Genomic DNA, 72,089 nt, shown 5'->3' on the forward strand with positions numbered 1-72,089 from the left:
TTCCCTGACCAGGGAATGAACCCACGCCCTCTGCAGTGGAAGAGCAGAGTCCTAACCACTGGATCACCAGAAAGTTCCACCTCTAATCCTTGCAGCCACTGTACCTGGAAATATAGGCATTATTACACACACACCCCTTTTCGCTAGTAAGAAAACAGAGGCAAGGAGGCTAAATTTCCCAGAGTCATATACACAGAGTAAGCAACAGTGTCAGGATTCAGTCTCAGGCCAGCGCATCCAAATCCCTTATTTTCTCCCACGCTGTGGCTTGATAACCCTCTGTCCCTTTTGGTGCCAGCAAGCCTGGTCTCAGTGCTTGATAAGATGAGGCTGTTTCTTCCTCCTTGGAAGGGCATGTCTGGAGCCTGCACCATCAGGATGTGCTTTCCTTATGGCAGATGTAGGAGATAGAGCCAAAGCTTGTCTGGAAGTTGTAGGCGGGGCCGTGACTCAGCCTTCCCTGGAAGAGTGGTGGGCTGGGGTGAGACTGACCATAGTGAACTTGTACTAGTGGAGAGAGAGTATAAAGGTAAGGCCAGCGGCAAAACAAACCTGCATAACTGCACCTGAATGCACCTCCAGGGAAACTGGCTAATCCAATTTCCAGCGAGCTTTGTAGCATCTTCTAGCCACCACTATTTTCCACCAGGTCTCCAGCTTCTCCAGAAGCCCTGATTTCCACCACTACCTGGCCTGCATCTTTCCAATCCCATAAGCATTTAGCTCCAGCCCGTGGAAACAGTGATAGACTTTATTTTGGGGGGCTCCAAAATCACAGCAGATGGTGATTGCAGTCATGAAATTAAAAGATGTTTGCTCTTTGGAAGAAAAGTTATGACCAACCTAGACAACTAGTGGAGTTGGTGGAATTCCAGTTGAGCTATTTCAAATCCTAACAGATGATGCTGTGAAAGTGCTGCACTCAATATGCCAGCAAATTTGGAAAACTCAGCAGTGGCCACAGGACTGGAAAAGGTCGGTTTTCATTCCAACCCCAAAGAAAGGCAATGACAAAGAATGCTCAAACTATGGCATGTTGCCCTCACCTCACACACTAGCAAAGCAATGCTCAAAATTCTCCAAGCCAGGCTTCAACAGTAAGTGAACTATGAACTTCCAGATGTTCAAGCTGGTTTTAGAAAAGTCAGAGCAACCAGAGATCAAATTGCCAACATCTGTTGGATCATCGAAAAAGCAAGAGAGTTCCAGAAACACATCTACTTCTGCTTTATTGACTATTTCAAAACCTTGACTGTGTGAATCACCATAAATTGTGGAAAATTCTTAAAGAATCATGAATACCAAGCCACCTGACCTGTCTTTTGAGAAATCTGTATGCAGGTCAGAAGCAACAGTTAGAACAGGGCATGGGACAACAGATTGGTTCCAAACAGGAAAAGGAGTACGTCAAGGCTGTATATTGTCACCCTGCTTATTTAACTTATATGCAGAGTACATCATGAGAAACACTGGGCTGGATGAAGCACAAGCTGGAATCAAGATTTCCAGGAGAAATATCAATAACCTCAGATATGCAGACGATACCACCTTTTTGGCAGAAAGCGAAGAAGAACTAAAGAGCCTCTTGATGAAAGTGCAAGAGGAGAGTGAAAAAATTGGCTTAAAGCTCAATATTCAGAAAACTAAGATCATGGCATCTGCTCCCATCACTTCAAGGCAAATAGATGGGGAGACAGTGGAAAAAGTGGCAGACTTTATTTTGGGGGGCTCCAAAATCACTGCAGATGGTGACTGCAGCCATGAAATTAAAGGACACTTACTCCTTGGAAGAAAAGTTATGACCAAACTAGACAGCATATTAAAAAACAGATATTACTTTGCCAACAAATGTCTGTCTAGTCAAGGCTATGGTTTTTCCAGTAGTCATGTATGGATGTGAGAGTTGGACTATAAAGAAAGCTGACCACTGAAGAATTGATGTTTTTGAACTGTGGGGTTGGAGAAGACTCTTGAGAGTCCCTTGGATTGCAAGGAGATCCAACCAGCCCATCCTAAAGGAAATCAGTCCTGAATATTCATTGGAAGGACTGACACTGAAGCTGAAGCTCCAATACTTTGGCCACCAGATGGGAAGAACTGACTGATTAGAAAAGATCCTGATACTGACAAAGATTGAAGGTAGGAGGAGAAGGGGACGTCAGAGGATGAGACGGTTGAATGGCATCACTGACTCGATGGACAAGAGTTTAAGCTAGCTCTAGGAGCTGGTGATGGACAGGGAGGCTTGGCGTGCTGCAGTCCATGGGATCACAGAGTCAGACACGACTGAGTGACTGAACTGAACTGAACTCCCTCCCCCATCACTGCATCTGCTCAATTCCCCGCCCCCATGCCCCCCATCCTCACGTTCCCCTCTGGTCCATTAGCATAGCAGGGGTTCTGGATTTATAGGGTTATAAATCCCCATTCTGCCATCTGCAAGTTGTGTGACCTTGGATATGTGGCTTAAACTCTCTGTTTCCTTATCTGTAAATGAGGATAATAACAGAATACACTATCTACCTGTATGGGATTAATTACATGCCCCCCCCCCAACCAAAATTCATATGTGACTACAGTTTGAGATAGGTAGTTAGAGGAGTAAGTTAAAACCAGGCTGTTAGGGTGGGCCCTCATCCAATCTGACTTTTGTCCTTATAAGAAGGGACACCAAGGGCATAGACAGAGGAATGGCCACATGAGGACATGGTGCAAAGGTATCACTTGCAAGCCAAGGAAGGAGGCCTTGGAAGATGTTAACCATGACTGCACCTTGGTCTTGGGCTTCCAGACTCCAGGACCATGAGAAAATTGATTTCTGTTGTTTAGAGACCCTCCAGCCTGTAGTATTTTGTTATTGCAGCCCTAGTAAACCCATACACTACCTCATAGAACTGTTGTGGTGATTCAACTAGATGAAGCATCTAAACTGCTCTTCAATGTTCTTGGCTCCTAGGTGTTCTCTATCAGTACCGTCACTGTGACTATGCAGCCACTTACTTCCTCTACCATCCATTTTAAGTCCTTTGGTATCTGAGATCTATCGTCTAGGCCTTGGGAAGGGTTAAGTTCCTGTAAGAGTTAAATAAGCTCTTTGAGGGCCCAGGTTGTGGGTGTCTTGCCTCCATCTCCAAACAGTCTGGGTGCCTAACCTGTAAGTGTCCAACTTAAGTTGGGTTAGTTGAATATTATTGGGCAGGTTGGTAAGTTGAATATTCAGGAAATATTCTTCCCTGAATATTCAAGGGAAGAATTGATGCTGAAGCTCTAATACTTTGGCCATCTGATGTGAAGAACTGACTCATTGGAAAAGACCCTGGTGCAGGGAAAGATTGAGTGCAGGAGGAGAAAGATGCTACAGAGGATGAGATGAATAGATAGCATCACCAACTCAGTGAACATGAGTCTGAGCAAACTCTGGAAGATAATGAAGGACAGGGAAGCCTGGTGTGATGCAGTCCATGGGGTCACAAAGTGGACTTAGAGACCGAACAACAACAATAACCGCTAAGAGGTGCTCAGAAAACACTTACAGGTACAATATTCTTTCAATAAATGTTTAAGGACTAGAGCAGGGGACAAGGCTGATATAGTCTCTGCCCTCAGGGAGTTTATGGTTTAGCAGGGAGGGAAGAGACATTGACAGCTTCCCAGGTGGTGCAGTGGTAAAGACTCCACCTGTCAACGCAGAGACACGGGTTTGATTCCTGGGTTGGGAAGACCCCCAGGAGTAGGAAATGTCAACCCACTCCAATATTTTGCCTGGAAATCCCATGGACAGAGGAGCCAGTGGGCTACAGTTCATGGAGTTGCAAAGAGACAGACACTACTGAGCAACTGAGCACACTCACAAGAGCCACTGAATTTGTATCATTTGGTTTGAATGGCTTCATTTTTCAATCAAGAAGGGGGTGTTGGCTAGAGCCTTGGTGATCCCAGTGTGAGAGAAGATGACAGCACATACTGTGTGCCTCCTATGTGCCGGGCATCATAATAAACACTCTTCTATGTTAACTTACCTGATGTTCACAGCAACCCCAAGTGGTCGGCTCTGTTATATACATTTTACAGATGAGAAAACAGAGCCATAACTTTCCTAGGCTCACACAACTTCTAAGAGTTAAAGCTGGGATTCAAACTCAGAATCTGCATCAGAGCCCCAAATATGAGAAAGAGCGTATGACACCCTCATCAAAGAAAGCTCTCCCAGCCTTGTGACTTTGTTTCACCCCCTGCAGCCGTGGGGTCATGGTGGTCCCCATGACTCATTCCGTCTCTGTTGTAGAATGAGTCGTAGATGGGGAGACAGCACCAGTGATGGATCTCCACCCTTCCCCGCCAGCTTTCAGGGGGGTTTTGTCCCACAGCTCCGGGGCAGGGGACCAGGACAGACCCCAACCAAGAAATGTGTCTGTGGGAGGGTGTTATCTCAAGGATCTCTGCTCTGTCTCCCTCTGACTATGGCTGTCACCTTGTTGATGGAGACAATTGGACCAGAAGGGCTTTGTTCCCCCCCACACACACACATTTACTGTGTGTTAATCAGATGCCTGGCATAGAGTTAAGTGCTTCCCATCTATAAGAGACTTCTCTCAAGGCCTAGGAGATAGATCTGAGATACAAAGGGTTGCAGATCAAGCAAACACTACAGGGAGGGAGTGGCAAACCAGTGGTAGGCACTCAAAACCTGTCTCCAAGGGAAAACGGTCAGGGCTAGAGAGAATCTGTGAAGGTTTTTGGAGAGAGCTGTGGGTGTACTCTAAGTCCCACCCCACACAAATGGGGCTGACTGCCTTTCTCTCGCCTTGCCCCCCAAGAACGGTGGGTCCCTTAGAGAGCCTGATCATGGCTCCTGATGTTTGGGGACCTGACTCCAGCCTAGAAAATAGAAAATGTGAACAGGGGGCTGGCTGGAGACCTTGGCTGCTGAGCACAGGCAGAGCAGCTGTGCCTTGTAATTCCAGGGCCACATGAGGGCCCGGTGCTTCTGGTGGGCCAGGTGTGGGCCTCTGAGACAAAGAGACGGCCACGGGGTCATCCTGGGGCTGTCCAAGAGGATGTCCTGGAGGGACAAACAGACTGCATCAGAGAGACGCCGGGGTACCTCCCAGGAAGAAGCACGCCACTAGCCAGAGGAGGAAGCATTCACCCTAGTTGGGAGAGCTGCAGGGGGGAAGGAATCCCCCAGAGACAGGGTCCCCTGTGAGCCTAGGAAGGACCCACCTGAGTCTTCTAGGTTCTGAGAGACAGGGCCTGTCCCAGGAGGCATATGGACCACGTATGAGCCCCATGCTCCTTCACCTCTCCTCCTACCCTGCTCTTCTCCCACCTGGGGCTAGGAGGGTCAGAAACCCCAGCCGGCAACTGGGGTAGGAAAGCTGGCAAGGCAGGAGGAGGAAAGCTGCCAGCAGGGCAAGCTGGCGAGAGAGGAGTCGATTCCACCCCCTCCCGAGGGGCAGGGTTCCCATCTACAGCAGCCGGGCCGTCAGCTTTCGTGGCCGGTCCACAAAACTGGGATGGGGGCTGGGGGCAGATCGTTTCCAGGCAGAAGGCTTCTTCATTTAACCCAAAGCAATCACCTGTGAAGAAACATCAGCTTTCCTTTAAAGTCAGACCATCTCTGGTGCATTTTAATTATTCTGGATGATTAACATTTCCTGTATCTCTGTCTCATCACTGCACCTGAAAAATGAGCTTTTGCAAGCAGGTTCTCCAGCTCATTCTCCTGTGGGTCCCCTCGATGGGACCCATCACCAGAAACTCTGGAAGATTCGATGACTCACGTGGGCCTTTCAGGGGCACACCAATTGTATAAAGTGAAGTACAGGCATAAGCGAGATCAACCCACTCCATTCTCAGATAGCTCCAGCTGAACAAATATACAAGCCATCCTCAGTTTTTTCTCTCCCTGCATTCTCAAGCAGTAGGTGGCACTAATAAAAATACCACCTCGTGTTTGCATAGCACTTCACAGTTTCAAAGCCACTCTTGCAGCCAGAAGTCACTCTCCACCCATCCCCACTCATCCCAAATCCTTCCCCTCCCATTTTCACCCACACCACTGCTTTCCCTCATGGCCGGCCCCGTGCCAGCCTCTGCCGGGGAGAGGCCGCGTGCCCCCTCCCGGGGCGTCCATGTGTTACAGGAAGCGTTTCCTCACAAAAGAGTCAGCTGGCCAGAAATGTGGGCAGAGAGCAAAGGGCAGCGTGTTCAGGTTCGGTTTATTATGTTCTCACAGCCTTATTTATAGTAGAGGTGAATGACATTATTCCACTTTGCACGGTAATGAAACAATTCAATGAGGATGAGCTGCTACAGATGCGCGTGCGCCCCATGAGTCGGCAGCGGCTAACGCTGCCTCGCCTGGAGGGCACACAAGCCCAGTCACCAGTTCAGTCCTTGGAAGAGGGGAGGGAGCCAAGGGGCAGAAGGGAGGAAGAAGCAGGAAGAGGACCAGTGTATCGACAGGACCCGGCCTCCACACCTGGGACGGCCAGTGGCCCCATCCTGCCGACTTGGACCACAGCATCGCATGGTCCAGCGAGGTCGCAGGGACAGGAAGACATCTCCCTTGGCTTCTTCCTTCACAGTCTCATGCGAAGTGGCACAGGCTCCCTGTGCCAGGAGGTGACTTCGCCACCTCTTCTGCTTTTAAAACAGAGGATGCAGATTTAAAGAGGGCTGATGCTCGGCAGATTGCAGGAGAGCCTCATGGAAAATCGTGAACTCCTCTGCCTGGCTGGGAAGTGGCCACAGACAGGGGTCAGGAGAGGTCTGGGTGCTCTCGATGACGGGAGACATCCTGCCTCTGAACTCACCACTCACCACCTCTCCTTTCCAGTTTTTGGAGAAGCAGATGCCACAGGAGTGGTTTGTCTTCAACCCACCTGCAGCCCCGCTCCTTCCTCTTCGGTCTTCCCTGGCGGCTCTCAACCACAGTGAGTTCACACCTTGCCCTCACACCTAGACACCCAGCTGTGCCGGGACAAGCGCCCAGGGCCTGCCCCCAGCGGCTGGGCCTGCAGGCTGGGCAGAGGGCCCTTCACAGCTTTGGTTAATCCAGAGCAGCAAGTTCTGCAGAGAGCACCAGAGAGAAAATCAACTAGGAACTTCCCCGCTGCCCACCCGGCTTGAGACCAACAAGGGAATGGTGAGGGCACAGAGCAACCCAAACCCCACAGCGGCCTTGGCAGAGAAAGCCTCAAAGAGCTTACAGTTCTGAGGGTATGACACCCTCCACTGAGAAATCTGAAATTGTCGTGCTACCACTGTTACTACTGCCATGTGCTCCTCACCCACTACCTAAGACCAGCTCCCATGTTCCACGGCCTTGGGTACAGAGGCACAGCCTAACATGAAATGAGCAAGCACGTGAGTGCATGAACACAAACAGAAAACAGAGAAGCAGCCCACGAGGCAAGCTTGGAGGAAGCCCTGTGAACAAGACCCGGGAGGCATAGAAAACCCCGAGGACCCCTTCAGCCCCCACCATTGGCATACCCCATGCATGCAGCTGGGATAGAAACATTTTTATCTCAAAAGAGCAAGTCAGAGAGGGCACAGAGACAGCCACCCTAAGAGTCAGATTCAGGGTTGGCAGGTTCCTGGTTATTGTGCTTGTTTGTGGCTGGGTGTGCTCTAGCCCTCTGGGACCAGCTGGAGACCATCCCCCGCCCCCCCCGCCCCTATTCCTCAGGCCCAGCTTCCCAACCTCATCTGCACATTGGGTTCACCTGTGGAGCTTTAAAAACTACTGATGCTTGAGTTCCAACCCCAAGCTCTTCTGGGCTGGATTCTGGATGTTTGGGTTTTTTAAACTCCCTGGGTGATTCCACTGAACAGCCAAGGGGGAGAGCTTCTGTCTTAGACCATCTTTTTTCAAAGTATGGTTCACAGGCCACTACGTACCTGGGAACTTATTAAAAATGCAGATTTTTGAATCCCACTCATCTATCAGATCAGCATCTCTGGGTGTGGAAGCTGGGAATTAGCAATTGTAACAGGCTTTCTGGGTAACCCCTGCACATCCTCAGGTTTCATAATAGATGCTGTTCAGGGATCCTTCCTCACCCCAGAGGTGCCCAGAGCTCTGAAGGGTTGTCATTGATGATGTTCTATTTGGTTTAGCAAGGGCAACAGAAAATCTCACACCAGCCCCCAAATCGGTTAATACTCAGGTGGGGCTGAAAGGCCACTCAGGGATGAGAGCAGCCCTAAATGTCACAGCTCTGCCCGGCCCACTGCATGGCTTGCACCTGGAAGGCAGTCCACAGCACAAGCCCGGCACGAGGCGCCAAGGAAAACGGCAAATGGGAGAAGCGGCCCCTGGGAGTGCCCCCCTGACGAGGCAGAGGAGGGCTTGTGAAGAGGGCAGGGAGCGCGTGGGACAGGGTGATGGGGAAGGTCAGGGATGAGGTATGCTCGGATATTGCTCTAGATGTTGTAAACATTTCTCTTTGTTTCGTCACAGACCAGAATCTGGGTTGGCATGACCAAAGTGCCTGAAAGCAGCATCAGAGCGGAGAGCTCTGTGCTTCTTGTGGGAAGCAGGATATAAAGGGTATGAGGAAAGCTCCACCCATGGGAAGATCATCTCTGTGGTGTACAAATCTAGTGCTCTTAATTGTCTCTCTCTCTCACACACACACACGCACACACCACGGGAGTACCATACACACAGCTGTCACATTCCTCTACACACAAACACAAGCCTACCCACCCTCACTTAGCGTCAAATTTCGGGATACCCAAGCTGGGTCCTTCACACCTCCCCATCGTGGGAGGAAGTCACTGGGCGCCATGACACCACCATCTGCTGCCTTCCTTCCACCAATAGTTTAGCAAGAACTCTAGGCTCCAAATGAGGCCCCCGCACAACGCTCTTGATCAGACTTTTCTTCCGGGGACAGTGGAAGTGGTAAAAAGGCCCCTCTTAGAATGTTTCGCATTTCCATAACTCTGTGCTGTTCCAATTTACACGCCCTTCGTGTTCCACAGTAGATTTGGCAGCAGACACACATTTTGTATGTAAACAACGATGGAAATACCCTGTTCAAGAATTTGATCATTAAATTAATTCTGGCAGCGTAAGCTAAGGATGGTTTTTCACCAGTGGGGACAGGAGAATACTACCCACTCTAACTAGGAACACCCACAGGAGGCTGCAGAGTTCTAGAACGTGAAATTCCGCAGGTGTCTTCAGCAGTCCTATGTTCTCTCTCTCCTTGATGGTTTATACAGACAAATCAACCCTCACTCACAAATGCTCACAGATACACAGCTGGGCAGCGGACCCTGCCAGTGGGACTCAAGAGCCTTCTTGGCCTGTTGTAGCTGTAGCTGAGGAAGGAAGAGATTCATGAAGCTGCTGGACCAGAACGCAAATGTGGAACACCCTCACATTTAAAGAGGCCCATCCTTCCCCCAGGAGGAGACAGCTTCCACCAAGGCCTCAGTCACCTGCACTGCAGAACCCACACCTGTGTAGCTTCATTTAGTCCAGCTGAAAGCTTTGGAACTCTGCAGTGAAGCCAAATCCATCAGCTGTCAATCACCCCGATCGACCTCCAGCCTGTTCTCTCTGATTCGGTCTGCCAGGAGACCAGCATCTCCCAGGCTCCTCTTCCACTTTCTGGTCTCTCTGCTGAGGCGTCATCTCCCTGGCGCCACAGTCTTGGGCCAAAGTCAGCTTCTTCCTGGGCAGCTGGAAAAAGGTTTCCTTCATCTCACTCACCACCCAAGGAAGAGTGTCCTGAGCAGTGCCGGGGTACCATGAAGTCATCTTGAAGGAAGGTTCTCCATGAACCAGATGTTCACAGTGATCTTCTCAGTCTCACTTTCGCTTCCATGTTCAATCCCAAAACATCAAGAAGGAAGCTACTGATCAGCCAAGATGGCCCTCATGAGAGGGACCTTTCTAAGAAAGCATGCTCTCAGGAAGCAAGCTGGAAAGAGAGTGACAGCCTAAGTTCCCATTCTCCCCCATCAGAATTACATGACCTGCATGGAGAGGGGGAAAGAGGGAGAGACAGGGAAAGTATTAGGCACGTGAGAGCTGTCCATGCTAAGGGAATTCACCTCCATTTACCAAGCCGTCCATCATTCTATGGGGCCAATGATGTGTGATGCCATGGGTAAGTGAGGGCAAAGCGTACATTAAGCAACAGAGAGGTTATATGGTGCCCCGCTGCCCAAAAGTCTACTGGTGCTACATTCCCTGCTCATTCAACTTCTGGAAAACTTCTTGGCAGAACTGAGGAAGACTTGCAGGCTGTCTATTTCTCAATAGCAGCTCATCTACATCAGACGTGATGAAGGACGTCTCCCAAGATCCTTCCTGGATTTGCAAGTGTATAGGAGTCTTGTGAATTTCCTAGGTTGAGATGGGCAGTGGTCACAGCCTTTCATACTGGTCCTATGGAAATGGAAGAAATAGCCAACTTCATGGAGTTTGTCCCTTTCCTCAGAGACCACCTGTCAGTGACAGTGTTGAAAACCCCAGATACCACTGAGGTCTCAGCACCCAGGACTGGCCATTACATCATGACAGCAAATCACAAATGTGATCCAGAGTCTTCTAGCCCTTCCTCACAGGGGTCTAGGACAAGTTCGAGAGTTGGGAATCCTAAATGAGGAGCGTGTGGAAGTGGTAGAAATTGCATTTGTGTTATTTACAGATTAGCCCAGCGCAGCAAATCTCCCTTCTTGGTGGAGATGACCCAAGGCCTTATGAAAGGCAAGTTGCCAACCCAGAGAAGGGTGACAATGTACTACCACTAACCAAAACACAAACATGGGTAAATGGGGTAGGACAGAGTCCGAGCTCTGGTGGCTGGAGCAGACTTTGGAATGGCCCTTCATCCGTTCCCTACGCCTGGCCTCCCAACCTAATTGCCACTGCTTTTGAACACCTATGACACTTCACATTAGAATATGGTCTTGGCAGCAAGGGGAGGGGGAAGCCGGTGATCTCCAAGAGTCCCCATCTGAGCTCTAACTGAGCCGTCTCTGGTTTTGGGACAGCAAATCTAAGTACATTTTGGACCTCAGGAACCGGGGATAAGAGTCTTTCTCCATGAGACTGTGTACTTTGCCCTGGGCTTGGTCAAAACAAGTCAGGGATGGCTCTTGCATGTTCTTCCTCGTGGCTTCTCGGGTCTGGAAGTCTATGTTTACCTGGAGACAGAAGCAGAGAACATCATCATAGGCCCTCAAGGGCCAAGGCACCCGGCAGTTGGTCCTACTTAATAATTATTCATGACAGCATCTTAAATATGTTAAGGTTATTCATACTTTTCACACTGCTTTCATGAAAGTCTTCCCTTTTGATCCCAGGAAGAGTCCTGTAAGGTCTGAAGACCAGATATTCTTCATCCCAATTTATAAAGATACTGAAGAAATGAGATATCAAAAAGCTGGTCTATGAAGCAGGATATGGCAGCCCACTCCAGTATTCTGGCCTGGAAAATTCTATTGGCAGAGGAGCCTGGTGGGCTAACTATAGTCCATGGAGTCACAAAGAGTCGGACACAACTGAGTGACTGAGCACTCCCCTTTCCCACTCACCTCCCCACTTTTATTCCCTGGTGCTATTAAAATTTAGTGTGTAATCATAAAAATAGAAAAAGAAAAAGAAAAAAAGCTGGTCTAATGTACTATGGAAAATTAGTAACAGTCAAGGTAAAAAAACCCAAATTACTCAACACTCAATCCAGAGGTCTTCCCAATGTCAGGTCAAGAGTTAAACCGGAGACTAGCATTAATGTGGGTTCCCTAAAGTAAATTTGCCTCTTTGTCCTTTCTCAGCTACTAAGGAAACAAATGCCCTGGGGAGAAAGAGTATGTTAAGAATGTACATCTCTCATCCAACCAACAATTATAATAAGCCTGCTGTATTCTGGCCATTGGCCAAAGATGTCCTGAGTTGCAAGTCAAAGCATAATTGAAGAGTCCTACATACATAATGCATCTAAATTCAGAGACAGCAAATATTTTTCTTCTATAAAACCCTCCCAGGTAAAACCCTGTTTTATAACTCAGAATAGCAGTACATAGAAATTCATATTACTATTATAAGTAATTATAATAAACAACCATAAAATAATATAAGTGACTGTAATTACTCATTACTAAGCAATGGCAAATATTGGCTAGGTGTTTGACCCCTAATACTCATAGTGGTTTTGAAAGGGAGATGATATTGTACCCTTTTACACTGGGGAAAATGTGATTCAGAGAAACAGGGTAAGTTGATCAAGATCACATAGCAAGTAAGTGGTGGAGCTAGTGTTGCAACACGATTCCAAAGTACATGCTCATTCCATCAAGCCGTGTTGCCTTCCTCTAGGAAAACTAACACGGATTTATTGGCATCTATCTTCCAGAATCCCTATAGAAACAGTTCCTGCTGGCACATATTTAACTGACAGGCAGCTAGAATACTCCTAATAGAGCTCCTTTTTATAGAATCCCTGGGCTCTGCACCTTAAAAGTGATCCCTTTTTTCATCAAGAGCCATCAGAGCAGTAAGGTTCAGTTCAGAAGAAAGTCCCCGTCAAACCTGGCTCAAACCCCTTCAAAGACAGAGGGCTATGGATGGAGGTCTGACAAGACCCCACCGCCAACACACCTCCCGTGGAGCCTGCACATCCACAAACTCCTCAAAGATTCTATGGGCCTTGGAGACTAGTTTGGCGGTTGACCTGGTCTTCTTGAACTCCTCACAGGCCAACCAGAACTCCAGGTTCTCTTCACTGAACTCCGTCTTCAGGAAGGCGCGGAAGGCAGCCACTCCATCTGTGGATGTGGAGGGGTGTGGAAAGGAAGAGAAATAGGAAGAGGCTTAGTTCAAGAACTGTAGAAGAAAGAAAGAAAGGTGGTCAGAAAGCAAGAGTGGCCCTAATTAGGCCACTGTCCAGCCCCCACTGAGCCTCCCCCACGTCCTCTTGAGGAGTCTCTTCTCTTAAACACACAGGTACCCTCAGAGGCGAGCCGTGCTCCTCATTAGAGGATCACAGGGATGTTCCGGAGAAATGATTAGGATGCCACAGGAATAATGACTCTGGGAAGGCCTGGTCACTTCTAATCAGCCCTCAGTGGTCACTGCCTGTCCCCTAACGCAGAGTTGGCTGTCCCCTGGGCCTACTGCTGAGCCTGTGTTTCTAATGAGGCCAAAGTAATATATGGAATTCGTTCTCGCCCAATCCAAGTCAACCAACCTGAAAAAAACAATCTGTCACAAGACAAATTGGGTGGGTCAGGGTGTGTGAATGCCTCAGGGCAAATCCTTTACTAATATCAGAAAAATGTCTGAAAGTAAACACCCCACTGCCATGTAGTCAGTAAAAACATCCTATTACATGGAAGGGGTTCTCAGTCTCTTTTTAAAAACTTCTGAGGTCCCATATTTTAATGATTAATTCCATGGATCCTTTATTTTAAAAGAGCTTGTCTTTCAAATTATATGTTTTAATTGAGATCAATTATAACTTTTCTACCTAATGATTAAATATCCTTTCATTTTCTTAATTAATGTCATACATATTGCCAAATGGAGCTTCTGATCAGAATAAGATGAGCAGGATTATCACACGGATTTGGAGAAAGAAACAACATTGACTGATAGCCTATGCATTCTGCTGATGTTTTCATCTTAAAAGAGTTTTTATAAAGTATCCTAACCTTTAACGCACACTCCTCAAATCAAATAAGACCTATCACTTTCTACCAACTGTCCCCAGAGAAGGGCAGATACAACCGAAAATAAAAGAGTGACTGCATTTGGTAAAAAATTACTCTGGCTATAATGTTTCATTTCTTTTCTAAAATTTACTAGAAGGACAATATGTTCAGTTCAGTTCAGTTCAGTTCAGTCGCTCAGTCGTGTCCGACTCTTTGTAACCCCATGAATCGCAGCACGCCAGGCCTCCCTGTCCATCACCAACTCCCGGAGTCTACCCAAACCCATGTCCATTGAGTCAGTGATGCCATCCAGTCATCTCATTCTCTGTCGTCCCCTTCTCTTCCTGCCCCCAATCCCTCCCAGCAGCAGGGTCTTTTCCAATGTGTCAACTCTTCGCATGAGGTGGCCAGAGTACTGGAGTTTCAGCCTCAGCATCAGTCCTTCCTATGAACACCCAGGACTGATCTCCTTTAGGATCAGTCCAAGGGATCAGTCCAAGGGATCTAGATCCAAGGCTGGATCTACTTGCAGTCCAAGGGACTCTCAAGAATCTTATCCAACACCACAGTTCAAAAGCATCAGTGCTTTGGCGCTCAGCTTTCTTCACAGTCCAACTCCCACAGCCATACATGACTACTGGAAAAACCATAACCTTGACTAGACAGACCTTTGTTGGCAAAGTAATGTCTCTGCATATGTTAACAGGTTTTTATCCACTCTTTTTTTCAGTTTTTAGATTTTTTTGTTTGTTTTTATTGGAGTGTAGTTGCTTTACAATGTCGTGTTAGTTTCTGCTGTACAGAGAAATGAATCAGCTGCATAAACACCTATATCCATAAATATATTTATGGATTTTCTTCCCATTTAGGTCTCCACAGAGCACTGAGTAGACGTTTCAGTGCTATACAATCTGTCTCTTGTTATCCACTTTATACATGTTGTTGTTTACTCACTAAATTGTGTCAAACTCTGCGACCCCACAGACTGTTAGCTACTAGGATCCTCTGTCCATGTGATTTCCCAGACTCAAGAATACTGAAGTGGGTTGCCACTGCCTTCTCCAGGAGATCTTTCCAACTCAGGGATCAAACCCCCATCTTCTACCTCTCCTGCACTGGCAGGCAGATTCTTTATCCCTGAGCCACCAGAGAAGTCCAATCTTATACACAGTAGTACATATACACCACTTGAAATCTCCCAGTTCATTTCATACCCCATTCCCACACTGGTACCCATGGACTCCCCTGAGCAGCCTAGGTCCATGCATATGTACCAGGATTGGGCAATGCCCAGCTTCATTCCATGGACCATTGGCACTAGCCACGTGGGTGACATATTTAAATGTTTGTTTTACTTTCCTGAAACATATTTATTTCTAATTAAAACATCTGCTTCAAAATAGACGTTTTATTGCCCACATTAAAACCATAGTTATAAAAACCAAGACTTTTAAGAGCCAGAAACTTGGGAGAGAAAAGGGTTTCAATGAAACTCCCAAACCTAAACCTTAACACAAAGAAATCTAAGTTTGGGGGCCTGAGCTTAAAGTGTTTAACAAAGGTAGGGTTAGCCATGACATCACCCTAGTCAGGACATTTTGGAGAGTGAAGGGGACCATTTCTGTTAATTACACAGGAAGAATGGGCATAAACCATGACCACCATAGGAAAAACGAGGACACACGGTCACCTTAACAGTAAGACCAAGAGACTGGAGAAAGCAGAGTATGATATAAGGTTGTTTTGCACCAGGCAGGATGGAAATAAAATTGCTGCTGTGCCAGGCAGGAGGAGAGTAACACAGTTTAGATTCATATGCAAGGCCTGCTCAGGTCTCCACTCACCCTTATCCCTGCCTTGGGTTCAAAACCCTGAGAGGAGGGAATAGAAATGCGAGATAAACTGAGGATCAAAGTGCACGTGAAACAGTGGCCTGGCAATGATTAGGCAGAGAGAGAGAGAGTCTGAAAATCATTCATTCAACTCAAAAACTTTTTTAAAAAGCTACTTATGTACAAAGTACTATTCAAAGTCTTAGGATACGTTAGAGGACAAATCATAAAATTCCTGTTCATAATATCTCTTGTGGGTGCTCTTTTGGCCACATCCTGTCTCCTCCAAGGTCTCAAAGAGGTCAAGAGGTTTCCACACCCACCTGCTGCCGTCGGAGCCTTTGAGGGGACTCAGTGCCCATGACAGGCGAGGGGTGGGGGGTGGGGGTCTGCTCCAGCAAAGTGACCTCGGAGCAGAGATCAGCCCACATGTGACCAGAGCCGGGGACACCATCCACGATGTGGGGGGGACACAGGCCATGGGCCCTGACCTTGTGCCTTCCCACTGTGGTCAGGGTATGGAAGGAAAAATGTGGGGGGACCCTAAAACACTGCCATTGATCTAAAGGAGCAAATGTGAAGAGACTCAGAAGAGTGACTAGGAAGGGCCTGGGGTTTTTTTCTTTTCTTTTTAATTGGTGTCTAATTGTTTTACAATGTTGTGTTAGTTGCTAGTATACACTGAAGTGAATCAGCTACATGTATACCTAAGTCCCCTGCCTCCTGAGCCTCCTTCCCATCCCACCCCCATCCCACCCCTCTAGGTCATCACAGAGCACCAAGTTCCCTGTGCTATACAGTCTGTTCCTTCTAGCTATTTTACATATGGTAGCGTATATATGTCAACGCTACTCTCTCAAGAGCATGTTGTTTTTAAACCAGAAGAGGCTAAATTCTTCGAATTAAAAAGTTTGTGACTCGTGTTAGATTTTGTTTTGCTTTTCATCAAGCAAAGAACAGGTGCTTGTGAGCAAGCAGAGATAAGGAAAATTACCTCTCCGCCTTCCTCAATGGTATCAGTGAGAATCGCCCTCCCAAGGAAACTGTCTGGCCTCACGCTACCCAAGGTACAGACCTTATCTCCTTGCATCAGAGCTCAGCTTTGCTGGGTCTTTGTGTGGCTGAAGGGAGATAACACTAGCAAAGTACTCTCAGGATCATTGCTTTACTTCTCCCCACTTTATCGATGAGGAAATGGAGGCTTGGAGAAGGGGCTAGACTGAGTTCACACAAGTAATAACATGCAGCGTTAAAAAATATAAGACAGGTTAACTTCCAATCTAATACAGCAGTAACACCATCTCTTCTCATTCATTCATTTATTCTTGCACCCATTATGCAACCCAAGCATTCTGCTAGGAGCCTGGGCAGAAAACATAGACTCAGTTAAGTGTTCACAGAACTTACAGTAAAAGAGCAATTTGAGCCAAGATAGCATAATTATGGTAATTATGGTATAGATGATAAGTGATATGATAGGGAAAGTGTAGGTTGCTGTGAAAGTACCCAGGAAGGGGGCCTGTGCCAGAGCTGAGGAGAAGGGGGACGTCTTGCAGGAGGAAGAAGCTTCTAGGCTGAGCTGTGAAGCTGAGAAGGAAGTTAAGTGAAAGCAGGAGGGGAAGAAGAAGAGACGGGCAGGAAAGGTGAGTCACAAAGCAGAGGCCTACAGTTCAGAAACGTCGTTAGAGTGACCAGAAATAGTTCAGATTAATGTTTACTACTAATAAAAATGCTAAAATGATTGAGCCTATTTAGAAGATACACATACAGCAAGAGTCCTGTGAAAGAGTCAGAGAGAGAAGTGTTGCAGAGAAGAAGCCAGCTCTGATTCCACATTGGAACTGTTTCTTTGACTTGCTTTTTGTTGCTTTTATTATTATAAGCATACAGAATGGCCGGCCTCGGAGAATCCTGCCCTTCTGCCTGATTGTTTAAACTAAAGTGCCTTTGTTCGGAACCTTGTCCACCTGTGGATGGCAGGAAGGAAGAAATGAACACATCCCCTGCCTGAAGCTTGCATTTCTGGGAGATGTTTGCAAGATTAATGGACTTTTTGCTTAGCTTCCTTACCTTCCCCCATCTCTTATCTATAAAGGAACCTGGCTTCCAGACCCCACGATAAGATGGTCATTTTGAGGTGCTAGCCTGCCATCTTCTCTGTCAGCCAGCTCCCCAGTTAAAGTCTCTTCCTTGCCTCAACCCCTGTCTCTCAGGTTCATTGGCCTGTCATGTGATGTGCAGAGCAAACTTGCACTTGGTAACAGAAGGATGACACAGCCCTCCAAAAGACCTGGGGAGTCAACATTTCAGGGAGAAGGTAGCCACAGTGTCCAGTGCTACCCAGAGATCAAGCTAGATATGATATGAGAAGCAGTGGTTGTTAGACTCACCAGCAAGATTCAGCAACCATTGGCAGGAACGGGGACAGTGGTGTGATGAGAGCCCTAGTCATGCTGTGGTTAAGTATGGGGTGAGTGAGAGGGGAGGAAGTTGAAACAATGAATTTAGATGCCCCTTCCAAGAAAGGGAGTAGAGAGATCAGAGAGCATAGCTGGAGAGAAACAGGAAGTCAGGAAAGAACTCTGGGTGTGTGTGTGTGTGTGTGTGTTGGGGTTTTTGTAAGATAGCCTTGGTGGTGGTTTAGTCGCTAAGTCATGTTTGACTCTTGAGACCCCCATGGACTGTAGCCCTCCAGGTTCCTCTGTCCATGGGATTTCCCAGGCAAGAATACTGGAGTGGGTTGCCATTTCCTTCTCCCAGATAGCCTTGGGTATGATTAAATGTTGATCTGGCCGGAAAATACTTGTTGAGCAGAAGGAATTGAAGCTAACGAAAAGAAAGAGTTTAATTGAGGGGACTTCCCTGGTGGCCCAGTGTTTAAGAATCTACCTTCCAGTGCAGGAGACATGGGTTCAACCCCTGGTCAGGGAACTTAAGATTCCGCATGCCGCAACTAAGGAGACGCCCACATACCACAATGAAGATCCCATGTGCTGCAATTGATGCAATCTAAATAAATAATTTTTTTAAAGAAAGTGTTTAACTGATAACATGTTGTCTCCAGGAAGGCAGGAGAAAGGCCAGAGAACAATGTCATGATAGAGAGAAAGGAGAAAAGTTGTGTGTGGATGCAGGGAAGTCTGTAGTTTTGGCACAGTATACAGAAGGAGGTTCCATCTGATGTTAGCGGGAAAAGTGGTAGGAACTGAAGATATGTTTCTTACTTATTTATCGAGGATCTGCGGCAGGGAGTTTTATCTATTTCCTCCACACCACGCTTTGAGCTAGAGATTTCACACACAGGAGCTCAGTATACTTTCACAGCTGTGCTGACCCATAGATAGCACAAGTGACCCACTCTCAATTTTCCCCATTAAAACATACGGAAGTCAGATAAACTTCCCAGTCACACAGTTGGTAAGAACAGCCAAGTTTCCCTACCGTCCATATGGCTCCAAAGCAGGATCTTTCCAGATGTGTTTGCAGGCAGAAGGAAAAGAAGAGCAAGGGAAGAAAACAATTAAAGGGGAAAAGCATAGTATCTGGTAAAAGCAAATTCTAGAGAAGGAGAAGGATCAAGAAGTGGAAGAACTTGACTTCTTAAGAGTCAAAAGTGGAGAAAGTGGGGCGGGGGTCAAAGGAGATAAACAGTTCCGGGAGGGACATATTTAGGATGCATCAGTTTGAACAGCCTGGATCTTCTTCTTAATTTAGGGGAAAAGCCCTGCAGGTAGTCTGCCTCCATGTGCTAGATTTTGGAGATACAGTAGAATCAAATCAGATAAAGTCACAACCTTACAGAACTCCAGGTTAGTCTAGTGTAACAGACACTAAGCAATTATTTCAAATAATTAATTGAGGGCCTTCCCCGGTGGTCCAGCGATTGAGAGTCTCCCTGACAATGCAGGGGACACGAGTTCCATCCCTGGTTCTGGAAAATTCCACATGCCTTGGGGCAACTAAACCTGTGTGCTGCAACTACTGAAGCCCACACTCCGGACACCAAGCTCTCCACCAAGAGAAGCCACTACAGTGAGAAGTCTGGGCACTGTAATGAAGAGTAGCCACTGCTCAGAGCAACAAAGACACAGGGTAGTCAAAAATAAACAAGTAAATAAATAATTAAAAAAATCAATTGAATAATTAAAAGTGCAGTGTGTGCTGAAATGGGAATGCTAATGAGAGTAGAAAGAGTTTAGAACAGCTACTTTGGAAAAAAGAATAGGAACCAGGTAGAAAATAGGCAAACCACTATGAAGATATAGATCTCAGTTCCTGGAGAAGGTTATGATGCACCGGGAAAGGAGTAAGACCTTTTAGTTTTGGGGTGTGCCCATCATTCAAGGACAGGAGCATCAGCTTCAGGCTGGAACCTGGAGAGCAGGAAGGAACCAGCAGTTGGGACACTGAAAAAGGAAGAGGCTAAGCAGAAGTTTAAAAAGAAAAAAAAAAAAATTTTGGAAGTTAGAGGAGGAATTTTTTAAATAACCCCTCAGTTCAGTTCAGTTCAGTCCCTCAGTCAAGTCCAACTCTTTGCAACCCTATGAACTGCAGCATGCCAAGCCTCCTTGTCCATCACCAACTCCCAGAGTCTATGAGTTGAGTCAGTGATGCCATCCAACCGTATCATACTTGTCGTCCCCTTCTCTCGCCTTCAATCTTTCCCAGCATCAAGGTCTTTTCCAATGAGTCAGTTCTTCCCATCAGGTGGCCAAGGTATTGGAGTTCCAGCTTCAGCATCAGTCCTTCCAATGAATATTCAGGACTGATTTCCTTTAGGATGGACTGTTTAGATCTCCTTGCTGTCCAAGGGACTCTCAAAAGTCTTCTCTAACACCACAGTTCAAAAGCATCAGTTCTTCAGTGGTCAGCTTTCTTTATGGTCCAACTCTCACATCCATACATGACCACTGGAGAAACCAGAGCCTTGACTAGACGGACCTTTGTTGGCAAAGGAATGTCTCTCTCTTTTTAATGTGTTGTCTAGGTTGGTCATAACTTTCCTTCCAAGGAGCAAGCATCTTTTAATTTCATGGCTGCAGTCACCATCTGCAGTGATTTTGGAGCCCCCAAAAATAAAGTCTCTTACTGTTTCCATTGTTTCCCCATTTATTTGCCATGAAGTGATGGGACTGGATGTCATGATCTTAGTTTTCTGAATGTTGAGTTTTAAGCCAACTTTTTCACTCTCCTCTTTCACATTCATCAAGAGGCTCTTTAGTTCTCCTTTACTTTCTGCCATAAAGGTGGTGTTGTCTGCAAATCTGAGGTTATTGCTATTTCTCCCGAAAATCTTGATTCCAGCTTGTGCTTCATCCAGCCTGCACTTCGTATGATGTACTCTGCATATAAGTTAAATAAGCAGGGTGACAATATATAGCCTTGATGTATTCCTTTCCCTATTTGGAACCAGTCTGTTGTTCCATGTCCAGTTCTAACTGTTGCTTCCTGACCTGCATATAGGTTTCTCAAGAGGCAGGTCAGGTGGTCTGGTATTCCCATCTCTTTAAGAGTTTTCCATAGTTTGTTGTGATCCACACAGTCAAAGGCTTTGGCATAGTCAATAAAGCAGAAGTAGATGTGTTTCTGGAACTCTCTTGCTTTTTCAATGATCCAACAGATGTTGGCAATTTGATCTCTGGTTCCTCTGCCTTTTCTAAAACCAGCTTGAACATCTGGAAGTTCACAGTTCACTTACTGTTGAAGCCTGGCTTGGAGAATTTTGAGCATTACTTTACTAACGTGTGAGATGAGTACAATTGTGCAGTAATTTGAGCATTCTTTGGCATTGCCTTTCTATGGGATTGGAATGAAAGCAGACCTTTTCCAGTCCTGTGGTCACTGCTGTGTTTTCCAAATTTGCTGGCATATTGAGTGTAGCACTTTCACAGCATCATCTTTCAGGATTTGAAATAGCTCAACTGGAATTCCATCACCTCCACTAGCTTTGTTCATAGTGATGCATCCTAAGGTCCACTTGACTTTGCATTCCAGGATGTCTGGCTCTAGGAGAGTGATCACATGATCGGGATTATCTGCATCGTGAAGATCTTTTTTGTACAGTTCTTCTGTGTATTCTTGCCACCTCTTAATATCTTCTGCTTCTGTTAGGTCCATACCATTTCTGTCCTTTATTGTGTCCGTTTTTGCATGAAATGTTCCCTTGGTATCTCTAAATTTCTTGAAGAGATCTCTAGTATTTCCCATTCTATTGTTTTCCTCTATTTCTTGGCACTGAACACTGAGGAAGGCTTTCTTATCTCTCCTTGCTATTCTTTGGAACTCTGCATTCAAATGGGTATATCTTGCCTTTTCTCCTTTGCCTTTCACTTCTCTTCTTTTCACAGCTATTTGTAAGGCCCCTTCAGACAACCATTTTGCCTTTTTGCATTTCTTTTTCCTGCCAATTTGTATTGAGCTTGTGTTTTGGGCCAGACACAGCACCAAATGCTTTGTGTGCCTCATGGCATTTGCTGTTCCTAGCAAATCAACATCATAGGACCTGAGAGTTTCTTCATTTCACAGCAGAGAAAGATGAAGCTTAGAGAAGTTAAATAACTTGCTGCAGGTCTCATGGTTAGCAAGTGGCAAGGAGGCCAAACTGCAGAGCCAGCATTCTTCTGCGGCTGGTGGTCCAGTCCCCAGCTCTGCATGATGATGGTCCCAAGGGATGCCTGCCTGCGCCAGTGATGACTAGAGAGGAGAGTCACTGCAGTGCAAGCCAAGGAGGTCTGGAGAACATGGTGGTGACGAAATTTCCAGGAATGAAGACAACAGATGAGGTGGAGAGAAGATGAAAAAAGTCACCAAGGGAGGTGGAAGGGTATGGGAGATGAGAACAACACAGAGACAGGGATGTACTTGGGCAGGAGAATCCAATGGAGTTACAGCAGCTCAGACCCCATGGGGAGGGAGATTCGGAGTAAAATGCATGGTGGGCTCATTCATACTCAGATTGTCAGGCAGCCAGGTGAGTCCGCCCATCCCACGTAGGGTGGGAGCACTGCAGTCTCAGCTAGAGCACCAGTCACAGACAGGCCGCTGGTAATTAGCACATTCAACCTGACCGAGCCTTGGCACCCTGGTCTGTAAGTGAGGGTGGTGGATTTGATGAACTCTCCCAGGGAGGGTTAGAGCTCCGCCCTGGGCTCCCATCACAATCGCCAACCTGCCTCACACACAGCTCTCAGTCGATCGCTTTCCATCCTCCTCCTCTTCACCATCACACATCAAGAACTTACCCCAGGCCAAGTTCTACAGCGTCCAGTCCATTTATCTACTCACATAACCTCTACACCAAGCCTGTTATCAAGGCAGAGGCTCTGGGATCAGACAGTCTAGGTTCGAATACTGTGAGATCTTGGGAAAATACCTTAACATCTCTAAGTTTAAGTGAAATGACTGTGGTCATTTGGCCTGTGAGGGGTGGAAGGTGGATTTACACACACATCTACGTGACTTCAGAGCCCATTCTGCCTGTCGTCCTCTGGTGACCTTTGGTGGGTCCCACGTTATCACTTCCTCCAAACGTGGGATAACCCCAAATAACCCCAAATAACAATAACCCCAAATCGGACAGTATGATGAAAGTACGCCGCAACAGGGCAAAGGCACCATTTGGCCCACAGAGCCGGGGATTCTCCGGCAAGACAACAACCACCACCACGTCCTCTGTGTTGTCCACAGAGGCTACCAGGTACCAGGCATGACCTGGAATCAGTCCGAACTCGCTTCTTTCCCACAGCTCCAATATCCACCCTAGGTGTCTGTCCTAGGATGCGAGGGTACCTCACAGAGCAGACAGGCACACTCCCGCACCCCGGCGCCAGGATGCCGTCACACAGCACAGCTGAGTGACCTTGTAGAGTGCATTCTTTCAGGTGGCCTTGATCCAAAATGTGTTTGCCTGCATTTCAGAGGTTTCAGAGGGCATGGGAGGGGAACCAAAGCAAAATATGGTACTTAAAATTGCCTGGCATTCCGAGGGAAGAGCTCGAGGAGAGATGGGGAAGGAAGGGAGAAAGGCCTGGGAGGGTCTGGACCCGAACAGCAGCACTGTAGCAAAGATGACCCGAAAAGTGTCTTTGAAAGAGGCCTGCACCCACCCTGGGGATCCCAGCCCTCCTCCTTTCCTTCCCCTCCCCTCTCAGCACAACCTATCCCCACCCTTTTATATTCCCAGGGCCGGCTCTGAGCAAGGCAGGGCGGAGGTTCACTGTGCAAGAGAAATTTCATCCTGCAAAAAGGAACCTGAGATGCAGGTGGAACCTCCCACCCCCACAACTGCAGGAGCCCCTCCCCTTCCCTGCTGTGTACAGACCACTCGTCTCCCACCTGGCCCACCTTTCCTGATCTTCTGACCTAGCTAAGGAAGCATATGGGACTACAGCAGGGTTTTTTCTTCCCATCTACATCTTTTCCTCCCCCTTCTATCACCTCCCACCTCCTTCCAGCAAGTCTTTGGTCTTCTCCCTGACTCCTCAGCATCTTTCCCTGCCTTTCCCCCTTTTCTTCTGTCTTCCATCCTTTTTTGATCCTCCTTCCATCTTTCCCCTTCTCTCTGCCAGGACCCTCTCCTTCCCTTCTGCTTGTCAAACTGCAATTGGTTAAAATGCAAGATGCCGCTTCATCTCTGAAAGGCTCATAGCCTCCACTGGCTTCTGAGAGTGACCTGCTTTATTAGCTGTGCTTCCTCTGCCCTCCCCCCACCCCCGCCCCAGCCATGCACCATCCACCCCTCCTTACCCACCCCTCCCTGGGGCATCCCAGACCCAGTTCCCTCCCCAGTACCCAGAGAAATAGAGTCCCCCCTTCACCACCCTCACAGATTCCAGGCAGTCAGAAAGAGTGACTTCTGAGTCCTGAAGCTGTTCTGCCTGGGACTGTGCTCTGGCTCGACACACACTAGCTAAGTGTGACCTTGAGCAAGATACTGGACTTCTCTGAGCTTCAGTTCTCTCCTCTGTGAAATGCAGTACCTACCCCGTGAAACTGTTAATATGTGTAAACAGCATGCAGAGTCTGACACCAAGACAGTGATTGCTCCATACATGTTTGTGACCATTATTCCCATACTTTGCTGGCTTAAGGACTCAGGACAGAACATAACACGCCTGATGTATACTTATGGCCGATTTACCTTGTTGCAGGGCAAAAACCAATACAACATTATAAAGTGATTATCCTCCAATTAAAAAAAAAAAGATGCCTAACACGGAAAAACGACCCTGGTAACTTAGAGATGATGGGTGAGAGACAGTTCATGAAAATAAGAGAGAAACAGGAGGATCCGCCTTTTTCCTTTTTCATTTCATACTGGGTTTTCTCTGTACGACCCTCTAAGGAGTCAAGGCTCTAAAGACATCAGATATGTTTGAAATTAGTGTCTATCAAGTCGCAGGAAAGGAAAGGCTGGTGACCAGAATTCCTGGAACATGGGACAGAATTTTGACGTCCTCCGGAGCATGCACAGCATCTCCAAGAACACACCCGTGGCCGCACACGCTGCCTGCTGCCGGCACCCTCCCTCTAGTTCTTTGATGCAGGGTGCTTACATAAGAAAAGAAACTGGGTCACTATGAATGATCGGTGCAGCTGGTGCGGCTGGGAGGGGGGCTTAGGTAACAGGTCAAGGTCCAGGAGTCCTGATTTAGCTGGCATTGGAGGTGGGCTGCAGCCTAGCTCAGTCCCCAGGCTTGGAAAAATACAAGATCACAAGAATGATGTTTTTTTTTTTTTTTAGCTTTCTGTTTGCTTAAGTGTAGTAGTCTCAAAGACCAGAGTCCTCTTACATCCCTGACCAATTGGAAAAAATAAGCTGGCGCATGGGTCCAAGGTCAGACAGAGGAGAGGAGAGGAGTATACATTTATAAAATCTAGGATACATACACTAATGGCAAATCAAAACCTCTTTGATTCAGAACCAAGCTTACTAATTTGAAATTTATGATGAGAATAGCACCAGGATCAAAGCCTTCCTTTTATGTTATCTACGGAATGAAGGTTTTAAAGCAAATAACTTCGGCTAAGAAGATTTAGGTAGGAAGATTATTTAGAGAACAAACTATTTCCAGTTCTTGACATTTATTGGCAAGCAATTAGTATGCTAATTGTACTTCAGTCTTGTGATTAACGTAATTTTCTTCAATGATCTCTACTTTGTTAGTGTATATATAGCAAGATGATAGATTACGAAGTAGTAGGACTTAGTTGCTAGAGTTTTTGAGTCAGAAAGGACATGGGAGATACTACGATCCAGCCCTACACTGAACACTAGGAAATGATGAGGCCCTCGGTTGCACAGTTTCTTATTCCTAGGATGTGGTCACAGAAGAGAAAGGAGAGCCTGGGTCTTAAAACTTCTAGTCCAATGTTCCTTCTTATTTTGTCAGGCAGAAACTGAGTCAAGCAACAGATAGAACATAATAGAGTCTGTATCTGCAACTATTATAAGAAATTAGCAAGGAATTTTTTTTAATTAAAGATGTGAAAAAGGAAATGTGCCCCAAATAGAGTGAAAGTTTAACATCCACAAATAACTATAAAGACAAGAGAAATATTGTCAAATCCCATGTACACAGTCCACAGCTTAAAAGATTTCAAAAATTCAGTGTTTGGGAATGCTTGTCTAGCTGGTTTGATATAACAATACTGCAAGGACTCTCAAAGAGAAAACATAGCAGATTCACCTACTGGGCTTTTAAAAACTACCTTCTGCTAAAGAAGATGTGGTACATATATACAATAAATACTACTCAGCCATAAAAAAGAACAAAATAATGCCATTTGCAGGAACATGGATGGACCTGAAGACTGTCATACTGAGTGAAGTAAGTCAAAGACAAATCACATAATATCAATTATATATGAATCTTTAAAAAGGATACAACTGAACTTATTCACAAAACACAAATAGAGTCACAGAAGTAGGAAACAAACAAATGGTTACCAGGAGGTAAGGAGGGGAGGGATAAATTGTGAGATTGAGATTGCTATACACGCTACTATACATAAACGAGATAATTAATAAGGACCCACTGTGTGGCACAGGGAAATCTACTCAACACTCTGTAATGGTCTATACAGGAAAAGAATCTAAAAAAAGGATAGATACATGCATATGTATTACTGATTCACTTTACTGTATGCCAGAAATTAACACAAGGTTGCAAATCAATTATACTCCAATAAAATTAAAAATAAAATCAATACTTTTGTTAATAAATGTTATTTAAATTAAAAAAGAAAAAATACATCTCCAGGCAGATTCTCTTACATACATTGAGAGGAAATTGGGATGCTATGAGGAAAGGGTGTCAAAACCTCAAGTGGCAAGTGGAGGGAGATACGAAATCTAAATAAGCCCACTGGTGATACTACCGTGACCCACATCCTACCCCCCGAGTTCAACCTCAAGCTCCCTATGGGATCAAGGAGCTTACACAATCTCTAACATAGAGGAGTCATGAAATGTATGTGAATTCAATGTTGCGTTATAACAAAAATTATAATAGTTATCCTTCATGGAGCCCCACCATGCACCAGTCACCATGCATAGCATTTCATAATCACATTTAATACTTGCCACAACTCTACAAGGTAAGTCTAAGCATTCCCCTTTCATAGATGAGGAAAGTGAGGTTTATAAGAGGTTACATAATTTAGCAAAGGTCACAGCTGGTAAGCAACAGAATGAGTGTCCAATTGCTTTCATTCAAACCTTTTCCAGTGAGCTTTTAATAGCTGCCTTATATATTCTTGGCACTTCTTCTATGAAGGCTAAGTGCACCCATACTCCTGGGTGGGTGAAGGTAAAAATTATAGCAATGCAGAGAGGATGGCAGGCTACCCCGGTGGCTCAGCAGTAAGGAATCCACCTGCCAATGCAGGAGACATGGGTCCGATCCCTGGGTTAGGAAGATCCCCTGAAGAAGGAAAGGGCAACTCACTCCAGTATTCTTGCCTAGGAAACCCCACGCACAGAGGAGCATGGTGGGCTACAATCCATGGGGTCGCAAAAGAGTCAGACACAGCTTAATGACTAAACAACAACAGAGGGGGTAGTAAGGAGGAAGAGAAGTTTCTTTTCCATCCATCTTTAGCTCAAGTACCTCTTTCTAGCCTTTATCTCACTTTATCCAGAAAGCACACCTGCCATATTTGTTTATTTACTATGAATACCCTCTACCATGCCTGCTACATATGTGGACTCTGCAATACACGGATGATGCCCCCTTTAAACAGATGTGTTGTCTGAGAGCTTTGGAGAACTGAAGTCCAGCCTTTAGTGTTTATCTTGGAAAATACCGACCACCTGCCCTACCAAGATGTTCCAGGCTCATAGCTTTCCCTACTTGTATTTGAGAGCAGTGTTGCTCAGGCTTCAATGCACCTCAACATTACCGGGGGGCTAAATAAAAATGGGCTTCCCCAGTGGCACGGTGGTAAAGAATCTGCCTGCCAGTGCAGGAGATGCAAGAGATGTGGGTTCCATCTCTGGGTTAGGAAGATCCCCCGAAGGAGGAAATGGAAACCCACTCCAGCATTCTTGCCTGGAGAATTCCATGGACAGGGGATGCTGGTGGGCGATAGTCCCACCAGGTTGCAAAGAGTTGGACATGACTGAGCACACACTATTACAGAGAAAAAACAGATTGCAGACCCCCACTTGCAGAGATTCTGATTCAGTAGGTATGAGCCAAGACCCAAGAATTTGCCTTTCTCACAAGCTCCCATCGAATCATCCTCTGATGTGGCCTTCCATGGATCCCACTTTGAGTAACACTGTTCTAGAACCTTAGGGCTTGGAGAGGAATAAGGGGAGAACTGTGTGATAAATGGAAATCTGATTATTAACCTGTACATTCTAGAGCTAAAGGCCACTCGGATGAACAAGTGTGGAATTTCGTGATCTGATAATTTTAGTGTCTGCTTGTTTGGAGTTTTCTGTTTGGGTGCCATGTGACCAGGTCACATCATTATTTTTCTGTATCTCAATCATTATCCTAAAGGGGCTAATTTTTTCATTAAACTAAAAGCTTCTTTACTGGTTTCCTTTGCTCAGAGACAAATACTAACTCTGCAAATGTAAAAGAGCTTTCAATTATACTATTCCATGAAGCTAGCTTTCCCTGGGCCTGGTGGAGACAGGTCAGTCTGGACCCTTCATGTTCTGCAAGCAATGAAAAAAGGACAAGGACCAAAAGGAGACCCAGGATGGGGTGCTCTGTCATCCAGGTGGGGGATCAGGCTGAAAGAAGTGAGAGGAAGAGGAAAGGAATGTGGGCTCCACCTTCACCTTAAAACTGGAATGAATTTCAACTTCTATGTCAAAAAAAAAAAAAAAGGGAGGAAGGGACAGAGGGAAGGCAAGAGAATCAATTCAGAGTTAAGGACTGAACGTCCTACTAAAAGCTGGACAAATAACAAGCATATGTCTGAACCTCATGAGGAATAAAAGCAGGGACACACAATTCTTTTCTCCAGCAACCTGTCAGAAAAGATTTCCCACAAGCTGGGAAATTCTCCCAGGTCTGAACTGCAGAGATGGGTGCATGCATGCACACACGCCCCCGGGGGCAGACTACGTGCACACTCACAGGCACCAAGTCTAATTGTCACTAGTTGAACAGGAAAAAGATGCCAAATTAACGCACATTAGAAATCCCTCTCTATCTAATGAAGCCATCAGCAATTTCAATTTCATTTTTCATTTGTTAGTTAAAAAAAAAAAAAGCACTTAGCAAATAGTTATCTCCTAGACCGCCACGGGTGCTTTTTCAGTTCTGTACTACATTTGTAAGCAAATGTAATTGGAAATAAAACTGCTTCAAGTATTTGCGTTCCAGCTTTTTTTATTCTATGGTTTAAAATGTAGTAAAGTTGTTTTCTTTTTTTGCCTGAGATTTGAACCCATGAGGGGCATCCCTGTCCAGTGGGATCCTGCCAAGGGGAGAAGGCTTCATAACACAGGTCCCCTCACCTCTCATCTGCTTGCCCAAGCCATTTCAGCTCTAAAGCACTTTTATATAACCCTGCAGGCAGTGCTGACTCAAACCACCTGCCGTAGGTGACGAATGATTGCCAATCCTGGTGGTTGCTATAGACAGCCTCCTAGAACAACAGGGCAGAACTCAATCCAGTCCTCTTGAGGCCAGATCCTTCACTGTAGAGACGAGGAAACAGATCTTCCAAGAGAATGAAGGATTCCATCAAGGCCATCCAGCTATTTAGCAGTAGAGCTGGGTCAAAATTGAGAGGTCTGACTACCTGTCAGTGTGAGCAGAAACACGCTCCCCAATTAAATGGAACAAAGCTCTAAACCAGGGATCCCCAACCTCTGGGATCTAATGCCTGATGATCTGAGGTGGAGCTGATATAATAATAATAGAAATAAAGTGCACAGAAAATTTAATGACTTCAATCATCCCCAAAACAACCCACCCACCAACCCCTTCACTCCAGTCTGTGGAAAAATTGTCTTCCGTGAAACCACTCCCTGGTGCCAAAAAGGTTGGGGACCCCTGTTCTAAACCAAAAGCAGCCCTTCTGCTCTGGATTGGTAAGGACCTCTAACACAGACTAGGTAGCATTTAAGAGGAACACTGGATGCCAAGATCCTATTTGAAATCTTGAATTCCTCCCCGCTCCCCGAGTCTTAGCACACTGCCTATATCTTGTATTGTCTGTAGGCATGCCTGTTTTCTCAGAAGGCTGCATTCTCCACCAGGGAAGGACAGTCTAGTTCATCTTGCAACCCCCTGCCCATCAGCGACTTAGCATAGATTTTGTCCATAATGAGGACTCGGTTCACCTTTTACAGAGAATGAAAACATCCAGGCAGGGCAAGATGGCAGAGATGCTCTGTCGATTGAGAAAGGGAACAAGAACAATTATCTGAATTTTCGGAAATAGAATATGCAGGGAGGACAGCTGCCTGGAGAATTCCCAGCCAGTGTGTTCTAGACCAACACAAGTGTTCCTGGAGCCCATTCAGTCATTCTCTTTTCTTTTTAGGACATTTTGTTGTTTAAATTCCTGTACACCTCTGATCAACTGCTGTCCTTCCTAAGAGACCAGCACACATGTAATCCCTTTGGAAAAGCTTAATCAGGCCTAATTGAGTCATAATACTAACCCAAATTAATTAGACTTTTAGAAAGTTGCCAACACTCTTGGAGGTAGGCTGGGCTCTGACCCCTCCACAGATTCACGGGGAGTAAGTGTTCAAGTTTTAAAACCTTGAAATTCTGCCACAGGCCCCTAAATAAAAGTCCCTTGCTTCTCAAAGACATTCACTCCATTGGCTTTTTATTTCCGTAGTAAAAAAAATAAAAACGAACATCAGATTCCAAGAAGGATCACAGAACTTTGAAGTTCAAAAAGCCTATTTCTGTATCTTTTTATATATATATATATATATAACAAAGAGGCAATCTGGTATCAGCTTGTAACCCCTTAGTGGAATCTCCCTCCCAGAAAATTGTTATTTCATTCCTGGAAACTCAAAGTATCTGTGACAGAAGCAGAACCAAGTATATCTTTAGCTCTAAAAGTCATTGAATCAAGCAAATGCAATTAAACCTCTCAATCTCCAGGTCTTACCACTGAAACAATCCAAATATACCCTGAGCATCCATCCACTAGCTTTAGTACCATAAACTCTGTCTGTAAAGGCTTCTTATTAATCATTGGCAGCAAAATTTGCAGTCTTATTCTCAAGGTACATTTATTTCTCATTTGAGAAAAATTCTTTTAAAATTCCATTCTTAAAAAAAAATTCCACCTTACTCTCAGAAAACACCTTTGCATAGAGAACCCCAAAATCATCTAAAGGTGACCTCCTGTGAAGATTCTCACACCTGAGAATGAGGAAACAGCCTCAGGGACTTAAACTGAGTCAGTTACGAGGCTGAAATAGAAACCAAACTTCAAGATGACCTTGAATCTAATCCAACCAGAAAAGAAGGTGTAAATTGATAGTGACACTTGTTTAGCCGCCTATTGTGACTCCAGAAAATAAGTCAGAATTGCCCCATAAAAAAACGACCATGACTGTCAAATCCTAAGTATTACCGCGCATACGCCATTGCCTTGGCAAACTCACCACAGAAGTTTGCTGTTGGGGTTACAGCCATATGTTATACTTGCTGTATCTTCTCTGCTTTATTTTCCTTCCTAACTGTAATCCATAGAACACTAAAATGACTATTTGTCTCACAAAATTACTCGTTACAATATGTGCTTATTCTTAAATTTTGCAATTCACTTCAAAATCTATTCAAAAGCATTTGTTAATTAGTATTAGGACTAAGGATATGGTTAGAAGGAACTGCTCCTCTAGATGAAAGCAAAGTCACTTTTAAAGACATTTTCTAAAGATCGAGCAACCCCATCAAGGCCGTCAACTATCTGGTAGCCAAGCTGGGTCAGAATCCAGAACACAAGTATATACCAGCCAATGCCCTTCACTTTGCGATGCAAAATCGTGTCCCATTCTCCATGCCAAAAGTTTCCCTCTTGCTCCCAGATCAATCAGGATTCCTAATGCCAATAAGACGAATTTATGGGGAGCACTGAATGCCTGTGTAAAACCCTCTTTTCTCCTCAAAAGACCCTTCCGTCTTCTCCACCTCTGCTTTCCCACTTTCATGTTTTTCATGTCACTAGGACGTGAAGCCCAATGAACTTGAACTTGCTTACGATGAGGAAAAAAGCAAGAGCTGAAAAATCTGGCTGCCATCAAAATGCCCCTCCTTCATGACAAAATGCACAACTCTTTCTGTCTTTGTGACAAACAGAACATCTATGAGATGAGGAAAGGGGGAATCAGAAGAGGAGAGATCTCAGAAGTGTGTACTAATAAAACTTAAGGTCGAGTTGAGGGTATAATACTAAACCCCCCAAATAAGGAGGGATAAGAAAACTCAAAACTCCGCGAACTCAAGTCAATAACAAAATGCACAAAATATTCTTTCGGCTGATGAGTAACCCCAGGCTCTCCAGTGACTTGGGGGGAGGTCATTTAATTTTATAAAGCAAGATCTGGATGGAATCTAGACTTTCATTCCCAATGAACCCATCACTCCAACTCTCTAAGTCAAATTCTTTCTTGCTAAAGTTGCTGAGACATGAAGTCTTCTTGGGACCAAACTTTCAGCTCAGAAAACAGAAAATAAGGGCCCTCTTCCCAGAGTATTAAATTATGTTTTCTTGTCTATTTTCAGGCTCTCTGAAGGTGGAGGCTGGAGCTGTCTGGAACACCAGGCATGGTACCTGGATCATGATGGGTTCATTTTTTACAAAATGAATGATTTGCCAAGACATAATAAAGCCTGAATTTTACTTACACTTATGGGAGAGAAGTACATCAAAGGAATCCGCCCACCTCGTAGCTTCTTCTGTGGATAGTCTCCTAGGAAAGAAGGAACATCTGTCTTGAATCTTTCTGCAATGACCTCCTCTCCTTCAGCCACCACTGAGATTTGCTCATGAGAACAAATCAAAACAATGGAGGGCAAATGAAGACCACACTTGGACTCCTGCAATCCTGTCGCTAGAAATGTACACATTCTTAAGTAGCTGATAGAAGAATCTCAGAATTGGGATTTTGTAAGTTTAATAAGTTGGCTTTCAGTCTAAAAAGCAAAACTAAGAAAGTACATCATTTAAAGATGCCCCTGTAGGGGAATTCCCTGGCAACCCAGTGGTGAGGACTCGGTGCTCTCATTCCCAAGAGCCCAGGTTCAATCCCTGGAAGGGAAACTAAGATCTCATAAGCTGCACAGGGCAGCCAAAATAAATTAAAAGCAAAATTTAAAAAATAAGAAATCAAATGTCATTGTAAACCAACTAAGAAAATTAAAGTGTTAGTTGCTCAGTCATGTCCGACTCTTTGTGACCCCATGGACCATAGCCCGCCAGAATCCTCTGTCCATAGAATTCTTCAGGCAAGCATACTGGAGTGGGTTGCCATTTCCTTCTCCAGGGGGTCTTAACGCCCCGGGGGATCAAACCTGGGTATCCTGCATTGCAGGTAGATTCTTTACCATCTGAACCACCAAACCAACTATACCTCTACTTAATAAATTAGTTAATTAATATATCACAATCACAACGAAAAGAAGCTGGACTTGGAAACAAAAAACTTAGGCTGAGTTCCTGACTGCATCTCTTCCTGTCACCTTTGTTTCCTTACCTCTTTAATGGGGATAACGGCACCCATCACAGAACCCCATGAGGGTTAAACGAGGTCCCATCTGTGACATCACTTAAGACAGTGCCTGCACAGAGAACAGGCACTGAAACCAGATTATCTCAACCTAAGCAGATTTTTAAGAGTAGATTTGAGTGTTTCCAAACTGAGAAGCTCAGGTTGACAATTAAGTAGAACAAAGAAGTATTCTTCACTGCAGCTTTATAAGAGTGGTGCCTAATCTGGCTTTCTTAGGAGAAAAAGAAGGGTCCCTATTCTGAATTTTAAAGCCATACGCTTTGAACAGGAAAATAACATTCTTTCATTCGTGTTCAAATATAGAAAAGAAGCGCCAAGAGACAGGAAGTTATTGTCACTCGGCTCATCTCTTCAGCCATCTAACAAAGAAGAGGTTATATAGTCCCAGCATGAGCATCCCACGGCCGACACTCCGGGGATGCAGTGTGGCCATATTACTCACTTTAGAGCACGGTTGGGTTTGTCGGGAAGAATGGCTGTGAAATCACTACAAGAGTCAGACTTGTGAGACAGGCATCCCAGTCGAGTCCTCATCCCTTTGTTCCTGCAACAAACACAGGGGCAGAAAGATGGGGAACTGTCATGAAAATAACTGTCAGCCCCCAAAGGGGAGCTGCTGTGGCAGAAGCCAGCCCTGCCCTGCTCCCATCCTTCCCCAGGTGGCCCCTAAAGATTTCATGAGCGAGAGGAGAAACAACAAGAGGATCAAGGGCAATACTCACTCCCTATCTTGACGACCGGAATAGTAATAGGTCCCCTAGCCCTAGAGGCTTAACACTTTTTAAAGCTGACATGCAAGTTGATGGTAAGTCAATGAAGGTCATTAGCTTGGATGAATTTCTAAATTAGGATTCTCTGTGGGGAAAGGAACTACAGTGATGACAAAGTAACAATCCACATTTTGCTCTGCCTCTAGGAGGGCAAAGTAGCAGCAGCAGCAAACTCCTGACTGTAGAGCCCAGTGATATACACACGGAGAGCAGGGAGATGCTTGAGTGATACAGTGATGCCTGTCACAGGATCTCAGAGCTCAGACAAAATAGGGACCTTCAGGGCAGGTCAGTTCTACCTCAGGTCTTTCCCATTCATTGCACAAACCTGAGGATAAACATGAATGGCGACAGGCCAGTGAGGACTGATGCCTGCAGGTGGGAAGCAGAAGCAGTGGGTACAACCAGCAGCTAAGAACCAGGGTACCCTCTGTCAGCAATTTCACTTAACTAAGCTCTCATACACTTATTTGTATTTTGACTAATCTCAATCAACATATTTAAAATTTTAACATGCGTGCCTAAATTTCTCGAATTTTTAATTTTCTTAAGGACCAGACACTTTGCAGTTATATGTTGTGACAGCTCCAAGAGAAATGAAGATAATATCTCTTTCTGACTCTCAATATTAGCCCCCTTTGACCTTTCGCTGAGATTGGAAAATTGTGGCCCTGAGAGATACCTGTTTGTGTAAATAAAATTTTATTGGAACTTTATTTATTGGAAACACCCTGCTTGTTTATATATGGTCTGAAGCTGTTTTTGAACATAAGGGCACAGTTGGGTGGTTGAGGACAGACTGTATGGCCCATGAAGTTGACAATATTTACTCCCTGGTTCCTGAGAGATTAAGTTCATTGACCCCTGACCTCTAACCGTGACCACTCCTTGGATGGAGGGCAAAGGTAAGAGGGAGGAGTTTGGGATGAGCAGGACTTAAAAGTGACTGATAAAAGGGGACCGCCATGTGCACACTGGTGACAATTTGCCGTGGAAATAGTCCAAAAAGACGTTATTCTCCTTGTTAAAAGGAACTTCTTCCATCCTGGTTTCCCTTCCTCATTTTCAGAAATCCTGGATCTGGGCAGAGATGTGAGATCCAATTTAAGCGCTTTTACTTCAGATGGGCTTTCATCTCTGACCCTGGTCATTGTTCACAGAAATCTCATCCAGCAAATGTCTATGGGGATGGTATTACCTGTGGCGGGGGTGGACAACTCGTGCACAGCCCATCTCCAAGGAGCCTTTTAAGGCCAGAACATCCAAGGTCCCAGAAATAACTCCTCTCCTGCACATCCTGCACCCCCAGCTCTCATCTCAGCTAGGCTCACTGTGCAGCCATCGATTTCCTTGCTTTTCAAAACACTGGCTACAGCCATTCTCTCTCCCTCAACAGTGAGCATGTCATGTCCACTTGCTCTTACAAATCACAGGGTGTCCCAGCACCAGGCTAATGGAGCAACTGATTAAGGGTCCTTGAATCATCACATTCCATGAATTCAAGTGCAGGTCCTGCCCAGGCTGCACCACAGGCCAGAACCAACTCAGAGTGAGTTGGCTCATTCCTCGGTGCCTCAGAAACATCAGTCAGTGAATAGTCAGGTCGATGCCCCCAAAAGAGCAATTAAGAGGATTTCAATAAATGGCAAATCCATGCAAGCCATCTAACAAGGTTTAGCAGGGGCCAGTGTAAAGGGTGCTGCTTGTTACCAAGACAACGGTGAGTCTCCCAAATAGTTTGCAAAAATCTTCCATAAAATATCCTTTGGGGCAAAATAGTTCTGACTTTCTATCTTGTCTAATTGAAACTTAACCTTTTCATTAGGTCGGAAATAACAGGAGCAGAAGTGCGAGTCAAAGGTTAAGGTTACTTTAAAAACAAAGGTGCCCTCATCTTTCTTTTCTATGCCAGTAACACAGAGAGACCCCTAAATGATTCAGTACAAGCTCATGCACAGTCCCACCCTCTGAGTCCCATCCCATGGGGCAGGGATTGGCGCTAAGGCAGGTTCTGCTTGCAAGGCCCCAACTCTGCAAGGAGCATCCAGGCAAACACAGCACAGTACACACGGAGGCCTGGGGGAATGGAGGCCAGCGATCCACCTACAGGATTAGAAGGTTTGGGGCTGGCTCAGACAGCAGGGCAGGTGGGAAGGTGGAAAAAGAGAAAAGAAAGGTGAGAAGACATGTTAGCATCAGTTACCTGCGTGGCATCAGTAAAGCGGCCATACGGGCGCCCACTTATGGTTAACCCTCTGGCCGATGTGCAGGGACGACAGGGCGGGAGATAAGACCGCAGGGCTCGGGGATTTACCCTTTCACGTCCTCTCACCTAGAATCAAAGAATCTGCTGTAAGAGGGGGCCCCCTCTCTGATTGCACTGCAAGTCCTCGCAGGCGACTGTCTGCCAAGAAAATACCTCCCCACACACCCCCGTCCCCCACGAATGTCTCCTGTCCTCATCAAGGGTGACCAACCAGGGTGGACGAGGACCAGGTGTTGGGAGGCTTCACATTGCTGCCTGATGGTCAGGAGTCCCTGCTTCCCGGGCTACTGACCATCAACCTAAAGTGGGACGCGAGCCCCTCCCTGGGGAGGAAGGCATGGCATCGCAAGCCCAAAATGACTGTTCTCTATGTCTTACTCGAGTGGGGCCCAAGTGACCAGCCAGCCCTGGCTGGGGGAGGAGGGGTCAGTGCCTGCTCCAGAATCCTTTGATTGGCTGTTTCTCACCTCCCTCCGAGGGGCCCTGTCCCGGAGGTGGGAGTGCCAGAGCCCAGGGAGGGCGTGAGCGGGAGGAAGGTTGGAAGAACTCCAAGGGAGGCTCATCAGGCACTGTCACCACTCAGGTTTGCTCCTTGGCGGGGATCACAGGCAGAGGCTGAAGAAATGAATATGCAAGTCACTCTCTCCAGCCCAGATGGAGACTGCCTGACCCTCCACAGTTTGGGGACTGGCCTGTCCCTGACCTGAAGCAGGAAGCGCAGCAGGGAAACGGGGGTCTCCAGGTAGAGGCCTGATTGACTGACCCCCCCCTCTCTCCTGGGGGTCCCACTCTCAGGGCGTCAAACCCTTTGTTCCCACAGACAAAACTGATAGGAAGAAACACGTGAGGAGAGCAGCCTATCCATTAAGGGTTCCCCTGGGAACCCTGACACCAAACATAGAATCCATTTTCAAAGAAACCTAATTTAGATAGATACAGCCCCAGCAAGATCTACGCAGGTTAAATTATTTTGATATCACCGGGAACATTTCACCAATACTTTAAAAAAAATACCTTCTCTCATACTACTATAATTAATCAAATTAAAAGATTACTTTATTAAAACTGGGGGGGGGCGGGATTAGACTTTGTGTGCAGGAGACTGAGCGAGGGCTGTGTTCTGACATCAAGGATGTTTCCTTAATCTGTGCCCTAACTGTGCATATATCTGCTTGCACAGAAGTCAGGAAATCAAAGTCCTTCACAGCCATAAGGGTCACCAGAAATCATTACTTGCGGTATCTTAGCCTTGTTTTCACTGACTTGTGGGTTAGAGCCCCAGAGGAGGGGGACGCCCAGGCCAGGAGCCTTTATTAGCTTGGGGCCGAGCAGAATCAGGTACTACCACCCACACTCACAGCAGGCAAGGTCACCTGGGCAGCATCACCTGGCCTCCCGTTCCTGCCCTGTGGCTCTTCCAGTCCCACCACCATCCATGCCGGCTTCCCAGGGCTGCTTAGACATCTGCCTCTCTCTCTTCCTCGTTCAACACTGGCCACTATTGCCCTTTAAACCCCTCCACCACCCCTTCTATCAGCTTAGAGTCAAGTACGTAAGAGTTTGCAGGATACCCTGACTCCACCTTTCTCATTCATCCCAGCACCTGGGGTCTCTTCCCTATTTGACCCTAGGTTTGTAGAAGAGTTTGGGGTTACCCAGAGCCCAGGAAGGTCAAAGGTATGACGGTACCATGGTCCATGTGCCCTAGTAAGTAGGCATTGAGTTACAGGTGACTCTGGGGCAGACAGGCTGAGACATATTGGAAAGAGAGGATACTCAAGGGGAAAGAAAAAAAAAAGGTTAAAAGCAAAGAGCAAAGATTTATAAAGAGGGGAAGAGGAACTAAGAGCCTCAGCGGGAAGAAAGCAATCAATATGCATGGAGAGGCAGGTTAATTAAATATGGATAATGCAATCAGCCCACACGGGCACCCCGGAGAGTAAAGAGAGAAACCCAAGCGATACTCACTGTCTTTGACCAGTCCTCATGGCCTGCGGGTCTTTGCCAACGGGATGGTCAGAGAGGCTGCAGGTAAGGAGCTCTGGGGAAAGAGTAGATCTTTCTCTTAGCAGTCAAATCCTTGGCGGGTGAAGGGCATGTGTGCATGAACACAGAGGCACACTTGCACACGCACACAAACACACACACACACACATATCCACACGCCTGCATGCACAACACACCTCCCACCACTTGAGCCGGGCAGCAAGCGGCCCCGCTGAAAGCTCTTCTCTCTGCTTGTCACATTCGGTAAATACTGAAGCAGCCTACACCCAGCGGGCGGCGGCTCAGCTCCCGGGCACAGGCTGCACGCCCATCCTTATTGGCAGGATGCAGGAGGTGCCCCTGAGCGGAGCTCGCCTGGCACTCCTCCCGCATCTCCGTCTTCAGCCTCACTAACCTGCTTCACTGCTCCTCTGGCTGCAGCTCAGCAGCTCAGGGAGAAGTTCCCACAGCCCAGAGCTGCCTCCCTCGGCACCCAGAGGCTGCCCAGGGGAGCAGCGAAGCTGGAGGTATTAACTCTTTCCCACCACCAGTGAACTGAAAATCAAGGGTCTGGGTGGGGGGTGGGGGGCATCTTCTAATGAGCTCTGCTGCTGGCTGAAGGCTGGTTGCTGCTTAGGGAGCAGGGAGCATAAAGATTTTGCCCCCAGACAGCTGCTGACAGCAGGAGCCAAGCCGAATCAAATCTCCTAATGAACCAGGAGGAGGGGGGCTGTCTTGCTGGGTGTGATGTGATGTGATAAATGCAGAGAGCAAGAAAGCTATGGGGCAGGTCACACATCTAAATTCCACCCCCTTTCTCCCAATTTCTATTGTGCCGCACTGCCAAGCCACACCACACAACACTGAAATTACCCCCCTCTGCCACAGCTCAGCTGTCCCTCTTACCCCACAGAGGCGTTGGTCCCCCGCAACCCATCCCAGTCCCCAGAACCAACCACACCACTCCTCACTTCTTAATGAGAAATCTCCACCTCCTCAGACTTGTACATTTCCAAATCGATGCTCTTGCCTCTCACCTGGGTTTCCCTACACTGGAAATTCACCCCTCTCCCTCATCTATCACCTAGCAACTTCCCCCGACTTGTATTTGTCACGGAATGAGACTTTTCCCTTTGTTCTGCCCAATCCGCACATTATCTCTATTTTTCTATCTTCTACAGTCTTTTTTTTTTTCTTTCAAATCGCCTTACCCACATGGATCTTCACACTGCCCGATTCAGTTCCACAAGGAGGACTCTCTCTTCCTGCTTGCCCTAGTACAGTAATTCTCCAAGTGTGGTCCCTGGACCAGCAGTGTCAGCATCACCTGGGAATGTGTTCGAAATGTAAAGTCTTAGGCCCCACCCCCAGACCTACAGAATCAGAGTCTCTGGGGATGGGGCCGGTCTTACGGATGATTCCAATGCATGCTAAAGTTTACAAACCGTTGCCCTGGGATAAAGTTTACTTACCTTCTTTCTCCTCATTCCACTCCAGGTCTCTAAGGCACCGCCTCCTGCTCCCACCCAGGAACTAGCTCCCAATGCACCTAGACTTTGCTGCTAATCATTTCTGAAGCCCAGAAGGCAGCACTCGCTGGAGATATCAGCAGATATCACTATGGAAAGTGATGCTTTTATTCTAAAGATACCGGACTCTATTTGTTGAACCGTTCACAATGTAGAAAGCATTGTCATGCGTTGTCACTCAACAACCCCTTGCCACAGTCAGAGACAGTATTATCATCCCTGTGACACAGATCAGAGAACTGAGGGTAGAAAAGGTGACCTGCCTTTTTCAAAGTGACACCACACGTCAGAGGTACTTCAAGGACCAGAACATGCCTCCTTGTGGCTTTTAGAGCAGAGCTTCTTCTACTACGTCATGCCAGAACCCAGTCTTTCCTGGCAGATCTATTGGTGCATGGCCTGGCCCCTCGCAGTGCAATGACTGCTGCAACCACACTGATGATAGGATGAAATAAAAATTCTGATGCTGCCTCCACCGTGACTCACAGTCTCTCTCTGAAAATGTCCACAGTGCCCCTCTGTTAGGTAAAGGGGACTTCGTGTTATAAAAGGAGATGCAAACGAGCGTTTTCTAGCCCTCCGAATTCCTGTCTTGAACCCTGAGGCAAACGGATTTTAAATTAAAGCATAAAGAGAATCGCTCACTTCTGAGCATTTTCCTGGTGAACTGTACCATCAGAAAGAGGCACACAGATAAACGGGTGAAGAAAAGTCCAGCGATAAGCACTTCCCTAATCCAAGGTAAGAAGGTGGATCCACCCCTGGATTCCTCATCCAGGGCTAATGTTTAATGAGCACTTAGTATGTGCCATTTTCATACTGTTCATACTCCTTTCATACTGCAAGGAGATCAAACCAGTCAATCCTAAAGGAAATCAGTTCTGAATATTCATTGGAAGGACTGATGCTGAAGCTGAAGCTCTAACACTTTGGTCACCTGATTCGAAGAACTGATTCACTGGGAAAGACCCTGATGCTGGGAAAGATTGAAGGCAGGAGGAGAAGGGGATGACAGAGGATGAGATGGTTGCATGCCATCAGCGACTCAGTGGACACGACTTTGAGCAAGCTCCGCGAGTTGGTGATGGACAGGGAAGCCTGGCGTGCTGCAGTCCATGGGGTTGCAAAGAGTCAGACATGACTGAGTGACTGAACTGACTAGTATGTGCCAACACTGTCTAAACATTGCACTTTGTTATCTTATTTAACTCTCACCAAAAACTTACAGGCTTCTCTGGTGGCTCAGACAGTAAAGAATCTGCCTAATGCAGGAGTCCTGGGTTCCATCCCTGGGTCCAGAAGATCCCCTGGAGAAGGGGATAGAAACCCACTCTAGTATTCTTGCTTGGAGAATTCCATGGACAGAGGATGCTGGCAGGCCATAACCCATGGGGTTGCAAAGAGCTGGACACAACTGAGTGACTAACACAAATTTACAAGACCAATGTCTTTATCACCTGTTTTACAGATGGAAAAACAGAGAAAAGCCATTTGTAAGCAACAGAGCTGGGTGTCTGATACCAAACTCGGTGCCTCCAGCCTATTCCACCTTTCGCCTGAACACAAAGGCAGGGTCGTCGTGGGACCCCCCTCCTAGTGCTAACACAGGGGGCTGGAGGCCTCCTCCAAGGCTTACACTGCCCAGTCCAGCATCCAGGATTTAAAGGCACTGAAGAGACAGCAGAGTGTTGTACAGGAGCCCAAGGCTCGAGTGGAAGCTGACCCATATTAACTAGGCATCAGAATCTTCAATTAGCCTTGAGAGAATTAATACAGTCGCAGCAAGTCAGTAAGCCAACCCAAACATTTAAGGTGAGATACCACAATTAATAAAGTTTTAAAAGAAAGAACAGGAATATAAAGAGCAGAGGGATGAGGGTGTGTAGGCATGATTCTAGCATGAATAAAAAGAAAATTAAAAGCACTGCAAACTTTTTATTTATTTATTTTTTTACCAACTCTCCTTAACACCAAGGAGTAAGCTCACAGCACCCCAGTTTGAGCAGCACAGACCTCGGACAGGTCCCTCGCAAGGGAGGACTCTAGGGATTTCCCTGATAGTCCAGTGCATTGGGCCCAGGTTCAAGACCCCAAGTGGTGTGGGTGTGCATACTCAGTCGTGTCCATCAACTCCTGACGACCCCATGGACTCTAGCCCGCCAGACTCCTCTGTCTGTGGAATTTTCCAGGTAAGAATATTGGAGTGAGTTGCCATTTCCTCCTCCAGGGGATCTTCCCGACCCAGGGATCCAACTCACGTCTCTGGTGAGTTGGATCTGGTGTCTCCTGCATTGACAGATGGATTTTTTACCACTAGCACCACCTGAAAAGCCCCAATGATCCCGCATGCCACAACCAAAACCCAGTGTAGTCAAACAAATAATTTTTTAAGGGAGGACTCTTATCTTCCTTCCTATAGAGGCAGGTGTATAAAGAATTTAGAGGAGGGAAATTAAGTTGAACCGAGGGGATATGTATCCTGGCATGGTTTTCTTTCCCAAAGGGGAGAGACAGGAAAAGGCAAGCAGGTTGGAGAGCTAATGAGAAGGGCACTTGCTACTTGGACTCTGGTCCAGGGACGTAGAACTCTGGATTAGTCTCTGTTTACAGCTCCTGAGTTGCTGGCTGAAAACTAGGCTTAGGACGGCATCTCAGGTTGAGACGCGTGGTTTTTCCCAGCAAAACAATCATTGCAAGCCCTTCTCTAGCTTCTTGGCACCTCTGGCTCTTCTGGCTTCTCGGCACTTCTGGCTGCCGGGCACCTTGATGATCGTCCCTCTTTGCACTTGCTCCTCTGTGAAACTCCATCCTCCCAAGCACCGGGCACAGCTTCTCTCCAGAATCAGGGCTTCGGTCCTAGCTCTCTTGAGCTCCACGCTGCATTTCAAGAGGTCTTCTAGACAGCCCCACCCCTCTCAGACCCTGCAGACTCTCAACAGTCTCCAAAACAACCACCTTCCCCTCCAAGTCCTCCATTCTTGCTGGGTTCCTGTGTGCATTCATGACATCACTCTGTTCCAGACCCTCAAGGTAATAAATGCAGGTATCTGGGGTTTCTTTCCCTCCATTCCTCTTGCTGAATTGATTTCTAAACCTTATCATTGTATTTCTGATTTATTTCTGAATTTCCTCATCTCGTATCCATTGATGCCGCCATGTCAGAGGTATCGGCACCCAGCACAATGCGTGCCCTTCCACCTCCCCTAAATAACTGATCTTCTGTCCCTCTTTCATCACCCCCATTCCCCACAAACCTTCTGGCACACTCCACTACCACAAGAGTGAGCTACTGAATAGATTCATAAAGCAAATATTCCCCGGTGGTTCAGTGGTAAGAATCCACTTGCAGTGCAGGGGACACGGGTTTGATCCCTGGGTCAGGAAGATTCCCTGGAGGAGGAAACAGCAAGCCACTCCAGTATTCTTGCCTGGAAAATCCCATGCACAGAGGAGCCTGGAGGGCTATAGTCCACGGGGTTGCAAAAGAGTGGGACACAAATGAGCGACTAAACAGCAACAACAACAAAGCAGATCATCTGTATAATGGGCTCCATGCTAACTCCCTGTCCTGCCTGTTATTCCAATAATTTGGTCCCATTTACCTATCCAGTCTCATATCCCGCTACACACTCAGGCCTGTGCAGGCGTGCACATACACACTCATGCATGCATGCAAGCACAGACCTGATTCCTCAGCTAGGCTCTCTGAATGTCTCCATTCTGGGTCTGTCTCTTAACTCCCAGGTCCTTCCTGAAACCCAACATCTCCAAGCTAGAACTTGGCCTTTCCAAAGCTTTTCCAGAGCTCCCTCAATCAGGAAGAATCCCCCCATTCTGCATCGCCGCTGTGCTATGTGATTCTCTGACAGCCCGCATCACAGCCTGTAGTTTATCCTTGTGATTTATATTTTCGGATCCTCCCAAATGACTGTGTGCTCCACAAAGACAGACTCTCTGACTCGTTCCCCCTGCTATCAATTTTCATTGCCTGGTATGGAGCAGGTGTTTAATAAATGTCAGCTGCATTTGATTTTCAGTTCATGAGAAAATGTGAAAAATCACCGAGGACTCCTTATGGCAGAAACACACCAGACTTCTGCAGTCTCCAGGTCAAGATGGAAGTCAGCCTAATGTTAATGATGCCCAGGGGCAGCCGTCCAGGTACCTACGGCATCTGCAAACTATTGTTCTCAACTGCCTGGTTGGGGCAGAGTGGAATTAATCAAGAGCAAAAGGACACCTGGCATTGTCACACGGGCCACAGAAATGTAATTACACTGAAGATAAAGGGAATTAAGGACTGCAATATAATATTTTTAAAAGCCACGATGGTGGAAGCGGAGGTTTATTGCCAAATGCCCCCTGTGTGCTTATTTCATCAACATACCACCTAGGATAGGACCACATTAAAAGCTTTTAATAAAACAGTCATTTGGATATTAGATTTGAATTCTGGTCAGCATGCTAAAGCTCTTCCACAAATCTTTTAAAAGCAATTTCCAGTTTGTAGCTTCCTAGTAACAGTAGAAACATGAATCAACATATGCCACATTGATTTGGGGTTTCCATGGAGACTGGAAGGACACAGGGAAGGGAAGGACAGAAAGAGGCCAGTTGGCCCAAAATTCTGCTAAAAAAAATGCATCTCGATTCCATTCCTCTGAGCATTAGCAGCCTCATTTCCTTCCTGTTCATCAGTTTGAGCTTCCTGATATTTAATTTGTAATAAGCCTACTCGACTTTGCACAAGGAACATCAGAGGGGGCATGGAAAAAAAGTCAGCAGCTAAAGGTGTGGGCCCAGGAGGTTTGCAAAGAGGACCCGAGAAACACGGGATCTGGACTCAGAAGAAAGAGCCTCTGATCCTCACTCTGCTGCAAACTAGCTCCGTGACACTCACTGCCCTCACTAGCTGCATGATTACCAACTAACATAACCAAGAGCTTTGAATTTCAATTTCCTCATCTGTAAAACACAAATTAACACACCTGCCCTATTTTTCAAGGTGGTTATAAGAAAGAAATGAGACAGTCTGTGGGAAGGAAAATGCTTTGCAAATTCCAGCACACTGTACCCTGTTATTATATTTGGTGATGCTCTGTGCTACTCTCTAAATGGAATTTTGCCAGTGAGCAAGTCTATGCAGAACAAGATTGATGACTTAGTAGAGAGCAGACTGACCTGGAAAAAAAGAACAGTGGGTTTGACAGTCTTGAATTTCCATCTCTGCTCCTTGATTTCCCCAGATTTGTAACTGTGGGCAAGTTATTCTCCCTCTCTGAGTGTTATTTTCATCATGTCATCAGTTTGTTATAAAGATTATAACGATCCTTATGCCAATGTCATCAGCTTGTTACAAGGATCCAATTAGATAACATCATCAAGTTCAGCACAATGTTTGATGAACAGCAAATGACTGTGATACAGCTATTACTAGCTGTATCAATTGTTTCATCATCTGTAAAATGGGAATTAGAATTCCTACCTTTCCCCACTTTACATAGAGGATGACTTCAACGATACCCACTCAGCTATTTGATAAGCTGTCTGGGAAAACACACTAAATAAACAGAATGTTATTATTTAAAGATTCATGTTTGCCACTTGCTAAGCCAGGTGACAGTAAAAAAAAAAAAAAGTAAGAAACACATTTGTAAGGGTTTTCAAGCTTCTTGGTGGATGGGGGTTACTTAAGTCCCTGCTACAAAAGTCCTTTTCTTTTGTTCCCCTTGAGCCTTCATGTGTCTTCTTATGACTCCCTCCAGCCTTTTCTTCTTTCTATCCTCTTTTCTTTATTTATTATTTTTATACTTCTCCTTCTAAGTGTGTCTAGAAGGAATTTTAAAATGAATCTTTAGAGGCTTTGTTGTCTAAACTGCAGTGGTTCCTTAGAGCTCCTAAAATTAAATGGCAGGCCTACACTGGGGGAAATGACATGAAATCAGGAGTTGTTGTGGAATTACAGGACTCTTAGACAGTGGCATCAGTGTTAAAAAACAAAACAAAACAAAAACTTAAGAAGCACATCAACCAAATACAGCATGTGAAATTTAACTTGGATTCTGATTTGAGTTTAAAAACATAAAAAAATATTATGAGACAATTGGGGGAAGTATGAGCACTGATTAGATATTATTATTAGTGTGATATCAATACTGAGGTGTTTTTTTTTTTTTTTTCCCTTAAGCAATCTTATGCTTTAGAAATACACTCGGAAATATTTAACATTGAAATGATATGCTATCTGGAAATTGCTTAAAAATCATCCAGGGTGGTGAGTGCAAGGGGGTCAAAGCTGAGTTGTCCTATTTTCTTGACTTGTGTATTTTTGATAGTATGCCTAATTTTCTTTTTTTTTTTTTTAGTGTGACAAGGTATGCTTTAGTAAAAAGAGCATACAATGTGTAAACTGTTAGTGCAAGGAAATCAAAATATGAAAGATGCAATTTGAATAGAAATTGATTTCCTGTTTATTTTCCATTGTAAGCTTTCTTCCCCATGGATAAATCAACTTAAAAAACAAACAAAACTATTATTTGACTCCTAGGGAGCAGGTGCTAAAATTCATAGAGGTTTAGAGTGGGTATGACTCTCAGATATCACCTACAGAACCTAAACTTTAAAGACTTTGCCCAAAGTCACATCTCTTAGAGCCACAGTCAGGACTCAGCACAGAGCTATTAGAACAGCATCCAGCTACTTATTTCCTTTCCTCCCACTTCTGAGCTGCCCAAACCTCCAGAATCCAGGGCCACAAGTCAACCTTGGATGAGGATGCAAAGGATGACCTGTTCGCTTACATCCTCGACCCTTCCCTGCCCCTATTGTGACCTGAGCCTTACACAGTGAACTCACTGTTTACAAATTAGCTTCCCAGTGGCCAGCTGGCTTCTGCAAAGGCAGTCAAAGGGCAAGAAGCCAGAGTGTAAGGAAGAGTGCTCCTACTCATTCTCCATCACTCAGTCGTGTCCGACTCTTTGTAGCCCCATGGCCTGTAACCCTCCAGGCTCCTCTGTCCATGGAATTTTTCAGGCAAAACTACTGGAGTGAGTTGCCATTTCCTCATCCAGCAGATCTTCCTGACCCAGGGATCAAACCCACGTCTCCTACATTGCAGGCAGACTCTTTACCACTAAGCCACCTGGGAAACCCATAGAGAAGAGAGGGCTTCTATAACATGATCCTTCACATGCACACAGCCTCATCTCCTGGTTCATCATGATCATCAAGCCCTCAGGTATGAAATAACCTCACCCTCTTCTCCTGTCTCCTCATCTGCAAATCTACCCACATCTATACATATCCACCCCTCGCAGGTGTGTCTATCAGGACAAATTCTTCCTTGAGGCCCTGCTTCCCCACTTAATCCTGTTTGATAAACTCTCTATCTTTATTCTTTCTCTCCCCCATTACACTTACAAATAAAAGTACTCTTTCATTTTTAAAAAAAATCCCCCTTGGGCATTCCTCCCTTTGTCAGCAAAGCCGTCTGACAGCATCTCCTGTTTCCCCACTTCCTATCCCATCCTCAGTCCTTCACAATTGGCTTCCATGCCCACCACAGCCCTGAAACAGGGACCCCCATCCTGTGAAGCCCAATGACTCTTGTCTTTAAGGACCTCTTCACTGCATCCACCACAGTGACCCTTCACTTCTAGCGTTCCTACTCCCTTAGCCTCCTCAACCTGACACTGTCCTAACTGCCCTTCCCCTTGGTCTTCTTTGCTGGCTCCTTCCAGCACAAATGTTGATATTCTCCTGCTTTCTAACCTTGGCTTCCTGTTCTCCTCTCCTTAAATGCTTCTTGGGCAATCTTATCCTTGTCCGCACTCCTAACTACACAAATATACTGACCATTTCCAAATCCTTTCCTTCTGGCCCTTTTCCCAACTGTAAACATTCTTATAGCCCATGGGTTGGTGAATATATCTCTCAGATATTCTCCAGGCACAACATATGCAGATCTATCTAAAAATTGAGCACATCATACCCACTTCTCCTGACCCATTTCCCCCCACCCTTCCCCCATATACCTACAAATCTTGGCTTTCTCTGCCATCCTTGGTTTCAGCTTCTGGCACCAACAGCCACTGAGTAACTTGAGCCAAAAATAGGGAAGCAATTAGAGATGACACCTTTTCTTTCATCTCCTATAGTCAAGCAGTTACCAAACCATACTGATTCACAGTATGGTTTTTTTCACAGTTTTTACACCTGCCTCCTTTCTTTCCTCACTACCATTGCTCTAGTTCACCTCCTGGCTCATAGTTCCTGGTTCTTGTTCTGGCCTGTGATCCAGCCTACCTCCTTAAATTCAACTCCAGTCTGCAGCCATAATCACCTATTTAAATCACAAACATGATTATGGTCCCTTCGCCCCCCAACCTGTAAGCCCAAGCCTCGGGATAAAGTTCAAGCTTTAATAAAGATTCTGACACATAAACTCCTCAGGAGCTGGGTCCCATCTACCTGAGAGTTGCCCACCACCCCAGTGGCTGATGCTTCATGCTCTAATAACCCCAAACTGCTCACAGTCTTGAGCACACATCATGGTTCTAAGTCTCTAAGCCTCGTTTCTGCAATTTGTTCTGCCTCCTCACCCTTCTAGCTGCGCTCAGGACCACTTCCTCCAAGCAGGCTCCCCTGTACAGCCAGGTTTTGCAACTGTCCTACTCTGTGCTCCGGACATACTTCTCTACCTCGGCACTTGGCACAATTAAGTGCCTACAAGTCTCAGCTCCTACCCAGTCTCTTAAACTCACCAAGGACAGGAAACTATATCCATGCTTTCATTCATTTATTCAACTAACCCTTAGGTATCTCCTATGTGCCAAGCAATGTACCAGGCGGCATTGGTCCATTTCATGACCTATACAGATGACACAGGTAAAAGACTTTTCCTCTCTATATCTCCAGCACCTAGCCCAGTGCCTGGCACCAATAAGATGCTCAGTAAATGTTTGTTGAACTTAACTGAACCAGACAACGGATGGGTGAGTGAGACTGTTTGGAGTAAGGATGATGACTGGAAGAGGCAGCACGGAATTACAGAAATGGCATGAGCTCTCAGGTTTGGTAAAAAGGGTTCAAACTCCAACTCATCCCCTTTGTGGCTAAGTTATCTCGGCTTAAGACCTTGCTGTCTCCTCTCTGAAATCAGAATACTAAAGCAATGCCAACTTCCTAAGCTACTGTAAGAATTCAATAATATCTACGCAAACATGGATTGTAAATTCTTCAACCTTATAAAAACATGAAGTCACACTGAGAGCATCAGAGTCATAGAAGACAGAGGCCCAACACCACACAGGGGTAGAGGGAAGGCTGCAGAGGATGGGGCGGCAGAGCAGGACATGGAGAAGCAGCGGGACCTAGTTTTCAAGGCCCTGGGGCTGAGATGTGAGTGCACGAGGCCCTGCCACAATAGGAGTGTGGCTCTCCTCCTGTCTCAAAGTGCCAGGGTGCTGGTTATCAATCTCTTCCCCTTCGTAGACAGTAACAAAAGCTTTACCATTTGCCATCAGGGCCTACAGCTGTGGGCAGAAAGCAGCTTCAGCACTCTCCCCCTCCTCTGAATAGAAAATCAGCTGTTTCTAATCCTCCATTTTTAATGACTTCAGCCAATGGCGTTTGTGTCTTCCCTGCCAGGTCCAGTCCAGCCAGCTAGCCAGATTCATGCAAGAAGGAAGCTCCACAGCCTCCAGACCCGGGCATGGGGGCTGGCCACACCAGCAGTGGCAGAAACGGTGGTGTGGAGAACGGGGACAGCTCTCCCGCTGGGATCTGTTCCCACCTTCACAGAGCCCCCTGGAAAATGAAATGCTTTGCTTTCAGGCCTGTGCGGGTGCACATGAATGTCTGCACTGGGGGCGGGAGGAGGGACCAGGGCTGTGTGGGTGCACTCTGATGCACAAAGATGCTGAGCAAATTCTGACACTTTTCCTTGAGAGAGAAGACCCTGGGAGGAAACTACCTTAAGCCATTCAGCTTTTCTGAGACCCTCTTCTTTTTAGACCTTTTACTGAAGGATTCAAAAGCCTTTTGGAAATTCCAAACAGAGAGCCCTGATAAAGGTTCTGATGAGAATGTTGATGCTTCTTGAACAGTGAAAAATACTCTAATTTTCAAGACAGAGGAAAAGCAAGGAGCATTTCTAGTGGTTCTGGAGCTGTAAGTATTTGGACAGAAATGAAGTGAGCAAGCACATGGGACAGGAGAGCCTAGGAAAGGATTAGCAGGATAAATATCCTAAGCCATGAAGTCGTGATGCACAACAAAACTTATATTTGTATGGCACTGCCAAAACCTAAAAATTGCTTTCACTTCTTTAGCTGATCAAGTTTCTTGAGCTCATGGAGACTACATTTTAGGGAATTTGAAAGGATTAAACAGCATGATGTAAGGAAAGTACCTAGTAAAGTTGCCCAGCACATCTTGATAACTGGCAGCTATCATCATTTTTTAGTTGATCCTCATGAAAACTTTTGGAGGTAAGTTGGGCCCTTGTTATTGTACCCATTTTACAGATGATAAAAGCAAAGTGTACAGGATCCCTGGGTGAGGGGCACAGGGTAATTCAATTAATGATCCTAGGGAGACTTGAACCCAGGACCACCAGGGCTTTCTCCACTCTATAAAACATTGCATCACATTCAGTACTGCTGCTGCTGACCCATCATTGAGACCCACATTTGGAGGATTTTTAAAATGGTAATATGATGGATTTTGTGCAGCCAACCATCTACCTCTTACTCAATCCTTTGGGAGTCCCTGGCATTTGTGAAATGACTCTTGTGGTTGAAGATCACTGACCCATAGGAGAAAGACCTTGGCTTCAAGTGAAAGTCTAATTCAACTGGACAAAGAATGTGAGAAAGTTTTAAGATTCCATTGTGCATAAAGCACAGTGTGAGAAGAAATTTTAATGCCAAAATAACAGGCTCTCCAGGAGTAGCTTACCTCAGTCATGCCACGGTGGACTAGGGGCCACCCAACACTCTCCAATCCCCATTCACCCCACTCCCATCAATCCTCTACTAGGACACCTATTCTAAGGACTGAGCAGAGAGCAAATGGTTAATAAAAACAGTTGCCAGACTGATTGAGTGCTCATAGGGATACCATTCCCAAACTAAAAGTAAAAGTCATCATCAGCATAATAACACATTACCAGTTAGAGCTTTGAACTTTCCCCCAAGCACTTAGATGCTCTCTTGATAACCGTTATCTCACTCCCCCAACTTTCCAGCTCCTCCTGCATCTTCCCAAAAAAACCTGGAGCTTTCCAAAACTGTAGGAACAAATAATCCAAAAATAACCCAAGTTGCAGGAAGGGGTAGGTTTTCCTTAGTTTCCTTATTTCATTAGTTTGAAAGCATCCCAAGATAAACACCTATGAGGACCTTCAGCCAGGTTGTAAGTATGAAGTGAAACAATAGACTGAGATGGAATGACTCTAGCACAGAGAAAAGCCGCTCTCCTTCACGCCCCCCTAGACAGCTCTGAGAAGCTGATGCCAAGGACTCATCACTCCTATAGGTGTTTCCTGTGTCCTCAACTCACTGCTTACAAATTGGTGACCTGCCCTCCCCTTAAAAAAAACAACTGCAGCTACGTGTGGTGATGGAAGTTAACTGGACTTATTGCGGTGATCTTTTCATAATACATACATATATCAAATCATTACGCTGTAACCTGAAACCAAAACATTGTTATATGTCACTTGTATCAGTTTTAAAAGAAAAACCACCATCCCAACAAATCTCATTTTAAGACTATGTCTAAGAAAACAATCCAGAACGTGAACAAAACTTTATGATATTCTTTCAACATTATACGTAATAATAAAAATGTGGAAAAATATTTGAAACTAGAACTTGGTGACCTGCCAGTGGATGTGTTCATTAACTCTACGGTAGGAGTCCTTTCAGAATGCATACATGTATCACATCATCCCATTGGGCACTTTAAACATATTGCAATGTTATCTGTCATTTCATCTCAAAAAAGCTGAAAAAACAAAAAAATCGGTGACCTCTGATGTATTTTGATCTCCCTTGAACCCATTATGATTGTGAGTTTTCCTGCACTGGAATGTGTCACCAGCATTAGTCACCAGGAACACAGGAGACCTGCACGCTGTCTGGAAACAGAACAGATGCTGTGGGCAGCCAGACTGCTGTGCCGGCGATCCATTTAACACAACAGCAAAGGCGGCATGAATGAAACGAACAGAGACAGTGTCACGGTCCAGGCAGCAATCTACCGTAATCACGGAGCCCCCGAAGGGATGCGCGGGGAGATACGGCGTCCCCTTGGACAAGAAAGTAGGCTTCAGGGGAGGAGAAAGAACAAAACCAGGATATTGGCAGCCTAGTGCACACTGACCGGGAAGAATGGGCATGTTCCTGCACCCTTGCTCCTGGCAAGAGTGACCGGCTTAACCCAGTCTGTCTGAGGAGCTCTGTCAGAGAATGGGAGGGTAGGGTTATGACAGGCAGACAGCGCCTTCTCTGCACTGGGGTGTCCTGCACTTCCCAGCAAGACTCGTGGCTCAGGATGGCCAGCTGGGGGGGGCCAGTTCGGGGACCCTCTGGGCCCGGCTGGAAGAGCGGCTCTCTCTTACCTGTCTGGCGGAGGGAAGTGCAGCTGGGAAGGTTTGGCTGGCGCCGGCCCCAGCTGAGCATGGCTCGGTGAAGCCCTGAGTGACCGAGTCAGCCACCTCCTGGCACATGGGAGAGGGCTGCCGAGGGGCGGCTCACCTCACCTCGGGGGGTGGGGGGTGCTCCTAGCAGGGCAGCTGCAACATGCGGCTCCCGCTGGTTCCTCACCAGCCTGCCGGGCTTTGCATCTCTTGAACCGGGAAGGCAGCGAGCGCCTGGGGAAGGGGGTGGGGAAGCGGAGGGAGGGGAGGGGGCGCTGACAGATGATGCGCGCTGCCACGCAGAGTCGGGGGAGGATCGCAGACTGGAGCGGGATGGCACTGCCTATGAGGCTCTCCCGCTGACAGCGAGCTCACTGGCAGCTGCCTCGGAGGGGCCAGTGCGCTGGAGAAGGCAGAGAGAAGCAGAGCCCACAGGGGCCTGAGGGTGGAGGTGGGGACGGAGGAGGTTCCCCGGGGTTGCAAAGCAGGGAAGGGGGTGAAACAGGGTAACTGGCCTCAGGAGAGGGGAGAACCTTCCTCGGCTCAAAAACAGACCGGGATGGACGCAAAAGACAAAGGCTTAGCCTCAAAGAGGTCACTCCTGCCATAGCCAACAAGCAAGGATGCTCCGGCTTTAGGAATTTGGAATGACTGGGCAAGGTAGAGGAAGCCCAGTTCTAACTTTCTCAATGAGGATTAAAAATCAGCCAGGGAAGAGTGTAATGCAAGAAACGTTTCGCGGTATTTGCCACTCCACAGCACAGGCCAGCCTGGGTGTCCCCTCGGTCTGCTGCCCAACCTGTGATGTGGGTGTGGTGGCAAGGACAAGGAGCAAGAGAGAGGGCCGGGAGGGGAAGGAGAGAGCATGTCGTGTGATGCTTCTGTCTGTAAAGTTCCATTTGGATGATCAGCAGAAAAACCTTTTGGACAGCTCGGGCCAGTGCCTGGAGCAGTTTCTGAGCGTCAGGGATAAAGAACCCTTGGCATCAGATTCTAGAGTCTACGAGACCTGCCGCCCCCACGTGGGCGGCAGGTTCACCACACAGGCCCGGGAGCTGACAGTCATCGGCTCTATTTACAAGCACAGCCAGAGAAAGAGGCTGACAGGGAAACAAATAAACAAACAGCGAAGCCAGAAAAGACCAGAGGAAGTGCAGCTGGGGAGACCGGACAAGCACAGCTAATGAAGGGAAAGAGATCTCAGATGAGGACCTTCTCCGGGGGGAGGGGAGGGGGATACAGGGGCCAAGAACTGCAACGGATCTCCAGGGACCGGTCCTCCTGATACAAGCTAGTTCCTTTCCTTCAGGCTGGCCTCCACTCGCCCTGACAAGCACCGCCCCAGATGACCCCCAGGGGACAGCTGCTCTGGTTAGGACGGTGCTGCTATGATCGGTCATGATCACCAACCGGTTCACTGCAGCATCAGACATTGCCCCAGTTCAACAAAATCAGGTCAATTCGGCCAACGATCCTTGGAGCCGACTGTGTGCCGTGTGGGTTGCAAACATGACTGAGACATCCTTGTCACATCTCAGGTGATCCAGAGGAGGGAGAGCTTTAAGTAAGTGATGCTAACTCATAGATAAAGGGGGCTAAGGACTCAAAGGGAGACACGGAAACGCTGGATGAGGTCCACCAGGTCGTCTCCCAGGAAGCCTCATCTGACCTGCATGTTGAAGGTGACCAGTAGATTCTGATCCGTGGAGTTTAGTGAGAGAAGAATTCAAGGCTGAGAAACAGCCTGGGCAAAGGCAAAGAGTCTAGAGGTGCCCACAGAGGCGTGGGGAACAATGAACACTATTTCAAGGGAGGCTGGAGTAGAAAGTAGAGTGTGATAGGAGGCCGCAGAGGAGGATGTAAATTAATGGGTACATTGCAACCAGATAGTAAAAAAAAAAAGAAGAAGAAGAAGAAGTTTAAACAAAGCAATGTTGATCAAATCATTTGCATTATCAGATCCGGCTTTGAGGAGATGCTGAGTAGAGAAGGATTGAAAGAAAAAAGAATCTGCTGCCAACGTAGGAGATGCACTTTCCATCCCTTAGTTGGAAGGATCCCCTGGAGAAGGAAATGACAATTGACTGAAATATTTTTTCCTGGAGAATCCCATGGACAGAGGAGCCTGGTGGGCTACAGTCCATGGGGTGGCAACGAGTTGGACAGGACTTAGAGACTAAAAAACAACACAACTAGGTGGAAGAGGATGGATAAATCACAGAGATCAGCAACAGCGCAACAACAGGCATTAGGCTAAGTGAAATAAGTCAGATGGAGAGGAATAAATACCATATAATCTTATATGGAAACTGAAAAACAAAAAAACAAACTCAAAGATACAGAGAATAGATTGGTGGTTACCAGATGGGGGGTTGAGTGAAATGGGTGAAGGGAGTCAAAATGTACGAACTTCTAGATATAATATAAACAAGTCAAGGGATATACTATATACCATACACCATGGTGACAGGAGATCCATATTTTTAAAAATTTCATTGCAATATAATGGACATGTGACACTAGTTTCAAGTATACAACTTACTGATTCAATATTTGTATGTATATCAAAGGCACTGAGTCCACCAACTCGATGGACATGAGTTTGAGTAAGCTCTGGGAGCTGGTGATCGACAGTGAAGCCTGGTGTGCAGCATGCAGTCCATGGAGTCACAAAGAGTCAGACACAACTGAGCAACTGAACTGAATTGACTGATGGTGACAATAGTCAGTGATACTGTGTTGTATATTTGAAAGTTGTTAAGAGGGTAAGCCTTAAAAATTCTATTCACAAGAAAAAAAAATTATGACTATGTGTGGTGATAGATTTAAACTAGACTTACTGTGCTAATCAACTCACAATTCATACAAATATCGAATCAGTATGCTGTGCATCTGAAACTAGTGTTACATGTCAATTATATTGCAATGAAATTTTTTAAAATATGGATCTATTTAGCAAAAAGATCGATAAAAGAGTTCATAACCTTCTCAAGACTTTTTTCCTTCTGAATCTCAGATTTTGCATGATTGAGTAGCAATTTATGAGAACAATGAATCACATTTGCATTCAAAATATAACCCTTTTCTCTTGGGTGTCCATTCTGCAAAGTTCCAATAGCATCTCCAACCTGCAAGAGATTTCTTCTTTAATTGTATTACACTGATTAATTTCTCTAGGTTATTTGATATAAATATATTTACTTTGATTGTAAAAAATAAATTTTTTATGGAACACTGGAGAAAGTGGGGTCCATGGCCCTGCCACATTGCCCAAATGCTGAGGGAAGAAATATTTTAGCACACCCAAGTATACCTAGGCAAACAAGTTGGGAAGATTTTACTTAGAGGATGAAACAAATAGGATGCAATAGAGGTTCCAAACGCACTTGCAAACTGGGACTTGCTCTTTCTTGCTACTTTGGAATCCTATGGTCTGTCTTCATGTGAGAGCTTACTGGATGAATAGAAACATGTGATCCAGTCACTACTACTGGCCCAGTCAACAGCCAGTCAACTATCAGTCAGGTGAGGTCATAGTAGATAGTAGATAATCCATAGTAGATAATCCAGCCATCATCCAACCCACAGTTGACTTGATACATGAACAAGCCCAACCAAGGTTGACTAAACTGCAGAAACCTGAAGGATTGCCCAGCTGACCCATGTAATTATGACCCAATAAATGATTTTTGTTTTAAGCCATTTTGCTTTAGTTTTAGGATATTATGTTACACAGCAAAAGCTCACTCATACATCATGGAGTAGCCCAGATTTCAAACCCATTCTGGGTATTTCCAGCTCCTTTCCCGGCACATCAGCCAGTTTTAATGTATCTACTATCCCAACTTCATTTCTAATATTAATGAGTAAAATTGACATTGGCAACTAATAAAACCCAGGTTTTATGAGAAAGGTGATTTTGTGCTGGTTTCTTCTGAAACCTTCATCAACCATTTTTTACCTCAGATCAGTTAATTTTTTTCCTGAATGTAATAAGTATGTTAATTTACTCAGCTATTATGACATAGTCTATTTACTGATCATAGCTTTGGAACTTCTTGCCAGCTATTCAATATTTTGTCCCAATGTCTAATTGTCTCACAGGGATTGCTTGCTCTTAGAGGGCAAGGAGGGGCTTCCCACGTGGCCTTCGTGGTAAAGAACCCGCCTGCCAATGCAGGAGACATAAAGAGCGGTGGGTTCAATCCCTGAGTCGGGAAAATCCCCTGGAGGAGCGCGTGGCAACCTACTCCAGTATTCTTGCCTGGAGAATCCCTTAAAGGAACCTGGTGGGGTGCAGTCCGTAACACTGCAATGCGTCAGACATGACTGAAGTGACTTAGCACACACGCACAGAGAGCAAGGAGTCAGCCTTCTTTGACTTTCACCCTGCCTAGTGTAGCCTTTAAGCAATTTCCAGACCAGTAAATCATGGTCCTGGTAAATTTATAAAATTCCCAGGAGCAACCACAGGATCATCAATCTTTATTTTTCCAAAGAAGAACATTAAAAGTGGTTATCTGCTATTACCATTATTTTAAAAAATAATCTTACTGCCAAGAAAGTATGAAGGACATCACCTTAGAATGAAGGATAATTCTTCCCATGAAAGCCCAATTGGAAACTTTTAATCCACTTTTAGGTACTTAGAAACTGATATAAAGAAATATATACACACATACACATGTATACACACAAGTATGCATGCATGCATACGCACACTGAATCATTAGTTTTTTCTCTCATTTATTGTGATGAGTGATAACTGTTCCTTGAGTGGATACAGTCAAAGATGGACTGGTATTTCCAAATGGTAAAGAATCTGCCTGCCAATGCGGGAGATACAGGAGCCACAGGTTCAATCCCTGGGTTGGAAAGATCCCCTGGATGAGGAAATGGCAAACCATTCTAGTATTCTTGCCTGAAAAATTCCATGGACAGAGAAGCCTGGCAGGCCACAGTCCATGAGGTCACAAGAGTTGGACACAGCTGAGCAGCTGAGCACACGTGCATGCATAGATGGGTTATATTTGAAACCTACAGATGGGCTGCATCATTGTATACATGAAACAAATAGTAGAACAATAAAAGATCATAATCAGAGAAGGTATTTGATAAGAACAATTAGGAGCTACCTCAGCATTCATTGTTGCTGCTGTTCAGTCACTCAGTTGTGTCTGACTCTTTGAGACCCCATGGACTGCAGCACACCAGGCTTCCCTGTCCTTCGCCATCTCCCAGAGCTTTCTCAAAGTCATGTCCATTGAGTCGGTGGTGCCATCCAACCATCTCTCCTCTGTCATCCTCTTCTCCTCCTGCCTTCAATCTTTCAATCTTTTCCAGCATCAGGGTCTTATCCAATGAGTTGGCTCTTCGAATCAGGTGGCCAAAGTATTGGAGCTTCAGCGTCAGCATCTGTCCCTCCAATAAATATTCAAGGACTAATTTCCTTTAGGATTAACTGATCTGATCTCCTTGCTGTCCAAGGGACTCTCAAGAGTCTTCTCCAACACCACAGTTCAAAAGCATCAAGTCTTCAGCATCCATTACCTTTGCTAAAGGGATTAGTCCTTTTCCACATTGACTCTGGAAACCTGCCCAGGAGCAGGTCCCAACCCTTCCCATCACTGCAGTAGATCCCAGAGAGATACATTTGCAGCATCACAAAAATAAACAAGCAATAACTAGCCACAATTCACATTTTACAGAGCACTTTGAAGGCAAACAAACTTTCCTACATTTCAGCTCACTCAGCACTGTGCAACTCTTGGAGCTCAGGAATTCTATCTGAATTTTGAGCAACTGCAAAACTACCTACAATCATTCTTCAACAGCCATTTAAGAAAGCATTTGCTACATCCCAGACTAATATCTGACATGAGTATCCTGGGACCCAGATATGGTCCATAGACTTTGCAGAAGTCGAAGAAAGAATAAGATAGCCTAGCCTGAACAGAGTGGCCTCCCCCATGGCTCGGGTAAGGAATCCATCTACCAGTACAAGAGAGGCAGGTTTGATCCCTGGGTTGGGAAGATCCCCTGGAGAAGGAAACGGCAACCCACTCCAGTATTCTTGCCTGGGAAATGCCATGGACAGAGGAGCCTGGTGGACTACTGTGCATGGGGTTACAAAGAGTCAGCCACGACCGAGCAACGAAACAAGAGTCTGAACAGAAGAGACATTTCCTAGTCCACACCCAGCCCTTTTGGAGGGAAATATCAGAACCCACTACAGCTTGATGTACACACACACATGCTTAAGATGAATGCTTAGTAAATTGTTTACACACATTCTGTGGTAGATAGAGAATTTCAAAACTTATATAGGATCATGCCCATATGTCTGCCCACTTATGAGCATGTACACCCATATATAGTGCTTAATACAAAATCTGTTGAAAGGATGAATGAAAGAACAAGTGAAATTTCTACTAGAAAAAGGATTTACTTATTAATTTAATCAGTTTATATTTATCTAGCACTTGCTAGGATCAGGCATTGTGCTAAGGATACCAATGTTAGGCATACTTCTATAAACCAAGCAATCTCAGTTGCTTGTCTAGGTTTCATTCTCTCTACCCTGCCTCTGTCCCTATATCAAAACCTATCTAACTTAAGCATCTACCTGCTTTTCATGAAGTTAAGCCATATACATTGCAAGGCCATTCTCAACAATGACCCTCTAAGCCCATCTTTTGTTTTTGAACAGCTGTTGCTCCAAGCCGAGTCTCTGTTATTCTAAGTACCCTTAGGTCTGATGCCCTAATTTCAATCCTGTATTTGGTCTTTGTTGTCAGTTATTGCTGTGTAACAAGTCACTCGATATCTTAGTAACTTAAAATAATCACCATTGGTTATTGATTATGGATCTCTGAGTCATCTGGCTGGTTCTGATGATTTGGGCCAGGCTTGGCTGATCTTGGTTAGGCTGGCGCATGAATCCAAAGTCAACTGGTGGGTCAGCAGGGCCTGGTTGGTCTGGGATGGTCTCACCAGCATGCCCGGCACTTGAAGGTCTGTTGGCTAGGGTGAAGGACACATGTCGCTCATCAACCATGTGGCTAGCCAAGCTTTTCTTGACAGAGGTAAGGTCCCAAGGAAAAGACCAGAAGTGCAAAGACCTCCTGAAGCCCAGGCTTGGCACTGGCACAACCTTACTCTGCCATACTTTATTTGCCAAACCAAGCCATAAGGCCAGAAGAGATTCAAGACTCGATAAACAGACACCACACTTGATGAGAAGGGCCACAGAGTCACTTCATAAAGGCACGAGCATAGGGAAACGCTGAGAAATGGGGCCGCTTTTATGACAAATCAACCACAATCTTGACACTTGAATTTATTTCTGGAATTTGAATCTTTGCTTTCCCTGATCTCAAACCTGGCTCACCTCTGCCGTTTTCAACTCTCCTGCCTCAGATAAGACTCTCCACTTAACTTCTAGCCCATTAGGAAGGCAACCCCTGAAACCAGCCCCTTCTTAATAAGACAGAAACTCAGACCCCTTCCATGAGTCAGTTCTCTTATTCTTAAGTAATCCTCCTCTTGTCATGGGAAAAAAAAAGAAAAACCCTTAAGCTATTGCTAAAAATAGATATCTGAACCAGGCTGAACTCCAGCTGAAATCTGTAATCAAAATTCTGATACCCAGAGAGGGCAGACCACATAAGAAAAACCTCTACAAAATGCTACCTTAACAAGGTTTATTCCTTGTTGAATGATAAGAATAAAATACTCTATTTTCTCAATTCTAAAACACATTCTTGCTCACATTTTAACATTTCTGTAGCTAAGATGTCTTACAATCAGCAAGTATGTCTAATGTGGTAAGACCGGTAACCCCCCACTCCCACCAACACCCCCCCAAAAATAGATATATTGAAACATGATTCCTTTTTCAATTGATGGATAGAAACGTAACTGAGAAAGCATTGCTGTGGGTCACCACCTTGTTTATGAAAATGATGCAAATGAAATCAGAGAAAAGTAAGGCCTGAGAACTGGTAGGGTTTCCAAAAAGTTCAGCGTGCTATTGTCTCTAATTAAGGGAATTAGAGGTACTACTGAAAAGGATGACAGAAATTAACCGATTGTTTTCCTCACTTGACATTTGCTAGGATGACTAATGGTCCCTGAATGTGATGGACGTGAGTTCCCTGTCTCTCCTTTGCCCTGCCACCCTCTGGTACAGGGGCTGCTGGACAACAGAGAGGAGAAAAATATAAACTCAAGGAGAAGAGGCCAAACCCATGAAAATCTACAAATGGGTGGGTAGCCTTTGAATAAGGAGCTGCATCATTTGATCATTACATGGTTTGTTTCTTTGGTTTTTGTTTGTTTGTTGAGCTGCTTTCATTATAGGAGTGAAGAGGGCAGACTCTGGAGCCAGGCTGCTTTGGTTTGCATCCCAGCGCCACCAATTAAAAGCTGTGTGACTTTAGGGCAGGTGACTTAACCCTGCTATCCCTAAGTTGTTTCTGTTTTTAAATATTTATTTATTTGGCTGTGCTGGGTCTTAGTTGCGGCACTTAGGATTGTCACGGCATTAGAACATTTAGTCGTGGCACGCAAGATCTAGTTCCCTGACCAGGAATCGCACTTCGGCCCCCTGTATTGAGAGAATGGAGTCTTAGCCACTGGTCTGCCAAAGAAGTGCCTGCGCCTCAGTTTTTATATTCATATAACAACTCTCACAAGTGGTTACACTTACAGTAATTCCTGCCAGACATAAATGCTCAATAAAGTAGTTATTATTATTATTATTATCTCCTTGAATTTTCCTGGAAGAGCAAATGATCCTTTCTCTCTGAAAAGCCAAAAAATATTTCCATAAAGTCTGACAAGAAATCTAAGCCCTTCCCTGATGTGTAATTATTTTCCCCCTAAAATTAAAGCCGTATATACCTTTCCCCAAGGTATCTCCTTTTTGTAGATGTAAAAAATCAGCAGTATTATTTAGGTGAGGGTGAATCTCTAACTGAGCAGATTCTTTTTCCAGTGTTCAAAGTTGCACCAGTCCTGAAAAAGAAAAGGGCAGAGTCGTCCTGGCACTTGAGGGAAAGCAAAGAATCTTAAACAAGATGAGGCTGGATCCCCGCCGTGCGGCTGTGTCCACAGAAACTCCCATACAAAAAAAAAAAAAAGAAACTCCCATACAGATCCCCAGGGAGGCCCTTCTCCCTGGGCTGCCACTTCCCAAAGCCAGCTTCCTTGCTGCAAGGACCCTGAGAATCGGAAGGGGATTCACAGAACCTGGGGATGGGGATGCGGGGAATGTCCCCGGAGTAGCCTGCAGTGTGCTGCAGACTTGGGGCCTTCCTGGCAGCACCGATATCTCTATTCTGAGAGCCAAGAGGTCTGGAATCTAGAGAAATGAATCCCTTGAGGACTGTAATGAATGCCGGGCTCCAGCAGTGCCGGCTCGGTTCAGCAGCTTGATTAATGACACGTGAGAGGACTCGAGGCAAATGTAATGGGAGAGCAAACCTTTGCAGGATGCCTGCCCTGGATAAGATCCGGCGCCTCACACCCACCAAGGAAACCGCAGAGGGGCTTAAAGAAACTCCTCGTGGAGCTGTGGGCCAAGGGCAAGAATCTGCCCTGGTCTGAGCTTCTGAGCCCTGAGTGCCTGCGTGCCCTGAGAGCCAGCCAAGGGGAGGAAGGCCTCCATCTGCTCCTACCCAAGTCTCCGCTCCAGTGAGGGGGTCCCTCAGCTGCCAGGCCGGTCCTGCCCGCCTATTGGCTGACACATTTTTCAAAGCTGTTCTCAAAGGCTTTGATGAACCGGCTGTTGCTGGGCAGCAGCTGAAGTCATTGGCCCTGGAAAATGGAAGGAAGCAGGTGAAACCACTCACCCCAACCCTCCAAAACACCCTCCCCACACACACTCTACACATCATCGTGTCACTTTGTCCCTGTGTATTTTAATAAGCACACTAATCTCTGACCCCTTAGCATTTCTGTCCTAAAATGTAACCAAAAGCATCACTCTTTTCGGCTTCCCCTTTGAAAGAAAGAGGTGCCAGTCCTAGGCGATATTCTAGCCAAGACCCCAGGTCCCTCTTCAGGTGGACTCCGTCTATAGAAGATGCAAGATGCCTCTGTCACCCTCTAATTTCCATGTGTGTATGTATGTTTGGTCACTCAGTCATGTCCAACTCCTTGGAATCACATGAACTGCAGCCCACCAGGCTCCTCTGTCCATTGGATGCTCCAGGCAAGCATACTGGAGTGGGTAGCTATTCCTTTTTCCAGGGGATCTTCCCGACCCAGGGATGAAACCCATGTCTTCTTCATCGGAGGTGGATTCTTTACCATCTGAGCCACCAGCCTCCATAAAATAGCAGCATTCCTGGATCCAGAGGTGCCTCAGGAAGACTGAATACTTTTTATTCGATTTCTCATTTTATCAAGTACAAAAAAACTGAAATAGCACTTTACCTAAAAATTAATGAAATCTCTAATTTTTGTTAACTGATGTAATTCTGTTTGAAAGTACTTTGAATTGAAATTTTATCACTTGAAAGGACTCTTTTTCACTCATCTACTTTGATCACCACAACAAATCCAGTAGGTTAAGTAAATAACTTTGAGGAAATTGAGATACCAGAAGAAAATGAAATTATCTAAGAATTTATTGTGAGTAATACAGCAGAGCTGGGATTCATATTCAAGTTTTCCCAATCCCAGTCAAATATTCTTTCCAAGCTTCCCCGTTCCAATAAATAAATAATAAATGCTGTGAATGTCAGAAGTTTGTCATGTACATATACTCCATTTTCTTGAAAATCTATTAAATATATCCCACATGACTTTCAGGCCTCTTCTTCCCCCTATCGGTTGCTCTAACCCAACTAAGATGACAAATAAGTTTGACATTAGAGGCGTAGAGTAGAAGAGTGGGAGCTGATTGACAAAAACAAACATCGGGTGTCTTTGAGCAGAATTATGTTCTGTCTTTGAGCTGTTATGTTATAATATTATAACAGACGCGTTTAGAAAACTTCAGCCAGGTGTCAGAAGAAAAGGCAGATTTGAGTTATCACTTCTCTCGGGCCATATTTCAATCTTCCCTTGCGACAAATGCAACTTTTTGCCCCTCTGGGTGTGCCATAAAAGAGGTTCCTGCAACATGTACATTGGAGGGAGTGACTGCTCCTCAGAGGAGCTAAGATTACAGGGTTGACCTCAAGAACACTCTTAGAAGCATTCCTCCTGTCCAGCAGCCTGGAAAATTGAATGTTACTTACAAAGGACCTTGACTTCCAGCTAAGGAGGGGGCAAAGTCTGGGTAAAATCAGAAAGCAGGACCCTCTATCTAAAGCGGCAGAGGCAAAGGTCTCCCCTCCAGAGTCCAATCAAAAGAGTCCAGAGCTGAAACCCTTGAGCTGTCTCTGTCCTTACATCCTTCCTGATCACTGCTGGTTTCTCTGCTTTTAAAGTTTTTGCCTTCTATTTCATGTACTTGTTAGCAAAGGGATCATCCAGCTAACCTGGGAGAGAGTTAAAAGTCTAATCCTAAGTAAAATATTTACATTATCTGTGTCTTCCTAAATAAATAAATGTTACAGTTTTCCAGTGACTTCCTAGAGAAATTCAACTCTTCAGCTTTGTTACCTAACCCCTTTGATAATCATGATAGGAATTTCAGACCAGGTCAAAGGAATGGATCAGTGGGAGGTGACCCAATACTTTGTAGGAGATTTAAAAACTTTTGTCCCTTGATTTACACCAAATAGACACCCAACTAACATTAGAGCACAGTCCACTAAGTGTAAGTACATGGCCAGTAAGTCACCTCTGCTAAATGGGAGCACCCTGGGTCAGCGGGATGTGCAGGCCAATGACAAAGGGCGGGAGCACTTCGCTTCCAGCAAGTTCATTCATGCACTCACCTGTTCATTCATTCACTGTCAGTACCTGTCAAGTGGCATGCACTCTGCAAGGCTAGACAAGATAGAGGGGTTCTGCATGGTCCAGACTGAGTATCCAATTCCCAATCAGAGGCCTGACCTTGCCCTCCAGGCTTCAACCTCTACAGATCGTCCTCTGAAGGGGGAGGGGCACTTTGTCCTACAACCCAAGCGAGAGATGCTTGGGTGGTAGCAAAGGCATAAACCAGAACTGCTCCCTAGAGGCTGGCGAAGTTTTATCATCCCCAGAGGAGATGACACTAGTCTGGGTAACAAACTGCTCTGGTCTCACAAACCCCACCTGCCAACAACTCCCCGTGCCCCAACCCTGAGCGAACCTGCTAAGACAGAAAATAGAATTAGAGCTTGTGGAGGGGAAGACGAAATGTAAATTGACATAGACTTCAGCTAAGAAAAATGCTATCCATTTCGTTTTTGTGTCTTTGACTCCACACAACTCTGGGGTTTTTCTAACTTTATTTTCTCCTGATCCATGCTCACAGCATCCTCCCACCTTCCCCCTCTGTTCTGAAGTGGAAATACAGAACCAATATCAGCTCTAACCTGATTATCTGTAAAAATTGGGCCAGCACAGGGTCAGGGATAATAAACGCAAGCAATTTGGAAAAACCATTTAAATTTGCCTTTGGCCTACATTTGTTTGTGTGTGTGCACTTTGCAGTAGATTTACCTTCCTAATTACGTTTTGTTTGCATTTCCTCAGCACACATTGACTAAAAAGTCAGGGCGGAGTTCAGAGAGTGGGCTGAGTGTTGAGAAAAGCAGACTTGAGATTAAAATTTGTAGGAGTTAAGCCACAAATTGCATCGTTCATTTAACAAATATTTATTGAGCAGCAACACATGGTGGTCCACAGCTCTTGGTTTTACAGGAGTTAGAAAGTAAGAATGAGAAACAGGGTCTGCCTTAAAGAAGCTTGCCATCTTCTCAGGAAGGTTATATACACATTTGGTGTTCATACAATTGAGATTTCACTACAGCTTTAAATATGAGCCTAAATAGCACTGATCTTAACCCAAATTATCAGCAGAACCTAAATGGCTTTTGATCTAATGAGACTCAGATATATAGGGATTCCTCCAGGAACTATACATGACTTTCTTTGTTTCTCTGATTACATAAAATACTCATTTTTCAGCCTGTAGAAGACAGCAGAGGAATCACTTCCCAGGATACATGGGCATTCACAATAATGGGTTGGAGAGGTTTCCCCTTGAGACGGCGTGTCTGAATTTACTGAGTTAATCACTGAGGAAGCAAACATTCAATGTGTCATGTGAACTCAGTTCAGGCGCTTCCTGGCAAGCCCATCACAGTCACAGTCTTCCTTTAGGTTTACATTCCTAGGCCTGAAATCTGTGACACTGTCCCTCAAAGGACAGGCGTGCGTGCTCAGTCACTAACTCATGGCTGACTCTTAGCAACCCTATGGACTGTAGCCCAGTAGACCCCTCTATCTAGGGGAATTTCCAGGCAAGAATACCGGAATGAGTTGCCATTTCCTTCTCCAGGGCATCTTCCTGACCCAGGGATCAAACCTGCATCTCCTGCATTGGTCGGCAGGTCCTTTACCATGAGACACCTGGGAAACCTTCAGGGGGCAGGAACCTTCCCCAATTCAACCATCTGGGGAAGAAAAGTGTGCCAGCATGGGACAAGCAGTGAGGGGACAAGAGCCATGTTGGACCCATACGCAAAGTGGGACAAAATCGTGGCTCTATAACACTAGCCCTTCACCCAGATTCTCCTAGTAAAACAGATTCCTTCCTACTCCCTTGCTGCTGTCTTCGTGATGGCCAAAGGACCTGGTAAGGTGGATTGTGTGTCTGTCACTTGCTGGGTGGGAATCCCAGACCCATCCTCACTGTCCCCACTCCTGGGAAAGCACCCTGGCTATCCGTGGTCTGTTGTGGGAGAGACGGCAGCCCCCTGTTAGGGCTGAGCAAGGGACTCTCAGAAGGCACCTCTGGCCAGGCTGACCCAGTCACGATCAGCAGCAAGGTCCGAGGCACCCAGCACACAGGCTCACCTGCACACGTGCCAGCCAGGTGCCTCCTCGCTGCGGGTGACCTAGGAAACCACTGAGCTCGGTTCAGAGGACAAGCAATATCTTTTACACATAGTAGAAGTAAGGGTTGTTATGGGAAGTGACACATATGTTAGGTATATTCGTACTTTGTATTACAATTTTTTTTTAAAATGACTACTTTAGGACATTCTGCATTCATGTGGACGGACTTGAAGCCAAAGCCTTAGAAATTATCCCCTAGTATTCATGGAATCAATACTAAGGTAAGATTCAATGTTTACATTGTGAACAAGCAAGTGAGAACATAAATAAAAGGACCAGAGATGTGGAGAGTGAAGTCCCTTCTAAAACAAGGTCATATCTAGGAAGACTGGCAAACACTTCTAGTTCCTGCATGAGTTTCAAGTTCCCAGAAATGCCTCTTGTAAAGCATCACTTAGCAAGGGAACAGCAGACACCCACTTTAGAGCTTCTCTTATAACTGAAGAGTTTCAGGAGCAAGGGAGGGAGAGAGGACAGGCGATTCGGTGCCCCAGAGTCCCTGAGAAACTTTTCAAAAGTACATTTTATAAAGACTCTGATTCCCCTTTACAACTGGTGCTAACCATGCCACCTGCTAAGCTGAGCAGGTGGAGATTTGAACACCAAGATCGAGCAGGTAATTAACGACCTAAGTAGGAAGACCTGATATCCCCAGAAATGGCTTCTCTACTCAAAATTAATGTGGGAGTATTTTGTTTCCAAAACCAAATTCTCCAGAAGAGGTAACACTTTAGACTGTCTGTCATTTACATCTCGGTGTGAATTTGTTTCAGATCCCGTTCTAAAACTAAGCACTGGGAAGAACAAGAAAAGAATATGACAACCCCACATGGCTTGGAGCATGGGTCCCCAGCCTTTCTGGCACCAGGGATGGGTTTCATGGAAGATAATTTTTCCATGGATCAGGGTGAGGGGTGGGGGATGATTAGGGGTTGATTCAAGCACATTACATTTACTGTGCACTTTATTTCTATTGTTCATGTGTCTTCACTTCAGCCTCTTCCCTAAACAATGCAACCTGACTACAGAGTTTCCGCCCACACCACCTCCCAGGAGGTGGTGGAAAGGAAACCCTGGTCTGGGCCCCACAGTGTCCTTCAAGGAGAGGCATGCAGGAGAAACTGACATGTCAGCTGTCAGCCCTGAACCAAAGACCTGCCGTCTCCACGGAGGCGTGCCTGGGCTCCCCCACCCCGGCATGAAATTAGGGCTCAGACAAGGGGTTTGAAGCCATCCATGGTCTGACAGCATAATACCCATGACTTTCACAGTATGTGTCTTTCAGCTGCAGAAATAAGGGCAGGGTAATTTTAACTCCACGTGTATTAACACGACTCCATCTCTCCTATCACCAGACTGACTCCAGACAGAGACCCATTGTATTCTTCCGCATCAAGGCACTCAGACGCTGAAGAATCACAGACTGGGGACTTTCCTGGCGGTCCAGTGGCTCAGACCCCACATCCTCAATGCTGGGGGCCCAGGTTCAATCCCTGGTCAGGCAACTAGACCCCACCTGCCTTGTCGAAGATCAAAGATCCCACGTGCTGCAATGAAGACCTGGCATGGCCAAATAAATATTAAAAAGAAAAGAAAGAACCGGACTGCAAACTCTGGAGAGTCAACCGGGGCTCAGGCGGAGAACAAGGCTCAAGGCTACCAGCAGTTCTCAGCTCACACCCCAGAGATGCATGTCCTGAAGCGACGACCTCTGAACATCCGAGGGGACACGGTGCTCCCAGCATCTGCTGGCTGACGCACAGCTCCCCTAAAAGCAGCTCTACACAAGCAGAGCACAGTGCAAAGAGGACTCCCCAGTGCGGAACGCTCGGCCGGCCAGCATCCTGTGACCTAGAAAGGAAGAGGGACCTAACCGCCCTCCTTCTCCTTTTTCTGTCTTTGGTTTGAGAGGCTCTTCTTTTTCCTGATTTTTTTCCTACTTCTACAGATGCGCTTTTATGTATAAGTTGGGGTTTTTTTATTCTTTATAGGATATCACCTACTCTCACTTTCCTAATTTTATGGGTCTTATATTTTAGTGGAAAAACCTAGGATCTCATCATTTCCATTCTAATCAATTTTGCCCTCCTCAGCTGTCTCTCTTTGCTCACCAAAGACCAGACACAAGTGCTTAGTGAAGGAAAAGTTTCAAGAATCTGAACTGTGAAGTATGTACCAGTGCACATGCACACCTGCACACACCCCCTCGCCACTTGCGTCAGAATGTACGCCTGGCTCAAACGCATCTGAGCCAGTTGAAGACAAAGACCTTTCCTCCCTCTAACTACAGTCTCCACATCTATGTGGCACCTCACATCTGATCGCCCTTAGGATCCAAGGACTGCATTTCCTTCGCTCCTGGTGAGCTGTAAGTTACTCCAAAGGGCCCAAGACAGTATGGCATACCATGGGACGACCAGGCTTTGGCCCTGGATGACACTCACTGGCATTCCCGTCTACTTGGGACAAGCGACCTACAGCCTGACTTTAAGAAAAAGATACTGAGTTGCAAACTATTGTCAAGTTAATTCTTATCTTTTCAAATCTCACCCCTCCCCTTAATTGCTCTGTGAGCTCAAGCAACTTCGACATTTCTTTGCTTCGGTTTTCTCCTCTTTAACATAGAAATAACAAAAATCATGTATCCCTTACGGGTCATGGTATCCAATCAGCATTAAACACCTGCAGCAACAGACTCCAACTCTGGACAGCTTATCCAACAAGATAGCACATAGGCTGAAGGGAAAGAAGCTAGATGCTGAGGTCCTAGAAAAGGCGGGAAACACCAAGATTCCAGGTTACAGAAACAGACGCTGTCCTCAGGGCAGCCCTGTCGGGATTCATCAGCTCCGTTCACTGTTCCCACCTTGTTTCACTCAACTCAGGTTTTGTATTTGCAAGAGAGTGCGCCTGATCGGTCCAGGACAGATCACACACCTGTCCTTGTTAATGGTGGAGGACATAGAAATTACAGGTGTGGTATAAAGCCTCAAATTAAGATCCAGGGATTTCTCCTGGCAGTCCAGTGGTTAAGACTCCATTCTTCTAATGCAGGGGTCACAGATTTGATCCCTGGTCAGGGAACTAAGATCCCACATGCCATGCAGCGCAGTCAAAAAAAGAATTTAAAATTAACACCCAATATTATATGTGTCTTGACATCTGGGGAAAATTGGAGGGCTTTCACGGATCTAACCACAATTCTCCTCCCTTTCTGCTCCTGCAAATAGGGCCCCCTAGCCAAATGACTTTTCATGCAAAGATGGGCACAATAAAGGACAGAAATGGTGTGGACTTAACAGAAGCAGAAGATACTAATAAAAAGTGGCAAGAATATACAGAAGAACTGTACAAAAAAGATCTTCTCGACCCAGATAATCACGATGGTGTGATCACTCACCTAGAGCCAGACATCCTGGAATGCAAAGTCAAGTGGGCCTTAAGGAAGCATCATATGAACAAAGCTAGTGGAGATGATGGACTCCAGTTGAGCTATTTCAAATCCTAAAAGCTAATGTTGTGAAAGTGTTGCACTCAATATGCCAGCAAATTTGGAAAACTCAGCAGTGGCCACAGGACTGGAAAAGGTCAGTTTTCATTCCAATCACAAAGAAGGGCAATGACAAAGAACATTCAAACAATGATACAATTGCACTCATCTCACATGCTAGCAAAATAATGTTCAAAATTCTCCAAGAGAGGCTTCAATAATGTGTGAACTATGAACTTCCAGATGTTCAAGCTGGATTTAGAAAAGGCAGAGGAACCAGAGATCAAATTGCCAACATCTGTTGGATCATCGAGAAAGCGAGAGAGTTCCAGAAAAACATCTACTTCTACTTTATTGGCTATGCCAAAGCCTTTGACTGTGTGGATCACAACAAACTATGGAAAATTCTTCAAGAGATGGGAATACCAGACCACCTGACCTGCTGCCTGAAAAATCTGTATGCAGGTCAGGAAGCAACAGTTAGAACTGGACATGGAAAAACAGACTGGTTCCAAATAGGGAAAGGAGTACATCAAGGCTGTATATTGTCACCCTGCTTATTTAACTTATACCCACAGTACATCATATAAAATGCCAGGCTGAATGAAGCACAAGCTGGGATCAAGATTTCCAGGAGAAATATCAATAACCTCAGATACACAGATGACATCACTCTTGTGGCAAAAAGTGAAGAGGAACTAAAGAGCCTCTTGATGAAAGTGAAAGAAGAGAGTGAAAAAGCTGGCTTAAAACTCAGCATTCAAAAAACGAAGATCATGGCATCCAGTCCCATCACTCCATGGCAAATAGACGGAGAAACAATGAAAACAATGAGAGATTTTATTTTGGGGGGCTCAACATCACTGCATATGGTGACTGCAGCCATGAAATTAAAAGATGCTTGCTCCTTGGAAGAAAAGTTATGACCAACCTAGATAACATATTAGAAAGCAGAGACATTAGTTTGCCAACAAAGGTCCATCTATTCAAAGCTATGGTTTTTCCAGTAATCATGTATGGATGTGAGAGCTGGACTATAAAGAAAACTGAGTGCTGAAGAATTGATGCTTTTGAACTGTGGTGTTGGAGAAGATTCTTGAGAGTCCCTTGGACAGCAAGGAGATCAAACCAATCAATCCTAAAGGAAATCAGTCCTGAATATTCATTGGAAGGACTGATGCTGAAGCAGAAACTCCAATACTTTGGCCACCTTATTCGAAGAACTGATTCATTGGAAAAGATCCTGATGCTGGGAAAGATTGAAGGCAGGAAGAGAAGAGGATGACAGAGGATGAGATGGTTGGATGGCATGACTGACTCGATGGACATGAGTTTGAGCAAGCTCCAGGAGTTGGTAATGGACAGGCAAGCCTGGTGTGCTACAGTACATGGGGTCACAAAGAGTCAGACACGACTGAGCGACTGAACTGAACTGAACTGATCAAATGACTGACCCTCCTTATCAAACAGACCAAGTGCAATTCCTGCCTATCCCTGAGTTGCTGAGTTCAGTTCTCTGCCAGCTCATGGAATTATTCAAACAACCCAGTCACATCCTCACATGGGTATCAGTGGGTACCTCCTCCTCTTGATGCTGTAGAGTGTGCCTCCCACAGCCCCTGCTGGACCACTCTCTTCCTGTGTGCAGCCCCCTGTG

At 45.7% G+C, this 72,089-nt stretch overlaps 1 protein-coding gene across 1 annotated transcript; it reads right to left on the bottom strand.

The window, feature by feature from the left end:
- Positions 1 to 10,992: 10,992 nt before the first annotated feature.
- RGS8 (regulator of G protein signaling 8) lies at positions 10,993 to 36,743 on the bottom strand. The gene is made up of 5 exons (XM_065936995.1): positions 36,718 to 36,743; positions 34,187 to 34,288; positions 32,861 to 32,925; positions 12,629 to 12,795; positions 10,993 to 11,175 (listed from the first exon to the last, which is right to left on the bottom strand). The coding sequence occupies exons 1-5, from the start codon at positions 36,741 to 36,743 to the stop codon at positions 10,993 to 10,995; spliced, it is 543 nt and encodes a 180-aa protein (XP_065793067.1).
- Between the last annotated feature and the right edge of the window lie 35,346 nt (positions 36,744 to 72,089).

This window comes from Muntiacus reevesi, chromosome 5 (genome assembly GCF_963930625.1).
Source record: "Muntiacus reevesi chromosome 5, mMunRee1.1, whole genome shotgun sequence".
In the NCBI taxonomy this organism is placed as follows: Eukaryota; Metazoa; Chordata; class Mammalia; order Artiodactyla; family Cervidae; genus Muntiacus; species Muntiacus reevesi.

Excerpts from the sequence above, each read along its gene's own strand:
- RGS8 (XM_065936995.1), bottom strand. The coding sequence starts at position 36,743 with ATGGCCGCTTTACTGATGCCACGCAG. Across the intron at positions 32,926-34,186 it reads AAACCCAACCGTGCTCTAAA|GAGACTATCCACAGAAGAAG; the intron begins GTGAGTAATATG and ends CTTCTTTCCTAG. Across the intron at positions 12,796-32,860 it reads TGTACTTCTCTCCCATAAGT|ATGGAGTGGCTGCCTTCCGC; the intron begins GTAAGTAAAATT and ends CCACATCCACAG.